The sequence below is a fragment of the Lepidochelys olivacea genome, assembly GCF_965140295.1.
Source record: "Lepidochelys olivacea isolate rLepOli2 genome assembly, chromosome: 3".
NCBI lineage: Eukaryota > Metazoa > Chordata > Testudines > Cheloniidae > Lepidochelys > Lepidochelys olivacea.
Window position 1 is genome coordinate 66,541,707 of NC_140413.1, and position 72,089 is coordinate 66,613,795.

General features: G+C 42.5%; 1 long non-coding RNA gene across 3 annotated transcripts; it reads right to left on the reverse strand.

Annotated features, from left to right (window-relative positions):
• Positions 1 to 7,371: 7,371 nt before the first annotated feature.
• LOC311518682 lies at positions 7,372 to 50,101 on the reverse strand. Of its 3 annotated transcripts, XR_014711071.1 has the most exons (6): positions 49,920 to 50,101; positions 48,407 to 48,596; positions 19,032 to 19,159; positions 13,682 to 13,749; positions 13,019 to 13,246; positions 7,372 to 7,517 (listed from the first exon to the last, which is right to left on the reverse strand). It is a non-coding gene; the product is annotated as an uncharacterized lncRNA (long non-coding RNA). The 3 variants fall into 3 exon arrangements; XR_014711072.1 differs by lacking the exon at positions 13,019 to 13,246 and having other exon boundaries at positions 13,678 to 13,749; XR_014711073.1 differs by lacking the exon at positions 13,019 to 13,246 and having other exon boundaries at positions 49,920 to 50,100.
• Between the last annotated feature and the right edge of the window lie 21,988 nt (positions 50,102 to 72,089).

The window sequence follows — 72,089 nt, forward strand, 5'->3', positions numbered from 1 at the left end:
CACTGCTGCTATTCCCTGGGTCTTTTCCCACATAGGCCCCACAGGAGTTCTCAACTCCTCCTTCTCCCAGGTCCAGTAAATGCAGCCTGTCACACTCCTTTGGACAGAGCATCCCTCCTTGCCCCTCTAGTCCCAGCCAGAAACTGACCTGCTCAGGCCCTGCAGCTCCTTTTATCTGCACCTGCTGGACTCTGATTGGCTGCCTATGACACCTCTTTCGGCAGGCCCAGAGGACCCACCTTCGATGCTCCCTTCCTGGGACAGGGTGTGGCAGGGCAGTGGGGCCTAAAGGAGGAGGCCACAAAGGCCTGGTACACCCCATCACTGCTACCTATTGAAAATTATTATATTTGGTGCAAGCTTTGATATACAAGTTATATCAACATATTTGAATAGACCATTTTCTATTATCTGAACAGAAAATAACAATTTTATACAAAAAGGAAAATGAAAGACAATACATATTACTAGCATACTTTAACAATATTTCTTTCAACCCTGGCTATTCTACCCTTTAGGCATCCCATTCTTTAAATGCATTTCTTCACATTAAATATTTAGACTCACTCACCTCCACTTTGCTGTGAAGACCAGTTGTGGAATATTTGATAAGATGCATACATACTGCTCCAGACCACAGCCCATATGTTAAAACCCTCAGTACAATTCAAGTATTATCTCACCAGCTTGATGAGTTCATTCACAACTACGCTACAGGTGATAGGGTTACACAGCTGGAATTCACTTCAGTTTTCTTGAGTCATTCAGCTGATGTCATTTTCACAGGGAATAATAGGATATTCATTTCTGTAGAATGACATGTTAATTACAGAGAACGTGTATAGATATGAATATTAAATGCAGCATGGGTGTGCCGAAGGAGAAAGTATACTGAAGTCCACTATATATGAAAATTAATAGCTTTCCTGATCCGAAAGCATGTTTCTCATGCTCTTTGGATTACAGTAGGGTTATCCTTCTGGTGTTTGCACCCCAGGGATTAACATCTGTGTAAATGTGGTAATATTAAAAGGCCTTAGTGATGAATTCATGAATTGTTCTCTTTGACATTAGTTGATACTTTTCCTTGGACAAGTCTCTTTTGCAGGTGCACTGACCACACACTAATTGAAAGGATTATTTTCATAACATTCTGTGTAGTCTGCTAGGCTCTCTGTGAAAAGCATAATTGTTTCAACCAGCTGCTAGGAGTTGTTTTTATTAATTTCTTAATTCCAACAATGCTGGGTGGACATGTTTGTGACTCCCCACCCCCGTAAAACAATATATGAACATAAATAAAATTAGAAAATGTGGTTCTTATGTAGGGAAAGAGCTTTGCTGGGAGTATGAAATTTCAGTGAACAGGGGGGAGCGGGGGTGGGAAATCTGCTTTTAAAATGTACTTTTTCTCCTAGCCTCTTTCTCCCAGCCTCTTGCTATTTTTATCCTCATCCCCACAACAAATCTTTAATGGGCAGTATGTCTGTGTGACACCTGTTGGGATTAGCTGAGCCCACAGCAGACACACTACGACTCCAATGGCACTGCCCGAGATAGCTAATACTAAACGTACACTGTACGCTCCCTTCAACTGTAGAAGATTCCTCACATTCCATTGTTTCCTTTCCTTGGGTGAGCGCCAGGCCTGTCACTATGGGATTGGCCTTAATATCTGAAAAGTCTCCTGCTGGAATCAAGTCCCTCGTTTATAAGGCAAGCCAGTGTTAATGAAAGCAGTGTGTAAATCACGCTGGGTAGTCACAGAGTCTTGTAACAGCGTGGCGGGATTCTTTTGAGCCCTCCATGTTATTTGGGGAACTGTTTACATGTGGAAATTGCATTTGTGCAACCCAAATTAAATTAAAAACATGTTTAAAGTCTATAGGGTGTATCAGGTCTACTTACCAGGTCCTTCACCACTACCTTAGTTTCCACTCACCTCAGCCAGTCAGTTACTGAGCGAGTTGGTGATTTGGTGTTTTTGGCACTCTGGCCAAAACCAAAAATCCTCCCCTTTTAATAAAACAAGTCCTTTTGCTCCCACAACCTCTTTGACTACAAGAGTCACACCACCCCTTTGCTCTCCCTAGACTTCAGGCAATTGCACCGTCAGACTCCAAGCAACCAAGCTGAGGGGTAGGAAATTCTGGGGAACTACAGACTAGTCAGCCTCACCTCAGTCCCTGGAAAAAAATCATGGAGCAGGTCCTCAAGGAATCCATTTTGAAGCACTTGGGGGAGTGGAAGGTGATCAGGAACAGTAAACATGGATTTACCAATGGCAAGTCATGCCTGACCAACCTGATTACCTTCTATGATGAGATAACTGGCCCTGTTGATATGGGGAAAGCGGTGGATGTGATATATCTTGACTTTAGCAAAGCTTTTGATACGGTCTCCCACAGTATTCTTGCCAGCAAGTTAAAAAAGTATGGATTGGATGTATGGACTATAAGGTGGATAGAAAGCTGGCTAGATTGTCAGGCTCAATGGGTAGTGATCAACGGCTCGATGTCTATTTGGCAGCCAGTATCAAACAGACTGCCCCAGGGGTCAGTCCTGGGGCTGGTTTTGTTCAACATCTTCATTAATGATCTGGATGATGGGATGAATTGCACCTTCAGCAAATTTGCAGATGACACTAATCTGGGGGAAGTGGTAGATATGCTGGAGGGTAGGGATAGGATCCAAAATGACCTAGACAAATTGGAAGATTGGGCCAAAAGAAATCTGATGAGGTTCAACAAGGACAAGTGCAGAGTCCTGCATTTAGGATGGAAGAATCCCATGCACTGCTACAGGCTGGGGACCAACTGGCTAAGCAGCAGTTCTGCAGAAAAGGACCTGGGGATTACAGTGGACAAGAAGCTGGATATGAGTCAATGGTGTGCCCTTGTTGCCAAGAAGACCAATGGCATATTGGGCTGCATTAGTAGGAGCATTGCCAGCAGATTGAGGGAAGTGATTATTCCCCTCTGTTCGGCAGTAGTGAGGCCACACCTGGAGTATTGTGTCCAGTTTCGGGGGCCCCACTACAGAAAGGATGTAGACAAATTGGAGAGAGTCCAGCGGAGGGCAATGAAAATGATTAGGAGGCTGGGCACATGACTTACGAGGAGAGGCTGAGGGTACTGGGCTTGTTTAGTCTGCAGAAAAGAGTGAAGAGGGATTTGATAGCAGCCTTCAACTACCTGAAGGGGGGCTCCACAGAGAATGGAGTTTGGCTGTTCTCAGCAGTGGCAGATGACAGAACAAGGAGCAATGGCCTCAAGTTGCAGTGCGGGAGGTCTAGGTTGGATATTAGGAAAAACTATTTCACGAGGAGGGTGGTGAAGCACTGGAATGGGTTAGCTAGGGAAGTGGTGGAATCTGCATCCTTAGAGGTTTTTAAGGCCTAGCTTGACAAAGCCCTGGCTGGGATGATTTAGCTGGGATTGGTCCTGCTTTGAGCAGGGAGCTGGACTAGATGATCCCCGAGGTCTCTTCCAACCCTAATCTTCTATGATTCTATGATAGTGCATTCTTTCCTTCTGTCCCAGGCCCTATGCAGAGAAACAGCAATCTGCTGCAGCCTTAGTAACCCAATGCCTACCCTGTCTGCTTTCCTAGCCCTTTCCACTAGTTCCTTTCTTAGCCACCTTTCAGCTGGGAACCCCCATCCAAGTCCTACCTATATCATACAAATCTTCCTTCTGGAGCACTCCACCAGCAGACAGTTGCTCCCTTCAGTTCTCTCTCTACCTTAAGAAAGTGACTTGGCTTTTATTCCTGCCTGCTCTCCCAGCCACCCTTGTGGCAGTCCCATAATCAGAGAGAAAGCACAGGTCACAGATGGGCATAGATCATAGGAGGGGCTTGAACCCCTCTGAAAGGCTCAGTTCACCCTGTGAGACGGGGAGCAAAACGCTTTTGACAGCTTGGACTAGAAGCAGCACTTTCCTTTACTCTGTATCTTGGTGCCAGTAGCAGAGGCTCAAATCTGTCTGGCTGTCTCCATCTTTAATAAAACTCCTATAACATAGAGCTAGGGTATATTCCAGAAGGCAGCTGTCTAGTATTCTTTTGAAAAGAACACAAAGATGATGGGCTTTAAACAGAATTACCAGTATCAAAACCAGGAGCTGAGCAAGAACAGTTTTGGGGGGCTAAATACAATCCAAAAAAGCCAGACAAGATAGCACCAAAGAATCCAGGACAAAACTAATATAAAATATTTAAATAAAACAGGGCCTGATCTTACTCCAGAGAATCCATGTGTAGAGCTCCCCTGCCTGCATGGAAGATGGCAGTGTCCAGCTTCTTCCATGGTAGCATTCCCTAACTTTCCTCAGACCCCATAGGTCTGGAGGCCTGTGAATGGGATGGAGACAATAATGCAATCTCAAAAATCATGAATCATGACCCACCAAATCATGAGACAGTCTTAAAAATAATGAAATAAGGTGTGTGAGCTAATGTCTTTTATTGCACCAACTTCTGTTGGTGAGAGAGACAAGCTTTTGAGCTTACACAGAACTCTTAGCTTGTCTCTCCCACCAACAGAAGCTGGTCCAATAGAAGGATTTTTCCTCACCCACCTTGTCTCTCTAATATCCTGTGACCAACATGGCTATAACAACACTGCATGTATTACAAATAATGAGTTATTTAAAATACACTTGGGGTTCTTTTGATTTGCCTGCTGGGTTGGGTCATATTTTTAAGCTCATCCCTGCACCCATGATGCCTAGAAACTTTGATTTTTAAAGAAAAGGAAGCTGACATTCTCATGACTCCAGGAACTGGAGCTTTAAGAAATACAAGAAATATCACAAGACTTATGAGAAAATAGCAAGAGTTGGCAACAGAGCTGTGTGGTGGGGCTCCCTCACCCTTGAAGCTCCCCCTTACATCTGCGTAGGATGTTGCTGCTACATTCATATTCAGTGCCTTCTTCTGGCTGCCTGCCTCTGACTCCAGATCTTCAGCCCTTTGGCCAAGCCACCACGTTCAAACTCCTTCCAGGGTATCACAAACAAGTCCAAATGAATCTGGATACTTTGCTTGCCCCCTTGGGCTACAGAAGTCCTCTTCTTGTATGTACACCAATCCTATCTTGAAGTTTCCCTTGCAGGAGTCTACACTGCCCCTGTAGCATGCTGCCCCTGTTAGCTCTGTCTGCTACCCTAACCCTAGGCTTCAAACAGCCAGAGACACCTACCACTGCTACAGTCTCTCCCTCAGCTGAACTCTGTCAGTCTACTTATTATGGCTTAGATCCACCCCCTTTGGCCAGGAACCAATTAGACCCTCGCCTCCCCAGGTGCAAAGCATGACTAATTGAGTGCATTCGCTAGCCATGGAGGTGATGGGGGTCAAGCCCTTGACAAGCTGCTTGAAAAATGGAATTTCCATTCCATGGGAAATGCCAACATTTCAAAATCTGTTTTTGTTCCAAACTGAAACAAAAAGTCAACATTTCCAGCAGACCAAAGATTCCAAAGAATTTCAATTTGGGACATTCAAACAGTTTTGATAATGTCTAAATGTCTCCTTTTGACAATGTCAAAACCTTTTATTTTGATAATGTCAACTATCCTATTAAATATAATATGTAAAAATAATGTTATAAAATATATAATATTCAAGTCACAATGAATCAAACTAATACAATCTAAATGAAATGATTCAACAGTATTAGAAAAAACAAGAAAGCTGAAATGATTCATTTTTGCATGACACTTTCTATGGAAGAATGTCATCCAAATCGATACGTTCCTGTGAAATTTTCTGGTTTTGATAAAATCACATATTCCAGTAGAAAACTTTCTGTCAAGTCCTTTTTGATCAACACTAGTTGGCAGCATTGCAGAGTGGCCAGGCCAGAAGTGAGTGCTGGCAGTGGGGCCTGGAATAGATGCTCGTCATCCCCCATTAGCCCTGAGGAGATTCTCTGGAAAGGAAGCCCTGGTAAGAAAGAACAGTTGCAGCCACATTGCCAGGGAACAGGGCTGTACTGAAGATCCTGAGCTGGAGCAGAACCACAGGCCTTCCATGCTGATTGCAGATGTCCCTGGCCTTTCACTGACTCCTAGGACCTGCAAGGTTTGAGGGCAAGTTCCTCTCCCCAGCCTGTTCCACAGACAGGAGAGGGGCAAGATCTTCCCATGCTGGAACAACTGGGAAAGAAACTCTGCCAGGAACATCTGCCCCTGTGGCTCCTCTGATGGAAAAAGATGATCAGGCCCTCAGAGTGGAGGCCATTTTATGTGCAACATATCTGCACATCGGGGCCAAATTCTGATCAGTTAAACATTTGCAACCCCATGAGACTGCAGCGCAGTGTCATTGGACCAACGTTGCTCTGGCGCTCGGTGCAGGTGAAGATACCTTTCTCTGCCTGCACAGGTTTTTAACACAGCATAGCTTCTTCCTTGGCATTGCATGCAGGAGAGACAAAACTTGGTCCTAGAAGTCTGCCTTATTGCTCTTAGTAATAGGAGCGGGCAGCAAAAGAGCCACAGCGTAACTCCTGCCCCCGCACCATTTCTTGCTACAACACAACAGTGACAGAAGAGAAGAAGCAGTGACATTTCCAGTATTTGTTATTATGGTAATAAAGCCATCACCTATGGATAGCAAACTTTAAAGGGGACCCCCTACTCAAGAGTTGAGTGCATTGGGCAGCTGCCCTGTTACAAACAAAACCTCTGTGTGTATGTCTCTGCTTTCGCACATATACGCTCTCTCCTTGATGTTAATGTCATGTTTGCTCAGCTTACTGGAAAAAATATTCTTTTCCAGTCACATTTACTCACTGTGAGCAGAGTTGGAGAAGGTCAGGATGTATTTCCTCTGCTTTCGATGCTACCATCGAGGCAGAGATGGGGCTATCACAGTAGATCATAAACTAACCAGACATCCCAATTCGTCTGGGACTCTGCTGGTTTCATTCCTTTTGTTCTGGTGTCCAACTGACATTTGTCTGAATATTCATTTATTTGGGCCACAAACAGCAAAGTTTAATTAGAATTGTTTGCTTCCTTCCCAACTTCTGCTGCTCATTTCAAGAACATTAGCAGCGAATTATTCTCTGAGGAACCCAGGTTGTAGGTTGTTCCAGCACAGCCAAAGATTTTGTTTGGCATGAAACTGAAAAGATTGCAGTGTGGGGCCCAGCTACAGCTCGATATGGCCAAGAATTGTATTGTTCTTCAGTGCAGCTGAAGATTGCCTTCTGTGTCTGAACAGGTTTATAAATCAAATACTTTTTTATTCGTGTTTACTCTCACTGTAGCTTACTCAGTATTGAAAATCCTATTCTGCTCAAAAACCACAGAACTAAAAAAACCCCGCTGTGTGCTGTAATTTAAGAAGCAATGTTTATTAATGTTTATCTTTCCAATGAATTATTTTAAGAAAAAGCAGATTGAGTTCTATTTCCCGTAGACTCCTGCACCCACATGGACTCGCAGTGAAGTCACAATGGCTCTGCCTGAATCCAGGAGCATCCATCCAAGCTGTTCTCTCTGATCCTGCAAACACACCCAGGACCGCCAACATGTAAGATTAGTCAGATGAGTGAGCACGAGCAGAATGGGGCAGCCTTACTCCAGCATGATTATTATATCTGGTGTAGTGACGTTGTAAATGGTTTTAGGGTAGCACTAAAAATAGATGGTTTAAAACAGTGGTTCTTAACCTTTACTGCAGCCTGCACCCCTTTGGTACTCAAAATATGTTCTCGCACCTCTTATCAAAAATCAAAATATGGTCTCGCACCCCTTATCAAAAATCATTGAAGTAGGTCAGTTCTTTAAACCTGGATATATTTTTTGTTTGTATATTACAGTAGTCATTAAAAATGTCTAATGTTAATAAATACACAGGTTTGATGAAACAAAGTAGTTGTACGTAAGTGCCTGTGCTTAATTTGTGTTTTCGATGAGGTACCTTCGAAAAACATCTGGCATGTCTCGCACCCCCAGAAAGGGCATCTCGCACCCCTGGTTAAGAAACCCAGGTGAACCCCAGGTTAAGAACCACTGGTTTAAAACGTATTATTGTAAAATAGAGAACATTGGACTTTTCCCATGAAAAAGAACTTAATTAAACATGGTCCATTAAAAGATATTATCTCACCCATCTTGTCTCTTTAATTAAAATATTGATATTCCATTACATTCTTCTTTTTTACTAAATTATGGTTTTGCCCTTTTTGCCATGACCAACCATACCAATAAATAAGAGTCATTAACATGTGTCATGGTGACAGGAGACAGCCTTGTTAAAGGCTCACTAAATGGCTCTCAGTCCTGAATTACAGCTGGGTCTGTCCACTAAAAGCTGCCACAGCAAAGGGCTTGTGTGTTCCTTTTCATCTATGGGCCTTATCTCGCAGTCCTTAGTGAGACAAAACTCACACTGTACTTAGTGGAAGTTTCACCCACATAAGAACTGAGGACTGGTTTGGCCTTATGTTTGTTTGAGGTTTAGCTCAGTAGGTGCCATTTATTCGAGGCTGAAAGGTGGCAGGTGGTTTCAGCCCAGAAGCACATTTTTGCAAGAATTCCAATTAAGTGTTTATAAAGTGGAGTTACATAAAAACAATGAAGTGGGCTAGTTTTCTGTGTTTCTTTCTGTGCCGACAACGCAGCCTGGATTTTAATTGTTGCTTTAAAACATAAAAATAGATGTAAGTCATACAATGAAATTGGGGAAAAAATCTCTTGTGCATGTATGTACAATAATTTAATAAAATTGGTTATGTTATTAAGATTGCAGAACTCATTTATACTCTTTTATAGAAGTTGGGAGAGGATGACAGGGGATGGATCACTTGATGATTGACTGTTCTGTTCATTCCCGCTGAAGCAACTGGCACTGGCCACTGTCAGAAGACAAAAAGAAAAGGAGGACTTGTGGCACCTTAGAGACTAACAAATTTATTTGAGCATAAGCTTTCCTGAGCTACAGCTCACTTCATCGGATGCATTCAGTGGAAAATACAGTGGGGAGATTTATAGATGTAAGCAGAGTCAGGATGAACTCCACCCTGACACCTGGTGGTGAGGTGTGGCAAGTTGTGGAAAAGAACTTCAGGGGCCGATCTCATTTGCATAGGCACACCCACCCTGCTTAGAATGAGGCCATAGCTGCCCAAATGGTCACTTTGGCTGCTGTGGGATCCCCCGTGTCTCTGTTATTGGGGCAGGAAGAATAAATTGTTATTACCCTGATTATGGGAACTGTGCTTGGAACTGTACTTGGCCGTTTGTTATGATGGAGGGACTCACCATCAACTAAGTAGCACTTGCTAGGCAAGGGTCATGGGTTCCAAAACTCTGTGAATTGAGAGAAACTGGGGATAAGTATTAACATTTGGTGGTATGGGCCCCTTGGTGAGGGCCTTACAGGCTAATTGTACTTCCTCCTCTCTCCACTGTGGAACATCAGAGCTAATTTTGATTCCATTAGGAGTCTAGTTACAGGCAGCTGAGCTCACTTTGGGCTAATAATGCACTAACACTGAGGCTCCCCTACTACAAGCTGAATTCACCAAAGAGCTGAACTGACTAAGAGCTGAAATCACTGAGTGTTGTGTTAAGTAGTGGGGGAGCCTGAAGATACATTGTGGAGCAGTTCGTGGGATGGCGGGAGCTGCTTGTGGGATGCAGAGCAGTGCGTGGACCGGCTGGTGGAGCTGTTCATGGGACGCGGAGTGGAGCAGTGCGTGGACCGGCTTGTGGAGCCGTTCATGGGGCGGCGGGAGCTGCTTGTGGGATGCGGAGCTGGTGGAGCAGAGCGGAGCCCTATGGAGCTGCGGGGCAGTCAGCTTCAGATCATGTAAGGTGCCCCTTACCTCTCTTCCTTCCGCCCCCCCGATCTCCACCCAGGTTGGGAGGTAAAGCTCTGCAGATAAACTTTCGAACTCTGGGGCTACCCTGACCAGGGACAGAGACTTTTGGGTCATTGGACTTTTGGGACTTTGGGTGATTTCAGGTTGCTGGACTCAAGAACCAAAGGGAAAGGACACGACCCAATTTGCTTGGGGTGGGTTTTTGCTCATGGGTTGTGTTGTGAATCCTGTTGGTGGTGTTTCCCCAACATAATGCCACATTGTTTCTCTCTGTAATTAAAAGGCTTTTTGCCACACTCAGACTCTGTGCTTGCAAGGGGGGAAGAAATTGCCTCCTTGAGGCGCCCAGCGGGGGTGGTATATATTTGTCCCAGGTCACTGGGTGGGGGCTTGAGCCAGTTTTGCATTGTGTTATTGGAATGGATCCCCTAGATATTGAACCCGGCCCTTGTTGCTGCCAACTCTGATGGGCAGAAGGGTTACATATACATAGAGAACATGAAACAATGGGTGTTACCATACACACTGTAACAAGGAGTGATCAGGTAAGGTGAGCTATTACCAGCAGGAGAGTGGGGCGGGGGGAGACCTTTTGTAGTGATAATCAAGGTGGGCCATTTCCAGCAGTTGACAAGAACATCTGAGGAACAGCGGGGGGGGGGGGGGAAGAGGAGGGAATAAATATGGGGAAATAGTTTTACTTTGTGTAATGACCCATCCACTCCCAGTCTTTATTCAAGCCTAAGTATGAAAGCTTATGCTCAAATAAATTTGTTAGTCTCTAAGGTGCCACAAGTCCTCCTTTTCTTTTTGCGGATACAGACTAACATGGCTGCTATTCTGAAACCTGTCAGAAGACAGATTACTGGGCTAGCTGGACCATTGGTCTGACCCAGTATGGCCATTTTTGTGTTCTTATGGAATGACACATGCTGCATCACCGAGGTACAGTGTTAGAGAGCCATTTAAAAGGATATTGTCAGATCAGCTGAGGCCCTAAATTCAGTTTTTCAAAAACAATGTCCCACAGAACTTAACCAATGGAAAGGTTTCTGTGATTTTTAAAGAATTCCCAATTAAAAATGCTTTGGTTTGGATTTAAACATTCTCCTGCAGAATTTACAACTGCCCTGTACTAGTGTATGAAAACGAGACTCCTCTATATGGGTGCTCAGCTAAGTCCCATTTTCAAAAGTGACTTAGGCCCAGCTCCTCAAAGGTATTTAGGCATCTAATTCCCATGGAGAGTTAGCCATCTAAGTCACTTAGACCTTGTAACATTGAGCAGAACAACACCTAAATACCTTTAAAAATCTGGGCCTGAGAGATTTCCTGCATTGCACATTAAGCGACCTGACTAACATCAGTTTCTAAGGCCATGTCTACAAAAGGGAAAAAGATATATTCTTAACATGTTCACAAATGCATGTTAACTAGCATGTGTGAAAAATCCTAGTGTGAATGAGGCAAGTTGTAGGTTAAACACATGTGAGCAGATGGAGAGGAGCCACAGACTCTCCCCTAGAGATCACTTCAACCTGCTAATGTGCCAATGGAAGCTTTACTATTGACTAAAGTGGGGAAAGGGTTAGGCCCTATGGACCTAATTCTGATACCACCTGCACTAGCTTTATATCACAGTAATTTAACTCCATTAGCTTGATTATCAGTTGCCCTGCACTTGCCGTAGATATGTACACCAGTGCAACGGGCGTGCAAAGTAAAATGCTGCCATGATGATTTGATGCACACAAGTGTAAGTGACAACACAAGATGTGGGAACTGGGCCCATTGACTTCAGTTACACTGACAAAAGTGACATCAGAATCATGTCGAGTGATCATGATTTAAACCACAGAGACCCAGAACCCCATGGGTGTAGAACAGATGGCCTCTTAAAGTCAATGGAGCTCCACCAATCTACACCAGCTGAGAATCTGGCCGAGAGAGGTTTCAACTTTTGTGCTGTGATAAAGCCAAGTGCCTTTTATTTTGTTTATTTGTTTGAAACAGAGTTTTATGTGCTACATGTAAAGGAGTTTTTTTCCAGGATAAACTATGATATCCATTTCCTTTTTCAAATTTTTCTCTGTGTTCTTTTACCAAGGAACGGCGCCATACAGCCTGCATGAGGAGATTTGGCCTGCATGCCAAAACTGCAGTTACAGCTAAATGAAAAAAAAATAAGAAAGAAATATACTTTATTCATTTCAGCTGTTATGTCTTAATGCAAAGAAATCACTTTGCACAGATCTGTAACTGACACCAATTTCTAATCTCCTACACTATTAACTTTTAAATTTCTATTATGGAGCATATTGGCAGCACACCAGAATCTAACATTGTTTCATTGACTTAACCTGGGTTTGTGCTTTATTTTTCTTTTCTGAAATACTAAAAATTTATAGTTAAACTACTTTGGTAATTGCTGATAACATTTCTGTTAGCTGGCCTTTCTTTTTCAGATACAATAGGCACATTCCTGAAACATGACATATTTTTGCCTTTGGGACAAAAAAAGTAAGAACTTTTTTTCAAATGACACAATGTATTGTTACAGAATTACAGACAGGATTGCTACAGGATTATTCTGTATCAGTAACCTGATTTGAGAGCCCTAGGAACTGAAATTAAATACTAGATGACTGCAGGGAATGGCATCGGTAAGAGTAATACTTATGTGAAAACTTCATAATTTTCTCTCATTTGGATCTCAACAGAGTTTTTGATAACTCAAAGAACCACCGACACATAGTAGAGAACTTTTTAAAACTACGTTTGTCCCCAGCCCATTCTACCCCCATGGCATCTTTTTAAAATAAAACCAGAGATCCAGCTACCCAGAGATAAATATGAGTGAAACAACATTGATAGAAACACTTTTTTAAATTGCTGACAGGTTTTGATGGATGTTCTTGTATTCATTTAAGGAGATCTGTATAGATCTTATAGCATAGCCTCCTCCTGCTTGACTTATTTAGTGATGACATAAACCACTGTTTATGACAATTTACCATCACCATGGCATGCTTTGTTGATCAGGCAGAATAGAAGAAATTACTCATCACATCTATTATCATGGCATCACGGAATGCCTCTGGCAGGCAGAGGAAGCCAATTAAAATATCTACATAAAGACATTGGCAGTAATGCAAGGAACAAAAATACAATGCTTACCACAGTGTCATGAGATTTGGATGTTTTGTCCTATTGTAGTTTTTAGTTTGAGTGCAGCAGTTGTTTACATTTAAGTTTTTCTAATTCAATTTTTCACACGATGCAACATTTTCAGATCATCTCGGTTAAAGATATTTTTAAATACCCAAAAACCTGTTGGCCCACAGAGTATGAGGTGAAGAATGAATACCAAGAGGGTATTGTTTTCTCTCACTACAGTATATGAACCTATGGGAATAAGAGTCTTTTGTAATTAAAAAAAGAGATGTATAAAATTGACTCCTTCCATATGTAAACCAATAGCTAACTTCTATATTTTTTAAATATGTCAGCATGCATTTAGTGCTTATGAAAGGTGCTATCCTGACAGACGTAGGCCCAGATTTTTAAAGGTGTTCAGGTATTGCAACGCATACCTGGCTTAGGAGCCTAAGTCTCATTTACTCTCATTGAGCCTATGGGCTTGACTATATGGTGGGGCAAAGCATGCCAAATGGTGCCATTTTTAAAGCGCTCTAATGTGCTCCTCTCTAACTGCCCCATGTAGACCCTGCTAGCGTGCTGGAAAGGTACCTAGTTCACATTAACATAGTCCAAATTACTAAGCACCAGCAAACAGACAGCACCATGCATTAAGTACTGAACAAAAACCTACTCACTAACATTCAACTGCAGCAGGGTTTGTAGCAAAGATTTAGGGCTGGTTTATGGCTCGTCCCACGTTTCTATACCTGTGAATACAAAGACATATGGTATATTCTCTTTTTATGTCATACTCCTGCTAATGCGAATGCAAATTCATGGCACACATACAGAATGAAATTCAACCTTGTGCAGAAGATCAGCCCAAGGCAGGTGAATCACATATGTACCACATAAGCCCTCAAAACAGGATTTAAGTGGCGTGCCAAAGAACAGTAGCCAATGAAGTCAGTTGACACTGAACAGTGTCATATGAAAGGAATATGGGGCTGAGTCCCCCTAATCATATGCCTGGGAGTAGGAAATAAAGTTTTATTTTCTTGCCAGCACTCCTGTGTATCAGACCCTTCAAAGACAAGTACACTCAAAGTGGCTTTGCAAGTGTATAAAAGCCTTTGCATTCTCTTTTATGGACTACAGCATGGAACGTTTTACACAGTCAGGGCCAAATCCTTGCACATGCAGCAAATCCTGGGACGAATTTTTGCACCAAGGGTGTTGGTGTCACAGCCACTGTTAAAAGAAGCCGCGGAAAGGCCTGCCATCCCATGCAATGCAGGGTTTTGGCCATGTGGGCGTGTAGTTTGCACAGACTCGCTGGCCACACTCCTAGACCCCACACAGTCGCTTCCTCTGTAATGAGCCAAGGATCGCAGCCATGGAGTCCCCCTATGCAGGCTTCTCATATCACTCTGCCATAGAATTGTGGCATTTCTTCTGAATTTTGGCTCTTGCAGGCCTGTGTGAGGCCTCCAGGATTTTGCACTGTTATGTTGTGTATTTCTGTGTCTTCTCTGAGTTAGGATATTTATTACAGCTAAATGATACAAGTCCAAACTCTGGGCCTGACCCTGCTCTGCTTCCTCAGAGAGTGAATGGGACTTCTGCTTGAAAAATGAGTGAGACCTCTTTCTTTGTCTTTGGTATCTGTGATTCTGATAGTGGCAATCCCCAGGAAGAACACAGACGTGCAAAACTTAACAAACAAAAAGTGTTTGGGGCAGTTCACATACTGGGGTGAGGATCAGGCCAATTCTTATTTTTATCCAGCTCAGTTCATCCAGCCCTAATATTTAAAAGAATACATACATACACAAGCTGCCATCACAAGAAATGCAGGATACATGCTGCATGTCTAAAAATCACAATGTGCCTAGAGTTTGTGTGGCACAGACCTACATCAGTTCTTCAATAAGTAATTTTTCCCTTTAATGGCATCAGGAGTACTCTATAGTCTGGAAGCTTTCATAAAGAATGAGCTCTTAGTAAATGAGAGGTCTTATTCATTGTGAATCAATACCCTGGCTTGCCATGTGTTGTTGTAATAGTCATAATGCCTCCCATGCTCTGTTTTGGTTTTGGACTATATAGAGTACAGTAAGTCCTCATTATTGGTCACAACGGTAAAGCAGGCTGTATAATGTGCTTTTATTGCTTCAGGGCGTATCTGAGATATTTACATCGAATACATGACAAATCAGATTAATGTTCTGTTCCTTATTTGCAAGGATTTTTATTAGAAAGAAGTTTTATCTGACGTTAATAAATAAAATAATATTGCTTATATCCAGATAGCAGTTCTGTCTTGATTATTTTAATAGACAAGTATCCCACCTCAAATGTGGAAACACAGTGGGTAATATTTATATGAAATCTCCAAGAACCATGGTATTTTGTTCATGTGGAATATCATGGCATTTTGCCTGGATCAAGTAACCAGCAGATTAGCACATTAACACTTTTAAGAAATGTGCATGTAATCCACTCTGAATGTGGTCTTTGACTCCTGGTAGGAATACCTAATGATTTTCAAATTGACACACTACTTTATAAAGTAATTCAAATAGGCAGTTGCTAAGAAGTTTCAGTATGCATGGAACGAGTGTAGATATTTTGTTATCGATACAAGAGATATAAGGCTTTTTTTAAGCTATGTAAGGACTTTCAGGAGCTATAAATGTAAAGGAGAAACTTGGCTTCCATTCTTTTGAAAAGTTTCTAGCTTTATTCTTGTAAACTAATTTAATGTAAGCTGATTACTCTGACTGAAAGCTGGTCTCTTGCTAAAGACCAAAGGTTATTAACAGTCCCTCTAAAGTAACTGAGAGCTGGCCAATGAAGTCTGCGCAAACCATCATCTTCACTTTTTGGACGGTCCCATTTCAATTCGCAGCTTTGGGGTAATCCAGCTCAGGCAGCAGCCAAGAGCGCTAGGGCTGCTGCAAGCTTCTTCTTAAGCAAACACCTACAGCTAAGATGTCAGAAGAGGCAGTTTGGATCTCAGCCCTGGGTCACTAGACCAGAGACTCCTGCATTCCAATCCCAACTCTGACACAGACTCTGTTTGTGGCCTTGGTCAAGTCACTAGGGTATGTCTACACAACTTGTGGGAGTGAGCAACAAACTGGGGCTAGCAGAGTTCATCCTAGCACTCTAAAAATAGATGTAGAGACAGCGCTTTGAAGTTGCGGTGTGGACTAGAGCTCAGGCTTTGGAGCCCAGAGCCCAAGATCCAGCCCTAGTCATAACATCACAGTGCTGTCTACACAGCTATGTTTAGACAGCAAACACTAGTGCAAGTCCTACTAACCCAAGTCTATCATCCCAGCTGGGAGGCTCACTCCTGCAGGCTGTACAGACATACCCTTACCTTTCTTCCTTTGCACCCCCATTTTACAGACCGGTAAACCAATACTTCCTTCCCTCCTGGGTGCTGGTCCTGGTAGCAGCCATGTGTTTGTGATGAGAAATCATGTTTGTAACGCACTATGTGTGCTGAATGGTACCAGAATGTACACACAAAACCGCCTATGGCGCTGGGCCCAGGAGATCTCCAATTTACTCAGACCGTTGTTCATGGGGGGGGGGGGAATGTTGCTACTGTGCCTAGATCACAACACAGACAACTAAGCTGAACTTTTGCAGCAGGAAACTGAGGGGGACCCTTATAATTCCCCCAGAATGCTCTGTCAAAAATAAATCAACAGAGACGGGGCTGTAGGCCAAAGAATCCTATCACAAGCACTCCAAAAAATCATCAAGGCTACTCCATACATAGTGGTGTGATCACGGGCAACAGGAGTGTGTTATGTTTGGGAAGAAGACAATGACAAGTTGTCTTGCTGGCTTACCAAAATACTAGAACTGGTGCCACTTTCTGTTTAATCAGTTCATCACACTTATCCTCTCTTTCCTGTAAGAGTTCTTTTATTAACCTAATACACTTAATAAGTCTTTCTATTTTTCTTAAGGCCAGACTCAGATGCCCTTACGTTTGCTGACTAACACCTTACTCTAGGATTACTGCCACTGAAATCAATGTGATTGTGTTCATAGATTAAGTCAGGATATTAGAATCCAGCCTTTAATTCTTATGGGCTTGATTCTCCTCTCATTTACATCAGTGCAAATTGGAAATAAGTTTGAAGTTTCTACCTTTTGCCATTTGTAAGTTATGTGAACGCAAAATGACATCACAATAGGAGGGGAAATATGCCTGCCCTTTGAAGTTTAAAATAATAATAACCACCACCCCCTCCCTTGGACTGAGAAAGACCAAACAAAGACATTTTCAGCCCCCAAAGAATTAAAAAATGATTCTGAGCAACTGAAAGAGCTGAGGAAAGGAGGGGGGATCTTGAAGGCTTTGAATAAAACTGTATCTAAAATCTAGGCCAAAAAAATATCTCCTTCCTTTTCCCCTCACTTGCCAGTTTGGACTCAAATGCTTTTTTCTGAGGATTGGGGATGTATATGCAAAATCTGGATTAATATGGAAACCTCATTAAAACCTTAACCAGTGAGAACCTACTTTGAGTGCTATAATTAATCTATTCATGTACAAAGCTACTCAGATGTCAAATGAAAATCAACTGTTATGAACAAAGCCCATACCATGCACATTGTGTTAACACAGAATTGAAACACTTGTGAATAGAATACCCACATGCTACAGACAGCCTGGAATAAAACCAGGAAGCAGGAAATGGGTAAGACTGGGAAGACTATAAAGAAAAATATCCAACTACAGAGCATCCTACAAACCCACACAAAAGCCCGGATTTGGGGAACCTCATTTGGGTGCACAGCTGTTGTAGGTGCACATGCAAATGACCACTTAGCCACGCAACTGGCCATTTTGAAATGTGCTTACTGCATTGTGGCAATTACTTCGCCTGTAAGTGCTTTAGGCCAAGGACCAGCTTTTGGGCCTGTGTTTGTACAGCATCTAGCACACTGGAATCCTGATCCATAACAATAATGCAAATAATATCTTATGTGTACCTTGTTCTAGACGTTTGAACCCAAGAACCTAGGATCAGATCAGGACTTGTCTACACATAATTTTTATACCAATATGGTAAACTTGGGTGCAGCCTCTAATGTAGATGCAGTTATATCAATATAAAGGTGTTTCTATCAGTATAGTTTGCTTAGGTAAATTTACTGAAGTATTTATGCTGATATAATCATATTTTGATAAGTATAACTGCATCCACACTCGCAATTTTTCTATCAATTTAGCTAAAAATTGGTGCAAAAACCAAGTGCAGGCCAACCCCCAGAAAAAGGTGACAATGGACATGGAGATCAGGGACACTTTTTTCATTGCAGGAAAGAGTTCACAGACTTTAAAGCCAAAAAGGACAGCTATGATCACCTAGTTTGATCTCCCAATAATTCCTGCAGCCATAAACATTTTTAGAGCAAAGTAGATGGAGATGGGTAGACAGGAGGAGAAGAACTAGAAAGAATAACTTTCAAATAAGGGTCTCTTTCATCACTATAGTATCTGAGTGCCTTAAAATCATGAATGGATTAAGTAAGTACTATCTCCGTTTCATCAATGGGGAACAGAGACACAGTGCAGATTAAGTGACTTGCCCAAGGTCAAACAGGAAGTCTGTGGTTGAGCCAGGAATTGAACTCAGGTCTGCTGTGTTCCACTCAGTTGCCATATCAAATAGATCAACCTTCCTACCACTAGTTCTCTTATCATTGAGCAGCTGACTTTAGTGGCAGTCTAGAGGGAGAAGGTCTGGGCCAGGTAAACACCTAAGAAGGGCCTATATGAGGTAGAAATGGGGAGTGATGCAAGAAGGAATTTATTTATTTGAACTTTGGAATGCTTAACCTCATTAAATTTCTGGACAGTCTGTAGTTTGCTCATCACTTTAAAGTACAGTTTCACTCTGAAACATGACTGAAAACAAGGCACCTTCTCCCTGTATGAAGCCTGAGCCTGGAAAAGACTAGCTCCTTCTCCCTTGGGGTCGCTTGCATACATAGGACTGAAGGTTACTCAACCTACCTGTATGTCCAAGAAGTGGCTGATTAAAGCTGTTCCTCAGATCTTGTATGATGTACAGTCTATTTGTACAACATGTGTAGACTATCTCAAGGAATAGGAAGAGCCAGAATTTCCCTGGACTTCGGGTACTGTAACAAAGAAAGGCAGCATGAAAACACTTACCTCTTCCAGACACATCCCTATCCGCCCTTGTGCACTCCCCCATCCAGGGGCCATTTGACTCCCAGACTCATCCCTATTGTAAATTGGAGCAGCTTTAGAGGTTTCTCTGATGCCATGGGCTGCTCTGGCTGTTCTGGTAGTCAGGGATCGCTGGGCCATAAATACCTCCAAGCTACACCCTCTTTTCTCTGACCAGTGGCTGGGAGGGTTTGAAACAAGCAGCCACTATGGTGGTTCTATGCTACTCAGAAATTTTTCTTTACTGGGGAATCCTCAAGTGCCTGGCTAAACTAGCATTAGGACTGCTTTGCATAGCTGGTGTGGCACACAGCAGAGTTAATGGACCTGAGGATCTTGCCCAAATCAATAGACTCATTATCACTTCAGCAGAATATATTGTTGTGTTTTTAAATGGCAGAAACCTTATAAAAAATAGCCAGGGTGTATGCCCTTTCCCTACCTTTCATATTAAAATAACAAGGCTTTTTATATTTTTTTCAATAGCAGAGAAAAGCACAAAGTAATTTATGTAGGCACAGTATTAATTAAAATAAACAGTTACTTTTTCAATGAAAATGTTTTTTAAAAGGGTAAAAAAGAGATTGCATCAAAAAGTCTTTTTTTGGTTAGTCTACTAGGCTGTCTTATTTAAATCACTTTGATGGAAGAAATTGGTCTGACAACCTGTACAGTCAAATGGATAGATGCAGATTAAAACCCTGATGCAGCAAAGCATTTACGCATGTGTTTAACTTCATACACATAAGTTATCCCATTGAATTCAAGGCCTTAAATGGTGGGTTATACAGCAAATGTTTGCAAAATTGTCTGTATTTATAATGGAAATGGAAAATTGGTCCTTTGTTAACTATAGCCTTGAAACTGTGGCATTATAAAAGTGCCTGTACCAATGCAGGCTGTTCTGAGATGTAATCAATAAGCATGTGCGCAAAATTCTGAAATTCTAGCTTTCACAACATGGTAAATGCATGAAACAATGGGAAATCTGCTTTCAAATCAAGCCTGAGTTAGACTGTGTTTACAGCTGTTACTGTAAACAAGGAAATCTAACTACAGCATGCACAGCATGACTGCAACATCATGTTTTTGTTACACTGCTAAACTATGCATAATAATCAGCAGATAATTTGGTATTCAAATACAAGCTGGATTCAGTTATAGATCTCTGAAGATGTATATTGCATTAGGTTTTCTTAACTCTATCATATAGCTAATATTTAACTAGGTATGGCAAATTTTATTATGGTTATTACTATTAACAAACCTCTGACTTAGATGGCTGCAATTAAGCAGTTAGGTACTGTGATCAGGAGTCAAACTGGAAAGATATCTCAGCTCAATGAGTGAACTAAGTTTGGATGGCAGAAAGCTAGCTAGGGAAGTATGGGGTTATAAATGTGCATAAGTAATCAAAACCTAGTTTGCTTGATGTGTGCCACACAATGTCTAATCGTTTCCACAATTTAAAATAAGAGGGGGGGAAACACCCACCCATGGCCGCACTACTAGGACAAGAGGGATTTGCTTGAAATAGTTCAAGTTGTGTTTAGATAGTGAAAGAACCTTTAGGCTTCCAGAATATCTAATTTCTCCAAAGATTCTATGCAAGTATTGTAAGAAAAAATCTTACAAAACAGCAAAACAAAACAGCAAATCAAAACAACCCATAAAATGAGATGGGAAAAACAGGAAGATGGTGGGGATCTTTTAGAAATAATTTCTCTTACTCGCATGACCCAGTTTTGAGCTGATGCCATTTAAGAGCCTTTGTTTGAATGTAATAGTTTGGCAGGAGGATGAAGCCATGGAATAGTGTTGAAATAATGCAAAAGAGCTGGATGAAGTACCTCCAAAGACCCCAGAAAAACACATCCTATGCAGTAATGTAATCTTGTTTTATGCATTCCTATCTTTTTGTTTTGTTTTGTTTGATTCTTTTTTATTTCTGGTCGAGGTAGAGGTTATGAAGTACATTTTCAAATGACTGTCTACAGATCCTATAAGCACTTCTGCTTAGTGCCTCAGGCCCCAATCCTGCAAAGTCATATGCGCATGCACAACTTTACCTGTGTGAGACATCCCTGGAACTGCAGCAGATCAAACATGTACGTGTCTTTGCAAGATAGAGGCCCTATTGCGTCTCCATGATTTCCAAGACAATTTTTCACAAAATGTATAATAAAAAAAATTTTTTCTGTCAACTCATAAGATCGCAAAGGCAAGCTGGGTTCATTCTGGTTCTGCTGTACAAACTGCACTCTGGGTTAAGGAAAGAAGTGGTGACTGGTCTGGCCTACAGATGGATCTGCCCCCACAACACCAGCCAGGAATGTCAAGGCTGGAAGGAGGGACTTCCAGATGAAAAGAATGATCAGGAGGGGAACAGGGAGAAAGCTGACTTCAGAGATCTGCCTACCCTAGGAGAGGGAGGATCTGCCTGTAGTAACCCTGGAAGGAATTGGCTCTAGACCTACAGCCTTCCTGGAGGAAAGAGAAGGGGCAATTGAGGAGATGGGAAGCAGACAGTTCATCCATGGGTATGTGGGAAGATTGGGTCAGGTTCTTCTGAAGTTAGTGAATGTCTGGAAGCCGACTGAATGTTGGTTTTTCCTTTCTCTGACTGGAGTTTACAAACTGATTGCAAGTGAACAGGGAGACAGGAGACTCGCAGAATGAAAGAGGAGACCTGGCAGTAGGCAAATGGAGATATGGGGTTGTTGGTCCCTCTACAGATGATGCCTTCATATGGCAAGATTTTGAGGTCTTAGCCTTTTGTAGGCTGCTCAGAGTTGTATCTGCTTGCTTTAGTGACACTTTTCCTGCTGCTTATGCCTCTATGTTGCCACCTAGTACAGTTTGAAACCTCTTTTCTTCTATCCCCATTTCAAAGAATGAAGACTGATCCAGTTCAAACCATATGCAGTGTTGTTGTCCCAGGATATTACAGAGGTAAGGAGGATGAGATAATATCCTTTATGGGACCAACTTCTGTTGGTGAGAGAGACAAGCTTTCAAGCAACACAGAGCTTGGGGAAACTCACTCAGTGTGCAAAAATGAACACTCTCTTCCTTGCACACAGTTTAACAGTGCTGAGTCCCATGAATGAATGGTTAAAAGGTAACCTGGTTGACAAGGGATTCACAAAGAGCTTACCATCATCTTGTGAAAACTATTTGTGCATGTCTTAGCTCTAGATCCATTTGCTTCAATTTTCAGAGCACAATTAAAAACAACGTATAACAGATGGCGACACTAAGACGAGGTCGGGTAAATGACTTGCCTGGGGGCCACTGGAGTCTAGTGGAATGGGAGACAGGAGTCCTGGGTATTAATTAGTTAATATTTGTACAGTGCTAGAAAAATATATAGCAGTACATGAGTATTATTATAACATGCTCCCTGCAGTTTGAAGAAGCAGAGGGCAACAGTGCACAGGGGAGAACAAACATCCCACCCTGAATCTTAGAACTGCTGCCTTCCACAGAGTCCAGAGAGTGGTAGAAGATTCTCAGGGAATATACGTTGAGAAGAAGGGGAAAGATTGCAGTATGGGGTCAGATCAGAAGGACAGCTGTTTATACCCACAGTAAGGGAGAATCAGGCCTATGGTCCTCCTAGAGCCACACATTCAAATATAGATAGGCAGGGTTGTCTCAGCCCTTCACCTAAAAAATAGATAGATTGCATTCCATAGACTTTGCCATGTTATTGGTTGTTTACAGACAAAACGTTAACACTGCAGCTGAGATTTTCAAGGGAGACTAAGGGAGTTAGACAGCCAACTCACACTGAAATTCAGTAGGATTTGGGCACCTGGCTCCTTTAGACTTCATTGAAGATCCCAGACTGAAGTTCTATCTGATCTGTATGAAAGTTAGTCCGTGAACCACCTATCTTTCCTCACACGCCTTCTCCATTACCTCATTCTCTATCACTCTTGACACCACCATCTTCTGTGTTAAACAGACCCACAACCTGGTGACCATCTTTGAATGCTCCCTCTCCTTTGTTTGGAATATTCAGGTTGTGTCTAAAAATTGGGATATACAGGTTGTGTCTAAAATTTTATCCTTTTTCTTCTATAACATTTCTAAAGCCGAGTCTTTCATTTCTGTCCACCAAAACGCTCAGCAACAAAACTCTCCTACACTTGCATTATTGTAACCTCCCAGACACCCAAACTGGCCCCCTCTAGAACAGCTTAAAGCTGAGCAAAAGTTGCAATTTCTCATGGGAAATTCTGATATTTCAGCATTTGGTTTTGTCTCAAAACAGCACAAGAAGTTGAAATTTCAAAAATGTTCACAGAACCAAAATTCAGAAAAAAATATCCATTCCTGATATGTCAGAATGGAAAGTTTCAACATTTTCAATCAAAATGAAACATTTTAACATTCCTGAAATCAAACTGTTTTGTTTCAGTTTGTTGAATTGATCTGAATGCTTCATTTTGAGTCAGATCAACACTGAATTGCATTTCTCTTGCCTTATGGCACTTGTAGTTCAATCTTTCCCTTAGTTCAATGCAGACTCAGTTGCTCAAGCTGCCTAGTGCATTAGAGCAGTCACTCTGGCAGGATTACACCTCCCATGATGCACCCAGAGCCATGTGACTCCTCAGTGCCCCACAAATCTGAGTCAGCTAGGTCTGGATTACACAATAGCAGATTTAGTCATCAAGGGAGCCCAGCCCATAGGAGACAATGGGGGACCCCACTACAACTTCCATAAAACAATGAACCTAGAGAAATGCAGTTAAAGGAATTTTTAATAAAATGAAATATTCTGATTTGGGTTTAACCAGTCCAAAATAAAATATTTAGGTTCAATTTTTCCAAAGGAAAATTGAAAATTTTCAGCAAAATTAAAATTTTTCCACAGAAAAGTTCAGTTTTGCAGAAACTGAATGTTCAGTCAGAAAATCATTCCACTGGAAAATTCCCAGCAAGCTCCAGTTCAGCTCTGAAGATGATCTTCTTTGCCTATTGCTCTGACTGGTTCACCCCTATTATTCCTCCTGTGGCACCCTGTTTTCCACTTCATCAAGTTCAAGCTTCTTTTTTTACCATTAGGGCCTCTGTTCCTCCCTATATATCCACTCTTGTCTTCTATCATGTTACCCCCTACCTACTCTCTGGTCTGTGAATGATGCCAGCCCAGAGTATCTATTTACCTATCCAAAAAACATCTTCACAGTTTCTACCCATGATGCCTTCTATCCCTTAGATAGGACTCTCCTCCCAAAACAATCCGCAGGCCACTTTTTCCTCTAGAGCTGGTCAAAAACACAATGAAGAAATTTTTTTAATTTAAATTTCATCATTTGTTGATTAAAAAAAATTGGACCACACTCTGAACGGACTGAAAAACCCCAATTATTTTGTTGAAATTTTTTTTGTTCTTTGAAAATTTTCTGAGTTGCCCCTGCCTCAAAAATCAAATTTTCAATGAAAAATATAATTGAAATTTCAAAAGTGGGAAATTTTTAACCAGCTCTGCTCTTCTGCTTCAAATCACATCTCAAGACCCACCTCTGCTGTGATGCCTACAAGAAATCAGCAAATTATCAGAGGTCCCATCAGAGGAAAATAGGAAATCAATATTTTAAATGATCCAAAAACATCAGACCATACAAATAGCTAGCCCACATGTAACCACATAAACATACTATAGATACCTTCTACCTCCCTCCCCCATCCCTTCCCTCTTACTGTTTATCACAGTCACTTGTTGCATTTTGTCTCAAATGAAATTGTAAATTCTTTGATGCAAGGATGGTGGCTTCCTATGTTTGCCAGCACAGAGGGCTCTAATCCTGATTGGGGTCTTTGGGAGCTACTGCAATGTAAATAAGTAACAAAAAGAATTAGCACCAAAAGCATAAGCCACAGAGTTGTAGCACTTAAAAGTTTGCAGAGTGATTGGTTAAAATACTCACTAATCATTGACAGGCCCCTGTGAAGGAGGATGCTCACCCCAGCAGCACCTTGTGGTCAGGTGGAGGTGGGGAAGTAGAGTGGCAGGGTTCCTGGCCATCCCGATTTCTTACTGCCTATCTGGCCTGGGGTTCTGTCCTTCCAGTAGCTCTGTCCTCTGGCCAGGTCACATATTCAAATCTGTCCCTTTCAGGGTATGTATAAGGAGTCCATCAACGGGTGAGCTTCCAGGATTAAGCAGGGGCCTCAGGGTTCCCCCTTGGGTGAAGTTCTCATTGCCCAGACCCTTTTATCTCCAGGGTCTTCTCCCCCCAGTTAGGTTCCCCATTCAGGGATAGCCCTCTGCCATTGATCCTCTTTAAGGGTTAGTAGTGGGAAACCCAGGCCCACCCTCTCCACCAGGCTCCAATCCAGGGCCCAGTGATAGGCAGCTAAATCCTGCACCCAGTATGCTATGCAGTTTCCTCCCCGGATCACTTCCTACCAGTCACCTCTCCCCACAGAGTAAAGAAAAGTACTAAACACAGAGATAAAGTCTCTGCCCTTCAGAGTCTCACAAGTCCCTTCTCTGTAGGCTCAGTCAACTCACCGTGGACAGGCCTCAGGCAGCAAAGACTCCTGTGGTGCTCCTTCTCAGGAGTTCAGAGTGCAGATCAGCTCATCTCCACTGTCCGCCTCCCACTGCACTACTCTCTTCCCATTTTTGAGCTCCTCCTCCATTCATGTAAAGGTGTGGTGCAGGTTACTTCCCCATAGAGCCAAAGAGAACCATGGACTAATTGGGGGGTCACACATTTTGGCTTGTTCCTGATTGAGGCAATGCAACTATATGCTACTCCTTACTTCGGGCTTCTGGCCACACCTTGATGTATAATCCTTACATGAGGTGTTAAATTAACTGGCTGAAATTAGTACAATATGAAGGTCAGAATGTGGACTGGTCACCTTTTCCTTATTTTTAGTACTGAAGAAATATAAATATTTTGGCAAAGCAGCTGCTGTTCATTCTTGTTTTTCCCCTCTTCCCTATATTTCACAAACATTTTTAGCATGCAGGTTCTGTGCATATGTGCAGCTGCTTCACTGACAACATAGCTCCTAAAGGCATTGTTTGTTTTGATCACAAGCTGGCTAGATTGTCGGGCTCAACGGGTAGTGATCAATGGCTCCATGTCTAGTTGGCAGCCGGTGTCAAGTGGAGTGCCCCAGGGGTCGGTCCTGGGGCTGGTTTTGTTCAATATCTTCATAAATGATCTGGAGGATGGTGTAGAATCATAGAATCATAGAATATCAGGGTTGGAAGGGACCCCAGAAGGTCATCTAGTCCAACCCCCTGCTCGAAGCAGGACCAATTCCCAGTTAAATCATCCCAGCCAGGGCTTTGTCAAGCCTGACCTTAAAAACCTCTAAGGAAAGAGATTCTACCACCTCCCTAGGTAACGCATTCCAGTGTTTCACCACCCTCTTAGTGAAAAAGTTTTTCCTAATATCCAATCTAAACCTCCCCCACTGCAACTTGAGACCATTACTCCTCGTTCTGTCATCTGCTACCATTGAGAACAGTCTAGAGCCATCCTCTTTGGAACCCCCTTTCAGGTAGTTGAAAGCAGCTATCAAATCCCCCCTCATTCTTCTCTTCTGCAGGCTAAACAATCCCAGCTCCCTCAGCCTCTCCTCATAACTCATGTGTTCCAGTCCCCTAATCATTTTTGTTGCCCTTTGCTGGACTCTCTCCAATTTATCCACATCCTTCTTGAAGTGTGGGGCCCAAAACTGGACACAGTACTCCAGATGAGGCCTCACCAATGTCGAATAGAGGGGAACGATCACGTCCCTCGATCTGCTCGCTATGCCCCTACTTATACAGATTACAGTGTAGATACAGTGTAGATTGCACTTTCAGCAAATTTGCGGATGATACTAAACTGGGAGGAGTGGTAGATACGCTGGAGGGGAGGGATAGGATACAGAAGGACCTAGACAAATTGGAGGATTGGGCCAAAAGAAATCTGATGAGGTTCAATAAGGATAAGTGAAGGGTCCTGCACTTAGGACAGAAGAATCCAATGCACCGCTACAGACTAGGGGCCGAATGGCTAGGCAGCAGTTCTGCGGAAAAGGACCTAGGGGTGACAGTGGATGAGAAGCTGGATATGAGTCAGCAGTGTGCCCTTGTTGCCAAGAAGGCCAATGGCATTTTGGGATGTATAAGTAGGGGCATAGCGAGCAGATCGAGGGTCGTGATCATCCCCCTCTATTCGACATTGGTGAGGCCTCATCTGGAGTACTGTGTCCAGTTTTGGGCCCCACACTACAAGAAGGATATGGATAAATTGGAGAGAGTCCAGCGAAGGGCAACAAAAATGATTAGGGGTCTAGAACACATGAGTTATGAGGAGAGGCTGAGGGAGCTGGGATTGTTTAGTCTGCAGAAGAGAAGAATGAGGGGGGATTTGATAGCTGCTTTCAACTACCTGAAAGGGGGTTCCAAAGAGGATGGCTCTAGACTGTTCTCAATGGTAGCAGATGACAGAACGAGGAGTAATGGTCTCAAGTTGCAGTGGGGGAGGTTTAGATTGGATATTAGGAAAAACTTTTTCACTGTGAGGGTGGTGAAACACTGGAATGCGTTACCTAGGGAGGTGGTAGAATCTCCTTCCTTAGAGGTTTTTAAGGTCAGGCTTGACAAAGCCCTGGCTGGGATGATTTAACTGGGAATTGGTCCTGCTTCAAGCAAGGGGTTGGACTAGATGACCTTCTGGGGTCCCTTCCAACCCTGATATTCTATGATTCTATGATTCTATGTGCCCGTCCTTTGCTTTAGCCTCATGTAGAAATTTTGCTGAATTACAGCAACAGTTCAGACGGAAGTCCACAAAAATAACAAACTCTGTTAATTACCATGGAATCCCAAACAAAAAATTTTCTACCACCCCGTGGAGGCACAGTGCATGACAGCTAAAGTAGGGGCTTACACAAGAGATGTATTCTCTACTGTATTTGCAGAAAACAAGGAGAAAGTATGCTCCATCCTATATAGAGAGAGACATATTCAAAAGTGGTGGCCCATGGATTTACTCCCGGCAAAGGCTAAAGCCCACCTCACAATTACTCTGAAGAATGACCTCTCATGGCCACTTCAAGAACAACATCAACAAGCTCTGGAGGGAATCAGATCTGGCCCTGCTCCCTGGTCAGATAGACAGTTCTCACCAGTGCCAGGGGGAGTCAGAGCAATAATGAGAAGGTTCTGAGAGGAGCTTTGGCTAGGTCAGAGGAGAATCAGGTCTTATATATTTTTGGGTGCATGACTCATATCATCCCCAACAAGGTGAGCTGAGGGTGGAGTGCTAGCCATTCCTGTGCTTTGATACCTCTAGGTTAGTATCCTAGTTTTGCTTAAAGGCATCCAAAGCCACAGGGAACATTTAAACATTTCTGGGACTTTGTTACTTTGTTGTACCTGCCCTTTACCAAATTTAAACATTATAAGAGAGCTCGCTGTGTGATTTAACAGTTAAAGATTCTCTGACTAATTTGCTAAGCCCTAATGTTGTTGCCAAACACCATACTCCAAAACCAATTTTATCTCGGCCATGAAGCTTTACTAAAATTGTCCCTCTAAGTAAGACATAATAAGAGGTGCTGTAAATGCATTCACTATGCTGCCATCCAGTGGAAAAAATAGTAATACATATTAAAGAAATTGCTAGCAAAGGAAAACAATGCTCAGCAGTTGAAACTAGAATTGGAAATTTCAGTCCATCCCTTTATGGACCTCCGCCACAGCTAGTCTCCAGGCAGCTGTGGACACATTCTTTGCTAGTCCACTATTTGGTTCTGGAAAGCCAAGAATATCCCACATGCTGAACAGTGCAGAAACATACGGCCATAGAAAATCTGCAGGTGTATTCCTGACCTCACCATTCCATCCCCTTTACTGAGGCCATAATCCTGGCAGCAGAACTTTTTCTCCAGTGAATCTGAGATTCATTACGTAGTGACAACAGAGGCCTAACTAGTCAGTGCAAATACAGTGCTTGATGGTGAAGTGATTAAAAAATCACGATAGGAAAAAAACATAACGCTTTCCAGATCAGGGCACATCACCACTTGTAAACAGATGATTCAGTGTTTAATAAAGTGACTCACCTCGCTAGTCCGATGGATTCATCATTGCAGAATGTACCATCTTTCTCCCAGCTGTCACAGTGATCACTCAGTGGCCAAGATTTTAAAAAGTTGTTATGTTGTTTACATTTTTGGATGCCCAGCCTGAGACACCTTAAAGGGGCTTGGTTTTCAGAGGGAGGCTGCTTTTTGAAGATCAGACCCCTTTAATACACCCTATATTGGGCACCCCAAATCGCTAGACAGTTGGAAAATCTTGGGCACATTAATAACACAGAAGGAAATCCAGGCCCTCTGACCTTTCACTTGCAGAATCTGAGCACTAGTCAGTACCTTTGATGCCTGCAAAAATACAGATGTAGCCCAGCTGTCTGTCAGTGTGATTAATGTGTTTGTCTTTTAAAGTGTCATTTTCCCTTTGGACTTTCATTGCACTGTTGCCAGGATGTTGCTATCCTAAGTAAAACCTGTTTGATTTATTCCATTTCTCTTACCCACAACAGCAATTGATCCAGTTGATCCACTATTTAAAGTCAATAGACCTTCAACAGGAATGTGTAAATGCTAGCAATCTTCAAGACCAGAGGCTACCGCAATGCACAGCTTGATTTCTGTTCAACAGGAAGGAGATCATTTTACAGCAGAACTTACCTCCACTATCTGCTTACACCATATTTCAACACATAATTATAAGTGATCTCCATATTCCTCACCCCGCGGGGGACAAATTCAGACACATTATCATACATAAGTAGGGCTCCATCATTTGACATGGTTGTTTGTTGGGGCTGTTTCATGTCTGCCATTCTGCTTGGCCTCATGGGAATGACAAAATGATGTCAAGAGTGATGAAACTGATAACTTTATTGAAATCAATAACTCGGGATTTGAATCTGTGGAAAGAGTTAGTAGCCATTGTGGAAAGACTTAGTTCATCATTCATTGCATTGGTGAGGGCAATAGGTGCCTTTGAACTTGTTCGAGCTTTGATACAGGACACTTGAAGTCTTTGAGTTTCAGAGAGTTGGTTATTGAAACAGGCCTCCATTTATGTTTCTGGACAGCCATAGCATGGTGATGGAGAACAGTGGCTTCAGGACTGGGAGCTTTCACACCTAGAGAACAACTGGAACAGTGTTTGAGAAAAGCACATAGACACAGGGCATGTCTACACTATAGCTGCTACAACGGAACAGCTGCAGTGCTGTAGCACCATAATGTAGACACTTCCTACATTGACAGACGAGGTTTTCCATCCATGTAGTTAATCCATCTCCAAGAGGCGAAACGTAGGTTGACAGAAGGATTCTTCTATCAACTTAGCTACATCTACACTGTGGGGTTAGTTTAATCTTCCTGCAGCACTCAGGCTGTGAAATTGTTCACAGCTCTGAGGAATGTAGCTAGGTCAATCTAATTTTCAAGTGTAGACCAGCTCACAGTCTAGCAGCCTGGAGCTAAGATGTTATCTGGAGACCTGTGAATTCTAAGACACACTTTGCTTTTGCTGTCTAATATCCTTATTCAAGAGTGTATATTCCTAAACACACATTAGACCAGGATACAAACCTTGTGTCTTTTTCAACTCTTTTCTCTTCCAACACGGAAATAAGTCACCCATGAAGTCCACATTGAGAATCCATGAGAGCACATTTGGAATATGTTGTGTTACTTATCGAGTTATGATGCCCCACTAGCGCAGATATGTTATTGGTGTGTCTATAAAAGTTGCCGTGTATGGGAAGTGACAGAGATATATTTTCAAAAAGAAAAGGACTTGTGGCACCTTACAGACTAACAAATTTATTTGAGCATAAGCTTTCATGAGCTACAGAGATATATTTTGTGTAATATAGGTTCTTGCTATCTTCCATCAATCTCCTTTCCATCTTACACTTATATAGCATTGGTGGGGGTTGAAGTTTCCCTCAGTTGTTGCCTGAGAGTTGCAGTAAATTCCTCTCTGGAGAGCACTGGACAGAAAGAATGCTATGAAATGGAAGTAAACTCAGGGTATGAATTTCAAGGGGGTTATTGGTTTATAAGGAAGGTACTGCCAGAATATTTAGAGATTTCAGGGAGTGGTGAGGCTTCCAAGTCCTTAGGATGTAAGGGAGGCTGAGTTCTTCCAGGAGATGGAGGTACACATTTTCTGTTGGTATGAAAGGACCTACCAATGAAAAATTACTTAGGATAAGTAGTTCACAATCACCCTCATATTTTCAGTCAGGTATCCATCCATTTCCATGTCATTGTTTGGTTTGTTTGTTTACTATTATTGTGTGTTCACAGACACAAAGAATCAAAATTAGTCAGCTCCTAGTAACTTCGATGCACAGGCAAGTGTTCCATATGAAGAGGAAAAGTAGAGAGGCCCAGAACTTCAGCATTCAGAAGAAAGGACTTTACAAAGCTACAAACATTGCCACGATCTTACAAATGCTTCTTGTAATCAATAGTTCTGTAGAAGTCAGTAAGATGACTGGAGTCAGTACAATTATTCTTGTGTTAAAATGTTTGCAGGATTATTATTTGTTAAGTGTATTATAGTAGCTCCGAACCAAGAGCAGGGTCCCATTGTGCTAGGCACTCTACACACACATCATTAGAGACAGTCCCTTCCCAGAACAGATGACAGCCTAAATAGACAAGACAGACAAAGGCCTGGAAGGATTATCCTAGGGTGACCAGATGTCCCGATTTTATGGGGACAGTCCCGATTTTTGGGTCTTTTTCTTATATAGGCTCCTATTGCCCCCCCACCCCTTGTCCCAATTTTTCACATTTGCTGTCTGGTCACCCTAGATTACCCCCTTCTCACAAGTGGACAACTGAGGCCTGAGGTCTACTGAGGTCTACACTACAGAGGTAGGTCAACGTAACGCAGTTTACATCAGCCTAATTCTGTAATGTAGCTTCCACTGATGTAATCTGCCCGTGACACCGTACCGTTTAAGTCAACGTAGTTAAGTCAACACAGTGTCAGTGCCGACACTGAGTTGCTTACATAAGCAAAGAAAAAAGTTATTTCTGCTAAGCCTATAGAAACTTTTTGATTTGAAGAATAACTGAAATGTACTAACATCAAGAAATTGAACTGTGCACCACCATTCAGTGGATCAGTATTAAATAGTGTTACAGTCGCTGACAGTCTCAGAATGTTAACCCTAGTCCTTTAGTTCAAAAGATCGCTTTTCTCACTTTTGCCCTCGTGAACCAAAGCACAGCATCAGACAGATCCAAAGACTTGCCAATGGCATTTTTGAGCGATAAAATAGCAAGTGACATAGAATCATAGAATATCAGGGTTAGAAGGGACCCCAGAAGGTCATCCAGTCCAACCCCCTGCTCGAAGCAGGACCAATTCCCAGTTAAATTATCCCAGCCAAGGCTTTGTCAAGCCTGACCTTAAAAACCTCTAAGGAAGGAGATTCTACCACCTCCCTAGGTAACGCATTCCAGTGTTTCACCACCCTCACAGTGAAAAAGTTTTTCCTAATATCCAATCTAAACCTCCCCCACTGCAACTTGAGACCATTACTCCTCGTTCTGTCATCTGCTACCATTGAGAACAGTCTAGAGCCATCCTCTTTGGAACCCCCTTTCAGGTAGTTGAAAGCAGCTATCAAATCCCCCCTCATTCTTCTCTTCTGCAGGCTAAACAATCCCAGCTCCCTCAGCCTCTCCTCATAACTCATGTGTTCCAGTCCCCTAATCATTTTTGTTGCCCTCCACTGGACTCTTTCCAATTTTTCCATGTCCTTCTTGTAGTGTGGGGCTCAAAACTGGACACAGTACTCCAGATGAGGCCTCACCAATGTCGAATAGAGGGGAACGATCACATCCCTCGATCTGCTCGCTATGCCCCTACTTATACATCCCAAAATGCCATTGGCCTTTTTGGCAACAAGGGCACACTGCTGACTCATATCCAGCTTCTCGTCCACTGTCACCCCTAGGTCCTTTTCCGCAGTACTGCTGCCTAGCCATTCGGCCCCTAGTCTGTAGCTGTGCATTGGGTTCTTCCGTCCTAAGTGCAGGACCCTGCACTTATCCTTATTGAACCTCATCAGATTTCTTTTGGCCCAATCCTCCAATTTGTCTAGGTCCTTCTGTATCCCATCCCTCCCCTCCAGCGTATCTACCACTCCTCCCACTTTAGTATCATCCGCAAATTTGCTGAGAGTGCAATCCACACCATCCTCCAGATCATTTATGAAGATATTGAACAAAACCGGCCCCAGGACCGACCCTTGGGGCACTCCACTTGATACCGGCTGCCAACTAGACATGGAGCCATTGATCACTACCCATTGAGCCCGACAATCTAGCCAGCTTTCTACCCACCTTATAGTGCATTCATCCAGCCCATACTTCCTTAACTTGCTGACAAGAATACTGTGGGAGACCGTGTCAAAAGCTTTGCTAAAGTCAAGAAACAATACATCCACTGCTTTCCCTTCATCCACAGAACCAGTAATCTCATCATAAAAGGCGATTAGATTAGTCAGGCATGACCTACCCTTGGTGAATCCATGCTGGCTGTTCCTGATCACTTTCCTCTCATGCAAGTGCTTCAGGATTGATTCTTTGAGGACCTGCTCCATGATTTTTCCAGGGACTGAGGTGAGGCTGACTGGCCTGTAGTTCCCAGGATCCTCCTTCTTCCCTTTTTTAAAGATTGGCACTACATTAGCCTTTTTCCAGTCATCCGGGACTTCCCCGGTTCGCCACGAGTTTTCAAAGATAATGGCCAATGGCTCTGCAATCACAGCCGCCAATTCCTTCAGCACTCTCGGATGCAACTCGTCCGGCCCCATGGACTTGTGCACGTCCAGCTTTTCTAAATAGTCCCTAACCACCTCTATCTCCACAGAGGGCTGGCCATCTCTTCCCCATTTTGTGATGCCCAGCGCAGCAGTCTGGGAGCTGACCTTGTTAGTGAAAACAGAGGCAAAAAAAGCATTGAGTACATTAGCTTTTTCCACATCCTCTGTCACTAGGTTGCCTCCCTCATTCAGTAAGGGGCCCACACATTCCTTGGCTTTCTTCTTGTTGCCAACATACCTGAAGAAACCCTTCTTGTTACTCTTGACATCTCTGGCATCATCAGTCTCTCATCAGCCATTGTCAATCAAAGATATATTTTAATGAGCCTGAGCTTCAAAAATCTGTGCTCACCATTCACGACTGTGATCAGCAGCCTGAACAGAATCCTCAAAGCTATTCACACATTAGGAAAAGTGTCCTTCAGCTCTGCATCATGAATGAATTGGAGAACTTAGAGTGAAGAATGCTTCCTGTGTGACAAAATGTGATGGATGTTGTCCAGTTCAACAAGCAGAGGTCTTTATCATTGACATCTGAACATTTCCCATGTGTCAGCATCTGGTGAGGTCCATACAATTGTTCAAGAGTATTTTTCTGTCCACAGGCAGCTTACTAAGATCATACAACCCCCCCCCAGATCTTTTCATGGTGCCTCATTTGTCCAAATCTTTCTTCAGTGGACACTGGAGCAGTGTCAACGAGCAAGGAAAAAGCTCCCTCTTGAATTTTTCTTCCAAGCTTCGCACCACCTCATCTCTGTCCTCGTACCCAAACTGTCTCTTCTTCTGATGAATACGAGTTTCCTTGAAGACAGGCTCAACTCCTAAGTTTTCTGCCATTTCTTTGGCAGCAGTGATGGCATCTTCAACTCCATTGTCTCTGTAGGCCACAACGAAATCAAGGCGGCTTCTTAAAGTATTAGTGGTCGTGATGTCCATCGACTGAGTCTGTAATACCTTGCTTACAACGTTTACTTGTAATGGGATATTGTGCCAAACCACAGTTGAGACCAGAAATTTCAAGCCAGTGATCTGGTTTGCCAGGCTTTGAGCCTTGTGTCAGATTCCGGCCTAGGCTTTACTTGACTGAGACAGTTCCATCAGATCATCGTAAACCTCAGTCACTTGTTATCTCACTGGCCTTACACTGTCAATGCAGCTCTCCTAGCAAGTGTCTCTTAGCGGCATCATGGTCGGATTTGTAATGTTCTCCATGAGGATCTTCCACCTGATAGCCGATGCTGAAAACGAGACGTATATCCTTTGCAGTACTCCGAAGAGAGATACTGAATCTAAAGATGATGCTGCATCTGACACAACCAGGTTAAGGTAATGGCAGCCACAAGACATGAAGAAAGCTCTTGGATTCAGCACAAGGATACTTGCCTGGATGCCACTGTTTCTTCCCTCATGTTCACACCATAGTCGTAGCCTTGGCAACAACAGTCCTGAAGCTTTATTTAATTCTCATTCAAAACATTCATAAACAGTTTTGAGCCTTTTCCAGTAGAGTCATCCACAGACTGGAAACTTATAAAGTGTTCCTTTACTTGGATACAGTCATCCTCATCATCAACAAACCTTACTGTAAATGATATCTTTTCACTGTGACAAATGTCGGGAGTGCAGTCCATTATTATGGCATAGTACTTTGCTTAGCTACATAATATGTTATCAAGCACCTTCCTTGCCATAAGGTCAATCCATTCGTTTTGAATTGTTTTGCTGCAGTAATGGTCCATAGCTTCTTTACAAACTACTCAGCGTGGTTGCTCATGCAATATGACATTGTCGTATTTCCCAAGGAGCTCTACCAAACCGAGGAAATTACCATTATGTTCAGTGAACAACTTATCCAATGAGCCCCAGAAAGCCAAATTGTTCTTTGCAAAGAAGAGGGTGATTGAGATCAGATGCTCGAGCACATTCCGCCAATGCTGGGTTTTTACATTAAAAATGAGCTGGTTTTCTGCATCTATGCATTTATTCAGCTTGAGCCTGGACTCGATCTCCAGGCTATTTTACGGCCTGGTGACTTTTCATGTTACTTCAGAGCATCAGCTAAGTTATGCCAGTAATTGTACCCAGAAAGCACAAGTAACAATTTGGCATTCTTGTTAAACATTTTTCGCAACAAAAACAGAAGACTTTGTCAGTTGATTTCGAATAAACTAGCCAATGCCAATTCAATTTCTCACCATTCTCAACCACTCTTTCACTGCATGACTTTGAGAAGTGTTGCTTCTTTGCATTTACTGGAAGGGTCGTATCCTCAATTTTGCCCAGCCAGTTCAAAATTGTACAATCAATATTAGCAGAGTTTAGGATTGCTGCCCATGAAGCAGGATCTGATGTATTGATTTGTGGTGTGCAATTTTTCTCACTGCTGTTTCTGTCACCATGCAAGGCTGATTCTTCTTTATCATTTCTCTCCTTTTCAGTAAACCAGATTTTCCTTTGTCATTACTCTCCTTTTCATGTGAGCCACATTCTTCTTTATCATCATTCTCCTTTGTTCCTTCAGGAAAACTGGATGACTCTCCATCACTTTTCTCATATTTCCATTCCTTATCTTCAAGTAAATCTGCTAATTCCTTAGTAACAGGACTTCCATCATTTACGCTTCACTCCTCAATTTCTTATGCACTGGGACAATCGCTGCCTAAAGTGCAGTCTATGTTGTTCTGTTTCAGACATTTTCCCATCAAATTTGCCCCTTGTTGCAAACTAGATTGTAGTTGAGCTTTTCACTTCCTATACTGAGCTCCTGAAGGCTTTTTCAGTGGGATCTTTTATTTTCTACAGGGGAAAACACAGTATTGGGGAGGGCAAAAGTCTATGTTCCGCCGTCTTAGAAAGTAATCAAACATTACACGTTAAGCATGGCATAAGAAGTAATAGTATTTCTTTGATATTGCTGCATAGATAGGGTTCAATAGATATCTTTGGTGTCTCATTAAATATGTTCTTTATTAGTCACTACTTACACTCTTCAAGTCTTAAAACAAAAGTACACTTTCACAAGTACACAATAAAACAAGGTTCACAATATCGCAGCATGGCTCTCACTTCACTTCACTTTTTTCGTATATTTCACTGACTGACTGGGAGCGCCCCGTCTCCTATATACCTGCGAGGACATGGTGGACAACATTCTAGAAGCTTCAAGGAAATGTAGTTTTCAGTAAGTCTGGAAGGTTCTAAGAGAACCTGGAAAAAAGGCTAATGTAGTGCCCATCTTTAAAAAAAGGAAGAAGGAGGATCCTGGGAACTACAGGCCAGTCAGCCTCACCTCAGTCCCTGGGAAAATCATGGAGCAGGTCCTCAAGGAATCCATTCTGAAGCACTTAGAGGAGAGGAAAGTGATCCAGGAACAGTCAGCATGGATTCACCAAGGGCAAGTCATGCCTGACTAATCTAATTGCCTTCTATGACGACATAACTGGTTCTATGGATGAAGGGAAAGAAGTGGACGTGTTGTTCCTTGACTTTAGCAAAGCTTTTGACACAGTCTCCCACAGTATTCTTGCCAGCAAGTTAAAGAAGTATGGGCTGGATGAATGGACTATAAGGTGGATAGAAAGCTGGCTAGATCGTTGGGCTCAACAGGTAGTGATCAATGGCTCCATGTCTAGTTGGCAGCCGGTATCAAGTGGAGTGCCCCAAGCGTCGGTCCTGGGGCCGGTTTTGTTCAGTATCTTCATAAATGATCTGGAGGATGGTGTGGATTGCACTCTCAGCAAATTTGCGGATGATACTAAACTGGGAGGAGTGGTAGATACGCTGGAGGGGAGGGATAGGATACAGAGGGACCTAGACAAATTGGAGGATTGGGCCAAAAGAAATCTGATGAGGTTCAACAAGGACAAGTGCAGAGTCCTGCACTTAGGACAGAAGAATCCAATGCACCGCTACAGATTAGGGACCGAATGGCTCGGCAGCAGTTCTGCAGAAAAGGACCTAGGGGTTACAGTGGATGAGAAGCTGGATATGAGTCAACAGTGTGCCCTTGTTGCCAAGAAGGCTAACGGTATTTTGGGCTGTATAAGTAGGGGCATTGCCAGCAGATCGAGGGACGTGATCATTCCCCTCTATTCGACACTGGTGAGGCCTCTTCTGGAGTACTGTGTCCAGTTTTGAGCCCCACACTACAAGAAGGACATGGAAAAATTGGAAAGAGTCCAGTGGAGGGCAACAAAAATGATTAGGGGACTGGTACACATGGCATATGAGGAGAGGCTGAGAGAATTGGGGATGTTTAGTCTACGGAAGAGAAGAATGAGGAGGGATTTGATAGCTGCTTTCAACTACCTGAAAGGGGGTTCCAAAGAGGATGGCTCTAGACTGTTCTCAGTGGTAGCAGATGACAGAACGAGGAGTAATGGTCTCAGGTTGCAGTGTGGGAGATTTAGGTTGGATATTAGGAAAAACTTTTTCACTGTGAGGGTGGTGAAACACTGGATTGCATTACCTAGGGAGGTGGTGGAATCTCCTTCCTTAGAAGTTTTTAAGGTCAGGCTTGACAAAGCCCTGGCTGGGATGATTTAATTGGGGATTGGTCCTGCTTTGAGCAGGGGGTTGGACTAGATGACCTCCTGAGGTCCTTCCAACCCTGATATTCTATGATTCTATGAGATTCTACAAAGGTCCAGAACGTTCTAGGTGGTTAGTGAAAAATGAATCTACATATGGAATACCTGAAACATTTTATTTCAAACATTCTATTTTCCCTTTTGTTGCTAATTACAAAAACAGCCCCCCAAGCCCAGCACTCCATGTGGTCACCTGGGTTGCCTGTCCCTCAATCCAGCCCTGTCACCAATACAAGGAAGTGAAGTGTGAATGTCTAAAACCAACTAAATTATTGTGATGGCTGTACATCAGAGTAACTTAGGTTGAATTAATTTTGTAGCGTAGACTTGCCTGAGACTCAGAGTATGTCTACATTACAATAAAACACTTGCAGGGCCCAGGCCAGCTGACTGAGGCTCATGGGGCTCAGACTGTGGGGCTATAAAGCTGCAGTGTAGATGTTCAGGCTCTGGCTTGAGCCCAGGCTCTGAGAGGGGAGAAGGTCCCCCAAACATCTACACTGGAATTTTATAGCCCTGCAGTGCAAGATGCTGATCTGGGCCAGCCATGGATGTTTTATTGCAGTGAAGACATACCCACTGAGAGATGGAGGGGTCCATTTTCAAAGGTTCAGATGGTACTCATATGCCTAACTCTTATTTGGTTTTCAGTAGGAATTAGGAACATACACATCATTTGTGCCTTTGAAATTCTTCCATGAGTGACTTGCCCACGAGTCACACACGAAATCTGTGGCAAACCCAGGAACTGAACCCTTGAAACAAAGTAGAAACAGAAGGATATTGTCTGGAAATAAAATGCCTGAAAATTCCTTCCTATCAGACAAAATATCTCCTGCCAAGTATCGTGTGAATCAAGTGGAAATGACCCACATATTTTATTAATCAAAACTTAGGAAAGCCTGTTTACATAACTTCTATTGTACTATAGGCAAATGCATGATAGAATGATATACATGCACCTCCCCTGCCCCCCTCCAAAAAAAAGTTAATGTTGCTTAGTTAAGGATATGGTGACATTCAACTGAACTCTTCCATAAAAGTATCATAGATAAAATTACACACAGAAATCGTCAAACAGGATCCTTCCATGATACTTTATTTACAAGGTCTGTGGCTTCCCCTGTGTTTATATACAGCCTAGCATATTTTGGGTGCTACCGCTATATACATTCTAAGTAATGATGTTGGCTTTTCTTATTTCTTTCCCTTACTACATGTGTCTTTCTTTTTTTAGCATCAGTCAAACATCAGGCTACAAACAATGGCATTTCAGTCATGTACTGTATTACTGACAGTTACCTTTCTGTAATATACACAGGTAAGATGTATTCTGATATTATACTCATTTTGTGATTTTATTTTCCAGCTGGACTCTGTACACAATGTGGAAAATTCACCCAGACGCTTGTCTCCAATCATGACTTTCTAACACAGGGCTTGTTCCAAATATAAATAGGCCCATACTGGGGTCCTCCAGAATTTCATTATAGAAATATCAGATTCAGGGTGTAGCTGGTTCCCAATAAATCGTTTATCTCAAGCACTAATACATACTGGGAGGTTAGTGTCCAATGGAGAAATACCTACACATTTGGGGCCTTACCTTGTAGCAGTCTTCCCCTTCGCCCCCTCCCAGCACACAAGCCAGCACAATTGTATTTCTTATGCTCTACCCCCAGCACAGGGGCTCAAATTGTCCCTTTTGCGATTAAAGGGATATTACATAGATTGAAAATTACTAGATCACGATATCTTCTTTAATTAAAACTTCATTAGATTTAAAATAATCAGCACAAACCACCTATTAATAAACAGAAATAATGAGGCATGCTATTCTGTCCCCTAACAATGTAATGTAGTCCTTGTAAGAATGCTGATAGATTACAAAATGTATTTTAAGTGTGACTGCTGTTGTGTTGTATTAAAAACTCATTACACAGTTATTTGAATCTATAATTCTGTTAGAATAAATATTTGTTACGCATGATGGCCACTTAGAATACAGACAGACAGCAGAGTTAGAGCTCAGATGCTCTTGTTCCAAAAGCATAGGCCACTTCCATTTGACCTAAAGTAGAACGTTTATATGCGGTTAATAGTTTTGTGGTATGGGGCTCTTTAGAAAGCCAATAGATAACTATTTTAGGGTCTGAATCAAAACCTACTGAAGTTAATGCTATTGATTTCAATGGGCTTTGGATCAGGCTCTTAGTCCCTCATCTTCAAATCTATGTGCCCAAAGTTAGGTTCCCAAAATCCATAGTTAGGCATCTAAATATGTGATCTTTCAGAAATACTGAGCACCCCCAAATTCCACAGAAGATAATAGGAAGGGGTGTGCATTCAGAAATCAGTCTCAGAACCAGGCTGCTTTTATTTAAGTACCTAAATAGGGGGTTAGGTGTGAAGATGTAGACCTCCCCATGTGAACAGTCTGGCCTTTGTTATGATAAAAGACAACCACCAGAGGCTTTGCATCGTAGAACAGGGAAGTGGTAGTCCGTCTATATATAACTTGGATCAGATTGCTCAGGATAATGGCTTGGCACTCAATACAGCAAGATATATAACAAGTGTCAAGGGATTTGGAGAACAAGAACAACAAAAAAGTCAAGGAGATTGACTTATGAGGAGTTATTAAAGGAAGAAAATATGCACAATGATGAATAAAGGCCAGATTCTAATCTGTTACACCAATGTCAATTTGGGATAACTGTACTGAAAGCAATGGAGTTATTCCCAGTTTACATGGATGTAATGGAGATCAGGATCTGGTATTCAGTGGGTCTTAGTAATGGTCTACCACTGTGAAGGGAGTAAATACCAAGAAGAAAAGGGGGCTGTTGAGGGCATAACAGAAGGAGATGCAAATAAGGGAAAGGGGATAAAATTAAAAAAAAGGAAAATCTAGGTTGAAAATAGGGGAGAAATTTTCCCAGCAGTGAACTATATTAAATTGTGAAGAGAAGGCTGGCCAAAACGTTACCAAATGTACATTAGGGAACAATCCTGCACTAGCAGGGAGATAGACTAGATGACCTAATAGAACTTTCTTTGACTCTGTAATCAGAAGTTTGGATCCATATAATCCCCTAACATTGAGATGTTTATCCAGAGCTTATCAAAATGTATCCCAGACTGTACAGTCTGGAGATCAGCCTGGAAATCTCACAGAATTAGTGTTTCCAGTGCTTCCTAGTATCAGGCAGCTTGAAATACTGCAGGAACAGCCTCTCCGTGGTATTTCAGTACTTACCCTTCCAGTCCCACTGAAAGGAAGAAGTGCAGAGGTGAGTGAAATTGTAAAACAAAATCCAGCTAAACTAATTCTCCCCTGTGCTGCTAGCAATAAGCCGACAGGTATGCTGTTAACCGATTTCCTACTCACATAGCAGGAGCTCTGAGTAAGCAAAGAATATGACAGGTCAACACACAAAGCAAATGCCTCCTGCTGGCCACAGACTGAAAAGTTCTCTTTAGCTGTAATTCAGAAGGCAGCTTCTGAAAGGTGAATAACTGAACACAGACACATCTGAACATCAAAAAGCCTTTGTTAGAGGATACTTCCAAAGAGGAAAGATGGTCCTGTAGTTAAGCCATTGGACGGAGCTCCAGATTCCATTACCAGCTCTTCCTCACAGACTTCCTGTCTGACCCTAATCAAGTCACTTAAGGCTTGATTTTCTAGAAGTGCTAAACACCTCACAAATCCTGCTGAGGTCAATCAAAACTGCAGACATACAGCACAGCTGAAACTCCAACTGCTTCAGTTCCTCATGTCTGTAAAATGGGGATATTAGTATCCTTGGATGTTAGGATGAATTAATGTTTGTAAGGAGATGAGGGGGGCATGTCAACACCAACAGAGCTCTAGTTGTCTTTTTGTGTGTTAATAAAGTGCTGTGTATACCCATGGTGCTACAAATTGATAACAGGTAAACATCTGGCTCCATACTTAGTTTAACAAATCTGCTTCAAACAGCTGCAGTAAAAGTTGAATCTTCCTCAAACCAAGTTGTCCAAACAGAGATTCCCTAATTAATAGCAAGAGGAAGTGATTCAGGGGAAGAGCTCGCTTGCAAACAGAGAAGGAAAGTCCATTTCACTAGAGTTCCAGAGCTGACAGCATTGTTTGCTGCTAGCTGTCCAAGGGAATCTGGACTACTGCATTGGGATGAGCCTGATAAGATGCATGGACCTGAGAATAGTGTTTAAAATGCCTTTTCCCTCTTCTGCTTACACTACATGCTTCTGGAATGCAACCCACACAGTAGTTGCTATTTCCCCAGCCAGGATTGTTGAGCCCTCCATTCAGCTCCCTAAGCATGATAATATGATAAAAGAGTGTGTACAGCACTCACCAAAACCCTGCTAGATTACAGTCACTGGTGGCTTTCCAGGACACTAAAGAGGAAGAAGTAGTGACATGACTCAGTAACACCAAGAGCCACATTGTGAGAGTTGAAAACTGCCTGGGGCACGCAATGAAAGCAGTGAAGCAGGAGGATATCTATGGACAAGGACAGTTAGATTACAGACTTAACACACATACAAAATTACGCAGCAACAGTGAGATGGCTGGAAACCTTGGAAAGCCACCAGCTGAACAGACTGTCAGTGTTTGGAGAGTCCTGTTCGGGAGCTGGTCACAGATAGCGTGCAGTAAACTGTTGCCAGACATGTTAGTTATTGATTATTTCTGAAGAGCCCATTTGAACTGAATGTGCATTCTGAATCCCCAATGAGAGTCCCAGCTGGAGGAGGCAATTCTGGAGGCACTATATGTATTACACTTTAGGAGTCCAGGGACCGGGATAGGTTTTTACAAGCAGCTAAAACAAAGAAAGCGATCATATGGGAAGGTGCTAGGCTCCTATCGTTTCTGGACATAAGTCCTATAACCCAGGGCAAAAAGGAAGAATTAACTGTGGTTTTAAAAAAAAACGTTGTGATATAAAATGGGTCAGCATCAGTCTCTCTAGCCCGCCAAACGGCCCAACATGCACAGTGTGACCACGGACATCTTTCAGAAAGTAGAAGCAGCTTACAGCAAGTCACTGTCGAAAGCAAAGAAGACAAGAGAGAAACTGTAAGAAGTTAGTCAGAGACTAATGCTTGGGCTTTACACCCCACCCCAGGGTTTGGAGAGCTGGAACTGTCCCTAAAAATTAATCAAAACGAACACAGTCACCACTTCTGGGGACCAACGTAGAGTTACGTGGTTTGTAAGCATTCTTTTTCTTTCCCTTCATCTTGTATGATACAGTCTATAAATCCTGCACAATACGTTGGGAAGAATTTGAAGTCAATGCCAGAAGTTTGAGGGTTAACACAGTCCCTTCTCCACCCCATTGCAAAAGTGCTGACTAAGGGTATGTCTACACTGCAATTAGACACCTGCGGCTGACGTGTGCCAGCTGACTTAGGCACACCGGGCTCTTTAATTGCAGTGTAGACGTTCGGGCTCAGGCTACTGCCAAAGCTCTGGGACCCTCCCATCTCACAGGATCCTAAACCCCAGGTTCTAGCCCGAGCCTGAAAGTCTACACTGCAATGAAACACCCCACTTAGAGTGAGACTCACAAGCTTGAATCAGCTGGCACAAGCCAGCCGCAGGGTTTTAACTGCAGTATAGACATACCCAAAAGACAGGTGCATTGTTGCACTGCAATTGTGGTACATATAGAGATACATTTTGCTACATCCATCTATCTGAATAATAAGTTCAGTGCATAATAAAACAACGGAAGTACCGGCTGAGGGTCAGATTCTGCCCAGGCTTTATGCAAGTGCATAGCTGGAGGGAGGGTTCAAGAAGTTGCTGCTTTACACAGCTGACGTTCTGGGCAGGCACAATTTCAGTCCCTATGCTCAGAAAAGTGTGAGGTCTTCTTCCGCTTTTCTCCCCTGGGGGCACCCAGGCTCAGATTCTCAAAGGTAGGTAAGCAACTAACTCCCATTGAAATCAATGGGAGTTAGATACTTCAAAGATATTTAAGATCGTGACCATCATTCCCTAAATGGGACAGAGGCCCATTGCTTCACCCCTCTCATACAACTACTGTACACTCTGGACAGGGCCATCCCTATGGGGGTGCAGGGCCCAGGACAAATCAGCCTCCACCAGTTTGGGGGCCCCACCCTGCATCAGTGGCTGGGCAGAGCCCCTGGCATGCGGGGTGGCAGCCAGGACTTTGGGTATGGGGCAGCAGCAGAGCCCTGGGTGAGGGGCCAGCAGTCAGGAGCCTGGGGGTGCTGCAGCACCCCCTGCACTGCTAGTTTCCATGCCTATGTCTTCTGGGACTGACCGCATTGGCCAATTGCACAGGCCCTCGGGGGCCCCTGAAGCGCAGGGCCTGGAGCGGTCACCCCAATTTGCCCTACCCAAGGGACAGCTCTGACGCTGGATGTAACTAGTCACTTAGGAACAGAGAACCCCAAACTCTGAGGGGAGGTGGGTCAAAGAGTGGGAATCCTAAGTGCTATCTTCAGAGAAAGAAGCAGAATTCAAGGTAGATAAATTTCCCCTGCTTTACAGCTAGCAGGCCACATGAGAAGGGGTGGGGGCTGTACCTCTGCACAGGCAGGAGTCCTGGAAGGTTCCCAGTGCCCCTGTGGGGCAGTGCAGCTCCATGCTACCCTTCACTACGGACTGTGCCTCACTGCACGGGCCAGCCATAGTGTTTTTTCAAGCATTCATAACAAGCAGGGAATTCACGTATGGCAGGTGCTTCAGCCGTCACCCTGTGGCTCTTAGTTATACCTTGTTAAAGGAGAAATCTAAGAGAAGTAAACCAAAAAACTAAAAAGTGGGGGAAAACATGCAATTTGACAAAACAAGTACCCGCTCGTACACTCTGTCATCAGTGTGGGAGGCATTCGGACACTTGGTAGTTCCGGGCTGCTGAAACATTCACTCCAATTTCAAATCATGTCATTGTAAAAAACAAAAAATAAGTGTCTGAGGAAGCTGTTTCTCGTTTTGGGGTGTCCACCGTGTCAGACAACACCAGGCGAAGGAGGATAGTGCAAAAGCCGCTGAGTTCAGTTCACGCTGTTTCAGTGAACTAGAAACAGCTGCTTTTATTTTATCCAGGTTCAGTTCCCCCACCCCGACCCCTCCTGCTCTTGATGGTTATGGGGAGTTTTGCCACCTCCAACAGCCCCTCTCTCTAAAAAGACCCTGGGAACCTCCCTCTCCTTTTCCTCATCCCTGGAATCTGCCTCTCCTAGCAGACAGCCCTGTTAAAGGAGTTATAGCTTTACACTTTGATATTAATAGTTTTTCATAATGTGATACACCAGTGTCTCCTAGTCATATTATGAAGGGCCAGCCTTGCATCCTTAATTTACAGCCATACTAGGAGGAAAACAACATCCAATAGCCACATGCCTATATTTTCTGTATTAAATAACCAAGAGAGCCACTTGTTAACGTCTGGTGAAATACGCTCATATTAGACTGCACTGAGCTTAATCGCCTACATTTCTGTGGCAAATAGGATGTGCTATTCACTAGATTACAGTGCATTAATGAGTGACTGTGGAGACTCCCCACCATGAACGGATGCTTGCTTAAAAAATAAACAAACAAATAAATAAATAAACCACTGTGTTAAATAAAGTTGTACTGCCACCTTAGGTTACCATCTGTTTTTACTTTTACTCAACTGTTTCCTTCAGACCATGTTGTCAAGTACATACAAGTCCAGCTGGCAGCTCTTAAAGCCAAACATGGTGGGGCCCCCATATGAGTTCTGGTGCCCCTTTCCCATGATCCCAGACACTTGGATGATATTTAAGGGGGGGGGAAAGACAGATCATTCCTACTATCCTGCAATGTTTTAATCTTTCTCATTCTTTCTAGTCAGTTTGGGGGGATATTAAAAATAGAAGAGGGTTAGATTTGGCAATAAATTAATGTCCAGATGAAGGGAAAACAATTACAAATTGGAAACAGATTTATTCACACTCTGTGCATTAATGAAAACTTTTAAAAAACTAAACTGGGTGTACTGTGTGGAAAAAATAATGGCCCAGCAGGTCTACTTTTTATTAACAACTCATCAGTAAGCAGGTTGTAATTCATAACAAAGAATTTACCCTAAGGAACACCATGGGACTGTGAGCTTTTTAGTTTCCTAAGAAAATACATATGTTGTTCCACTTGGTTTCCTTTCAATAAAACCCACCAGTTAGCACTTCATTTTCAAGCTGTTCTGACAAATCAGGTGAGTTAGCTTTGTAGAAAACACAGAAGCCAACTTTTCAGCTGAGAATTTTAGGGAATTTTTTTTAATAACTTAAATAAATTTCCCACCTGGCAAGGAAGTCGTGATAAAAGGCTGTGAAAGGAGTTTGTTTGGAATGGCTTGAAAGAATTTTTCTTTTAATTCACTTCATTAATTTTTCCTAAGGAAATATTTAAGGATACATCTCTTACTGTTAAGGTATGTGGTTGAGACAAAAGGAATTTTTATATGTTTTATAATGTCTTGAAACGTGATTAAAGATACAGGGGGAAACCTGCCCAGTAGTTCACTGCAAAGAGAAAGGCCTCAAGGAGGAGACTTTCAGAACTCAGCTCTCCTAAGGCCAGTGTGAGATGCTAGATCTCCTGCAAAATCAAATACCCACCTGGTGACCTAGTTTCAGAAGAGCAATTCTGAAGGAAAATAATCAGGGAGAGGATAGAAAAATAGAGCAAAAAGATGTGGCAATTCAAAGAAAGGATGTGGAATTGAGGGAGAAAAAGTGAGAGTGATTTCAATAAATCACTCCAAGATGAAGTACAAGTAATTTACTGTATCATAGTGCAACCCACTGTTCACTGTGTGTTATGCATCCCTGCTTCTGTCTTCAAGTCACAAAGGCTATGAATCTATTCCAGCTGCTCGCTACGGGACTTGAACCTTTAGTTCATGTTGGAGCGGTCCCTGGCTTTAGCTCTGTAGGGCCCTCAGGTCAACCTTCAGTCAGGAGCAAGACAGTGATCAGCACAGTCCTTGAGTACCACACCCAGGCTCTCCCGGAAGCATTCCAAACTGTTCTATCGCTGATTAAAGCTTTTATTATGGAACAAGAAAACAGATGTACAACAAGGGCTTGATCCACTGCCTACTGAAGTCAATGGGAATCTTTCCATTGACTCCAAGTGTGCTTTGGATCAGTCCTTAATACAGGTTATGAACAAACAATGAACAAAAACAAAAAATCAAACAACGTCTAATTGCACTAATATTTCCAGATGTGAGATCTGAGGACAGGGCATTATGTGGAGGAGATTGCTTTCTTTGATATCCAAGTATTAACACTAGGGTAATTATTTATCTACCCCTGCTTAATTATGGCAATTATCACTGCAAAAGTAAAGAATGCAAAGGAAAGTCTGATAAGTACAGATTGCATTATAATATAGTTAAATATTCAAATAGGTTTTAGATACAGGTGTTCACTAAAAACTAATCCTCAGAACAGAAGGAAAAATAGAGTGTGTCCAAGACCAGCAAGCAAGCCTCAAACCTTGAAACAGACTGAGGAATTAGCTACTTCAAAATGGCGTGTGGTTTTGGCCCTGCCCTCATCACACAGTAAATCCTGATAAAGAGAGCATGAAAGGAGGATAGTTCTTGGGCAGGAGAACCACACACAGACTCTGAAGAACCTTATAATACCAAAAAGCAAAACAAACACCACCCACTTCTGGAAAAATTTTGCTGTTCGTAAGACAGATGATTGTATCGAGCATACGTGTGGAAGTAGTAGGTGGAGTTGTGGGTCCCCAGTCACATTGCCATCTTTGCTTTCTTTCCGAGCAGCAGGAATCATTCCCAGAGGCATGAGACATGGAGGATTTCAGCTCCTGCTTGAAGAAAAGACCCCACTGGTATCTGTAAAAGACATAAAAGTAGAGGCAGCAAGTCATGAACTGTTAAAGTTACTGCTATAGCCTGACATCCCGCCCAGGCTCGAATCAAAGGGGCCAGGACCAGCTGAATTAAGCAGTAAAAGTCTCTGAGGCACATGTAGGGGCTGACATTAACATGAATAAATCTGCCTGCCCTCATTAACAGGATTCCAGGCTCTTTTGGGGAGTGATCTGAGGAGCCAAGATAATATTGCAGCATGTAAAAGGCATCAGGCGGCACCTCTGACTGCAGGCCCACTTTACAAGACCAAAAGGAAGAAGTCTAGCTCTGGCCCTGGGAGTAGCTGAACACTTGGAGGGTGGGGAACATATGGAAATGAACTTCTTATTTTGTGTGCAAACGGCAGTTGCCACCTCTTACATGTGAAGGAGTAGGGCAATGTGGAGTAGTGTTGGGGTGGGAGGAACAGGTCTATAGTGGAAGTGCAAAGGCTTACAGGTGTTATCCCTTGCTACAAACAACCATGGAGGAATGTGGAGCTGCCCCATTCCCCCTACAGGTTGTAGGGTGTATTATATCTCTCAGCAAATCCCTTCAGAGTTCCCCATTCAAAGCCCTTAGGCTTTATGATAGGTTTGTGTGTGAATTTCATCCAACATGCCCCGTTGTCCCTTATCAAAAACAACCAAGTGCAGCAGTTGCTGGGCTTGAATATGTCCTGTACATTGAGATCTCCAAAGCTTTCCAGCTGAAAAACACCGTTAAGACAACTATCTAGTGCTCAGGAATTTCTATAGTGACACTGAAATGGAACCACTACAGCCCACTCCCTCTCCCATTATAGTAGGACTGGGCCACACAGTATATGCTGCAATTGGAGATAATTTAAGAACTTAAGGATGTAGCTCATAGCTTGGAAAGCATGCCCAGCTGTAGTATATAAGTACATGAAATCATTGCAAGATTAAAATACTTACTGTGTTCATTCACTTTTAGCCAATATCCAATCTGTAATCTATCCAGGAGGAAAGAAAATATATATATATATCTCTGCTACTCTAATTATTTTGCTATCTGCCAAAGAATGCCTCTGGGAAGGGTTAGCCTCCCCAGCAGAAATGTAGAAAACTACACTGGAAAACATTAATTCATATTAGTAAAAGAAAGACCTGTGAAGACAACAGCTGTTTGATCCTTAGATAAACTGTGGACAGTTTTCACTATTAAGTCTTTATGAGTGATGTACTGTAGATTTAGGAAACATAGAATATGGCCAAGAGAGAAGAGCAGGATAGGGAAAAAAGTCTGTGGAATTGACTGAAAAATATTTATTCACGTACTTACCTTTTCATAGAAAAACATAAATGCGGCCCATAAGGACTTGTTTATATATTCTGTATGTGTTCCTGTAGGGCTAGGAGACATTTTCTCACCAGTTTTAAAAGCATTTCATCTTGATATAGTCTTGAAACGAGTAAAAATGGGTCAGCCTGCCTTAAATTGGGTCTCCACTATGGCTCCACCCAGTTTTGGGGCTGGTTTAGCTGAACTGGTTCTAGAAAATTTCTCATACATAGACAGGCCCTCTGAGTTCTTGCGTACAGTCAACTGTTCAAATACATTTCATTGTGCTATTGTTCTTTACCTCCTCTGAGCCCTTTGCAGTTATATAGGAAATGATTAACTAGGCAGCAAGCATTTCTTTTTGCTTGATTGGAATGTTTCACTCTGGGTAATATTTTGACAGTGTCCTAGTCACTTCCAATATTAAATAAAGCATACCCTGTATGTTACATTCCATCAAGCTAGAGCTGGACATTTGGGCAAGTGGGCTGAACGTGAGGATAAGTTATTTATCTAATAGCTAATCTCATTAATTAATTAACCAAGCAAAAGAAATAAGGGTTTATACTTTAGTGCATAAGGTCAAATGCAAGAGGACATCTACTGTTTCATCCAGTAATGCCAAATGGTTTTGTACTGAAACGTGCCCTAGCAGAATAATGGGCAATTTAGGCTTGAATAACAAACATTCCAACTTCTGTTTCTGAAGCATTTACACTTGTTGATTTTTCACTTCTTAGATCGTGAGGAATCCTCATGTTAGCAATCCTGGACCACCAGGGGATAGGAAAGTTAAATGATTTGCTCAAGATCACAAGTCAGATTGACAAATACCCCAGTCCCTTGCATTGATGAAGTCACTCTTCTTCCTTCCAGTATAGCAGCATGCTGTTAGTGACACAAACTCAAGTGATAAGCACCAAATTGCAAGGGCATATCAGAGCAGAATCCAAGAATCTGACTGGGAGAGGGTTCCAAGGACCACAAAGTTTGGATCTGTGGGCAAGGCCACCACCAGAGAATGCTGGGGTCTGCCATGGGGATAGTACTGGCAAGTCAGGAAACCAGGAGTGCCACAAACAAGCTTTCAAAGGGTGTGTGTGAGATGGGATTTACAGACCCCTCCTTAAGATTAAGGGAGTGATGGAGCAATACTGGGCCAAGAAGACCCCCTCTCCACAGCAGCTGCAGAGCATGCTCCAAATGGAGGACCTGTTTAGAAGGGGACTCTGGCAGTGGGAGAGTGAAAGAGAAGCTGTCTGCAGGAAGGAAGCCAATTAATAGCTTCTGGAACAGAGGAATCGACAGGGGAAGGACCTGGACTGTGGGGAAGGTCCAACTAGACAGCCAGGGGCCTGACCCAGCCCCTCTTTCTCCCCCATTCTCCCTGACAAGGTGGAATCAATGGACACTGAGAAGGGAGCTGGGAAGTCCCTACTGACTGTGTGCATGACTGAGCCTGTCTGAGCAGCTCTCTGCTGGAACAGAGCAGGGTGCCCTGGCCATGCCCCAAACTGAGGAGAACAAAGGGAAGATAGGAAGTGACCCAGGAGAGGTTGGTGTGGTGTATCAGCTAGAGGGGACTGGGACACGCCTCACCCCTTCCCCCTGGGCTGTGAATGGTGGAAAGGGAGGGTCCAGGTTCCCCTACCCTACCCTCCGCCTTTTGTCCGAAAGGAGGAACCTGGGAAGAGCCAGACAGACTGCTGGGATATGAAATGGTATTCACAATGAGGGCTTGATCTCACACTCTAACTGGGCCTTGTACCTTTCAGGATGGCCTGTTCTCTCCAGGTGCACACTGGCTCTCACCAGCCACCATAACCATTGACCTTGTACTTGGGCTCCCTTCTGTGTTTATTTTCCCTGAGGAAAGCACTGTTTCCTACCAGTAATTGTCCCCAGCTAAAAGTATTCAGTTCCAGTTGTTTTTTAAAAAATATCAGATTTTTACTGGAAAAAATAGGAAGAGGAAAGAAACCATGAAATCAAAGGTTAAAAATGCCCTGTGCACTTGTTTAAGTGAACATTTAAAAAAAAAAACAAAAAAACCTTGCCTCAGCAACCCACCTGACCGAAAGGGGACATCATCTCCTCAGATCCTCTTCAGATGCCACCTCCTGTCCACAATCTGTCTGAGTGTTGGACTTCTCAGGCATTGGTCTCTTACCATTATCTGGGGATTGTTTCTACAGCCAACAGGGTCTCTTTATCAGAAGAGTTGTTGCACTCCTAATTTTGGCCGACTTCTATGGCTGCTGCTGTTATCCCATGATACTGATCAAAGTAATATCTCTTTTTTCCACTTCATCAGCTCAGCTGGATTCCTATGTTCAGCCCCCTGGATATCACAGTAATTGGATGCCATATAAATATTTAGATCAGATCAAAATTAAAGTTTATGCCTGCCTTAAATCTCTTCTCTTCAGGGCAAATATTCCAAAAATAGTCCAGCTAATATTTATCCCCTAATGTTTTCTTTAGAATCACCCTTCCTGGAGAGTCCAGCAGGAGCTCAGTTGCATCATGACGGTCAAGTCTCAGGTGAGTTTCAGAAAGCCTTTGGGAGGCCTGTTGATAGGAGTTTGTCAGTGCTAGACAGCTCACTGCAGCTCTCATTTACAAGCTTCTTAAACTAGCTTCTAAACTACCTTTTAACAAAGAAAATGTGTTAAAGTACCAATAAAATACTCTAATAAGCCCTCCATAGCAAAATCCTAATTGAAGCTCATAAAGAGAGCTCTAAACGGTATTTAAAGTGAAAAAAAACATTGGTTCTCCATGCAAACAAGTAGATGAGGTGCTGATACTTTTTATTTGACCAACATGAAAGCTTCAGAACATAAGAATTTAGGTGAGGGAAGAGAGATGTGTGTGGTTAGAAAACTGGTTATTGGACTAAGATGCAGGTTGAAGAAAAACTTGACGTATTCACAACCAGCCCTAATAGAGAGAACATAACAGATATTTACACACAACACATTTCTTTCTCTATTTAAACGCACACACATATACATGTGGCTAAACCCACAAATGTATGAATGATAGAGCATGTTTACATTTTCATTTACTGTTGCCCTTTCATCCACAGCAAGCCACCATTTTCCTGTTCTGGATTCCCAGGCCAGGCACCCCATCTCTAGCTCTGGTACCATCTAAAGATGAGTAAGCCCATTCATCCAAAACTTGAACCAATCTTGAGTCACTTTAAGGGTGAAGGAGTTTGAGTAACTTTCTCTGATTCCCAACTGATATTTGTGGAAGTCTATTTTGGAGACTCCATAGGCCCTTGCTTTCCCAAGGGCCTGAGGGAGGGGAGGATTGTATTTGTGGCTGGTGGGAAAATTATATTCTAGGGTGCTGTATCCTGGGAAAGTGTTAGTGTAACAGGGCCAACCGCCTCCTGAGCACCCCTTTCATAGCCGGGGTGGTGCTGTGTCACCCTCTCTCAGTTTCCCCTCACAGGTAATCCAATAACTTCATAAAATCATAGAATTGTAGTTCTGGAAGGGACCTTGAGAGGTCATCTAGTCCCGTTCCCTGCACTCATGGCAGTCTGCAGCCTCTCTGGCCCTTAGCTCTAGCTCTCCAGCTTAGAGCTAGCAGGAAACTCCCTCTGCTGCTCCCTGGAGTAGCCTCCATCTCTGGCTTGAGGACAGCAGCCTGCAAACCCTATTTACTACTCTCCAGCCTTTAGCCTTCTCCCAGAACCCAAGCACAGTCTCTGCCAGCTCTCATCACTTACACAATCGCCTTCTCCCAGGCAGTCCCGACTCATTGGAACTCCTCTCCATGAGACCCAGGTTTTCTCTTTTAAGCCCGATTAATTGGCCAAATTGGAGTGTGCTGCTAAGGCACAGGTGCCCTGGCCCTACTTCCTCTTTAAGTGCCAGTGTCGACCTGTGACAGATATCGTACACAAGCTTTGGCTCAGGGCAGCTAGCCAGAAGATGAGACTGGCCTGAAACAAACCCTCTCTCTCCATTGTGGTTTCTATCCACTCCAAAAATGAGCACAAAATCAGAGTAAAATGTATCTTCCTTCCAATTCTATGCAAGTCAGAACTATTAACTTTACAGAATAGTTCTCCCACATGAAAGATGTTGGGTAGTTGCTTCGGTACCCTGCACAGCATGGTGCACGTTCCAGCAGGGGGCTAGAAAACAACAGCAGCAGCACTGATCATCCTGTTCACCGAAACACAGCATCGAGGGGCAGCTTTGAAAGGCCCTTACATAATGAACACATGTAAAACTAAAGCAAGTGAGAACACTCTACCTACATTTATACCTAGAGCCACAGCATTCCTTCCAGTGAACTATCACCATACAAAGGCAACTGGAAGGTCAGTTAGGGACAGAGGGAGGGAGATGGTGGGCTGGGGGTGCTGTAAGGAGTTAAGAGAAGATGCTGGGAGTTGAAGAGCCTGGGATGAAAGTTTGCTATCAAGGAAAGTAGAAGGCTCTGGCTTGGCTGAGAAGAAAGATGCAATTTGGAAAAGAGGGAGGAGGGAAAAGAGGCTAACGCTAAGAAATCCAGAAACACTTTAGAAAGGCACCCAAAACCTTGTGGGGATTATCTGAACTCTGAGGCTCATCCACCCAATAGTGTCATCCCTCCAATTTCCATTCTGCTCCATCCCCCCGTCTGGCTGTGCTACATTAAAAACAATTGTGCTGCTGACACAATTTGTGCTACTGACATGGTTTGCCTTGAGTAATTCACTGGTTTCCACACAAATGAAAGGCAACTTTTATAGGGGAAAAGCTGTCATTTCACTGTGCTAAGCTGATTTTGCTGTAAAAAGATGATTTCACCTCCTGCACTTGTGTGACAATTTCGGATATGTTCCACTATAGAATAACTTGGTGCCACATGAAAAGCAATGTCTTCAACAGCATTTGCAAAATCTCACCCTGAGTCAAATTTGTCGTTTCTCATAAAATCGTAAAGACCAGACCTTTGTGTGAGTGCATGGAATCATTTAAATAGTATGATGATGGGCACCAAGAAAAGAGAGTGCGGGGGGGTGGGGAGGGGAGAGAAATGGATGCAAGCAGGCTTTCCCCCCTGTGCATCTCATCCATGCAGGGGCTGTCACCATTATGGTTCCTGTGTTCATGTGAGTACATTGACTCCCAATAGTATACATCACCCCAAGGGCTGTGGCACGGTGAGGAGGTGGAACCAATCCCCATTCCCCGATTCCCCCAAACTCCACATCAGTGGGGCTAGCCAGCAGACCATGAAGGCTGGTGTAGGCCATTGTGCTGATTGGGACGCTTGAAGAAAGGTGCTGAAGCATTAGTCACTAGAGTTAAATAGATGTTAACAAGACAAACAAAAGCCAAAGGAACAGTCTTACTAAACTTTCCTTCCTCTGTCAGTCACTTAATATTCTGTCTCTTGTGACTGTTAGATTCTCATAGCTCTCCAGTCACCACAAAGTCTTCCAGGCTAGACAAGACTTGAATATCTGATGTAAAAACAAGCTAATAGAAAACATTTTTGGACAAAAACTTTTCAGGCCTTCTGTATATACTATATAAAAATAGGCACAAAACCAGTTTCCTTTTTCCAGTTCTGAAAGTTAGAAGACTGAAAAGATTAATACAAATAAGGACAATCAGGAAAACGTTCAGTGTCCCTGACAAACCAGCTGTCAGTGAAGATGCTAACTCAGAGAGTGTATCAAGTAATAGCATTTGGTTACACTCGTCAATTCATGAATCACAGTTTGTCTGCTGTGAAATGCAAACACTGGGTATTTATTACACAAATAACAAAACCCAATGTACAGCTTGTCCTCAAAGAACCACAAAATCAAAATAAATTCAACTGTTAAAATGAGAATTCTAGCCTTTAGGCTCTATGTTTATTCAAATATAATTTGATGTATATTTTCTGACTCCCATATTCTTTACCTGGTCTCAGTCTATTTTTAGCCAGCTGCATCCCATTAGCATGCAATAATAATCGGCCCAACATTCTACTATTAGCAAGAAAATAATAAGATAGTGATATGTATAAATAACTCACACATCCTCCAAAATGGTTTAGGTGCTTTGCAAAAATAAAATACAATTAAAAATAAAATATCCAAAAGGTGGAACGTTTGAAAATCCGAACAACAAAGACTATAGACAATTCTAAGCGATAAGACTATAAAATACAGGAGAGTTTCACAGGTCAAAATGTCTGTGTTCACCAAGTAATGTCTGCAATGACTCCTCTACATGTTTAGTACAATGTCAAAGGGCCAAGGACCTGATCTAATGTCCAATGACATCAGTAAGTGTTTCAGTTTCATTTGACATTGGGGCCTGGTGCAAAGCCCAGTGAAGTCAGTAAAAAGCTTTGGATCAGGCCCAACATCAGGTTCCAAGAACAGAGCTTATCTGAGCAAGTTCAACACCATGTCTAACCGTTGTACTGCAACCATTTCAACCAACCCTAAATTAGGCCACATTTACGACTCTTCTGAACTCTGATACTAACAGAAATGTCAAAGGCAAACAATATCCTTATTTAGGTTAGTTTTTAACTTAAGTGAAATTTCTGTCTGAAGGTAAAGTAAATTTACTGATTTTTTTGTCTTCTCTGTATTGTACAAAAATATTTTGCCTGAAAGACATCAGTGCCTTTGTTAAAACAGAAATATTCAGATAGGTACTCAGGTACTAACATGATGGGCACAGTATAAGGGCTTGTCTACATAGGGAAATTGATGATCAAACTACTCCAAAATGGCTATTCCACTATATCTAATCTGGAATAACTCCCCATGTGGACACTATTCCAAAATAAAAGTGACTTTATTCCTTCTGGAACAGCTAAATTATTCCAGAATAACTATAACAGAATATGCTGGACTAGCTATGCTAGTCAATTTCCCTCATGTGGCACCTAGACAGATAAAATCAACATGAAATACACCTCCTGTTTTTTCAAAGGGTAGCTAAAGCAGATTCAAGAGGTGTTTTCAATAATGAGTGCATGATTTTTCACTCACACACAGTACAATCTGCCTCATAACACTGGGGTTTTTTTTGGTAGAACTATGGATTAATTTCCTGTACCTCCGCACAATCGCATGTACTCAAAAGACATTTTAACTTGTAATCTTAAACCATAGCTGTCCCCATGAAACCAAATCAATGTACTTCTAGAGGATGGCATCAATACAATATTGAAGGCTCAAGCTGCTGGACACAAGTCAAGGAACATAAATTAAGAAACATTTTACAATCCAAGCATGCTGGAAACTGTATGAGGATCTATCCCTTTTAGGGTGATCTGAAAAGCACATGGTTTTAGATTATTTATTGGATTAAGTATTTTGCCTGAATAGCTACTTTAGAAGATTGAAATTTGATTATAAAGAATAAAATTCTAGATTTTTTTAAAATGTTCTAATATTCAAGGATAAATCAAATTGTCCATGGGGTGAAAGCCTTGCCCTATTAATGTCAAATGGGAGTTTTCCCTTGACTTCAATAGGGTCAGGATTTCACCAACTGCCTTGAGAAAAATACTCAAATTGAACCAACACAGTCAGCAGTTCAAGATCTAGATTTGGAAGGAGAAATCTGAGTAACGTCTTATCAAGCAGAAATATTTCACATGCACTGGTTTGGAGCAGAGGAGGTACAGAACTATGTAGATTATTTCACTGGCATTTATGTCTCAGTCCCAGCTCTGTAGTAAATTTTTTTTCATTAAATTAGTTGTAGCAAAAATGTCTCCTGTTCAACTTGACAGGGCTGGGAAATTTTTTTTTCTGTACATATGTATCTCTTCATTCAGTTCTCTCCCTCTTTTACTCATTCACTTTTGGCAGTTCAGTAAGTCCCCATTATACAATAATCTGCAATATAATATACCTTGGACTAAACCTCACGACAGACCTGAAACACCAAAAAACCCGTCACATTAGAAAAAATATATTTGGATAATTTTACTTTAAATCACAATGCAGTATTTTAATGACTAATATCAAATGTTATAATTCTGATGTATAGTTTGCAATATATATGATGTATAAGTTGTCAAAGTATCATGTGTGATATACATTTCCATGTTTTTCTCAGGGAAAGTCTCTGACAAATTCCACTTTACCATTACATTAGCAAGAGAAGACAGGCTGAAACTAAAAAAGAGATTGTGGGGGGGAGGAAATTGAAGAGGTGCAGGGAGAGAGATTAATTTAACTGCCAATTCAGCAATGTAGTTAAGCACATGCTAAACTTTAAGTCCATGCTTAAGTTCCATGGCGCCAGTTAAGCAGGTGGTGAAGTGGTTTTGCTGAATAGGAGCCTTAAAGTCTTGTTAGCCCTTTCTTAGACAGTCTGAGAGCTGAACAGTGCTTTGCACATATTTGATATGGTATTGGCATGTTTGCCATCCTCACATTTACCTGTAAATTATATTTAGGTGCTCGTATAAAATAAAAGCACATTTTATATCAGAATCTATAGAAGTGTCTGGTATTTATTTCAAGGCAATTCATAGTCATATACACCTATGGTTTTATGTGTATTTATGGACCATTCAGTACAGCAAAGAGTGAGCAAAGAGACGGAGCTTGGGGAGCAGAAGCTCTGTATTTCCATTTATTTTTTTTTTTTACTTTTATTTTCAAAACTATTCAAAAGCAAAGAATGAAATAAGGGGAACACAAAGGAATTGTATCAGTTTAACAAACAAGGCTTCTACTTCTTTTAATTAAGCAAATATACTGAAAGACTTTAGTGCATATCTTTCTGTGCAAAAACTGAACTAACCATGCATAATAAGAAACTTTCTTGAATATAATGAGCTGTACTAGAAGTCCTGGCTCAGACTGGTTAAGGCCCGTTAGTTAATTGAGCATTGTAATCAGAACATCCTATATGCTCTGATGACTTATGGTAGACTAGATCCATTTTTCTACTGGATTCTTTTTATTCTTCCTTTCCTGTCAGGTGAGTGGCCACTAGAAATGTCTTGTGGGACACAACACAACCCCACCCCCACAAGGATTATAGAAATGTCATAAAAATCACACCCCTAACTAACCTAGCTGACATTACTATACCAGCACAAGCTCCTAGTAGGGCTAGCCTACACAGCAGCATTACTGGGAACCTGATTTTGCCAACCCCATGGGAGGTAACCATTCCATGAATTCTGTATGTGGAGAAGTTGTTGATAAGCCTTCTTGCAACATCAATGCCTTTCCCAAAGGCATTGGAGTAACCACTTCCTTTTTTCTAGTTTGCAGCTGCCTGTTTAGCTCAGAATAGAGAGTAGCGATTAAGAACAGTTTAGTAGGAGAAAGCACCTGGAGAAAAGTCTGCTAGCTGCTGCTGCATTCCCAGAAACAACTTCACTAAGTGAAAGAGACACAGCAAAGACTGTTCCTTTGACAAGGAAAAAAGGCAAAATTCCAGTTAGAATGAGGCCTGCCAGGAAGCCTCTCGCAGCCTTCCATGAGAGCTCAGACTAGGAGGGTGTCTGTGCCTGGAACGTTTTTTATTTGTTGACGTTGTGTCAATTCATTAATTGGGGAATGACAATACTTTGGATGAAATCCTGGCCTTAATTGAAGGCAATAGGAGTTTTGCCATTGATTTCTATGGGCAAAGATTTCTTGCTTTATGCTTGCATAGCAGTTTTTATGTACAGATCGCAAAGCACTTTGCAAAGGTGTGTAAGTATGGTAATTGCCATTATATATTTGTGGAGTCTTATACATGTACTTCAGTAATAGGCATGTGTTCAGAAATTGGAAAAACATAACACAAACCCTAAAGTGAGTAACCTAGGGTAGGTCTACGCTGCAATAAACGGGGAGTGTCCCAGCGCTTGGGCTCCAGCGTGAGCCCGAATGTCTACACTGCAGTTGTATAGACCCACAGCCTGAGTCAGCTGACATGGGCCAATTGCATGTATTTGATTGCAGTGTAGACATACCCCTAGTGGTTACAGATGGCATTATCTATATCAGTGATTCTCAAAGCTGGTCCGCCACTTGTTCAGAAAAAGCCCCTGGCACGCCGGACCGGTTTGTTTACCTGCCACGTCCACAGGTTCGGCCAATCGCGGCTCCCACTGGCTGCGGTTAGCCGCTCCAGGCCAATGGGGACTGCGGGAAGCAGCGCGGGCCAAGGGACGTGCTGGCCGCCCTTCCCACAGCGCCCATTGGCCTGAAGCGGCGAACCGTGGCCAGTGGGAGCCGAGATTGGCCAAACCTGCAGACGTGGCAGGTAAACAAACCGGTCCGGCCCACCAGGGGCTTTCCCTGAACAAGCGGCAGACCAGCTTTGAGAACCACTGATCTATATCACCAACAGAAAACTGCAGCACAGTTCAGTACAGCATCTCATAGGCAAGGGCGTGAAAGCACTCACCCAGACATTGATTTTTCTTCTTGTCAGCTTCATTCTGCAAAACTAGGCTCTGCAGGAAGTACTGCCCAGCAGGGCTTAAGTGGTGGCCTCTTACAGTCCACTGAGTGGCCGATGCTGATGTAAGCAGAGTCCTAATGAGCTCTCCCCTGACATCTAGGCAGTCTTTTTCACTGCAACACTGTCCCACACCAGGTCCAGGGCTCAGCACCTGGTTATTTCACTTTAACAATCACCGAACAAAACAAAGCAAATATGGTGTGCTCCTGAAATCTTTTCCCTCCAGCTCATCACTAGATGTCTGGGGAGATCTCTGGCAGCTGCTGGATTGTCAAGTGGCATCAGTTTTGGTCACTTGCTTCTTGCATTTGAGCCTGACAAGGTGATTGGATCCACTTCTCTCCAATGTTGCTCTTGCTACAATTATCCATTCCTTTGCAACCTCCAGATTGTATTCCTGCAATGCACACATAGAGCTGGCTTTGAAGACCACTCAGAAGCTGCAGAGAGTGCAGAATTTGGGGCGGGGTGGGGGGCGAATGCAAATTATACCAATTCTTTAATATCTCCTAGGCTTACCATTTGCTTTGGGAGTAATTCAAAGGGTTCATTGTGATGTATAAAACCCTGAACGGTTTTGGTGCTGGCTATCTCAGAGACTGATTCTATCTGCATATACTAGCATGGCAGCTTACTCAGGTAGGGAACTCAAACTACAGTAATAGGTCTTAGATTTAAATGTTTGGTAACTAGGGTAGTACGCGGGAAGATCCTTTGGACTGATCTTTCCATCATCCATCAGAGCTCACCTTTGGCTTTCAACGCACGGAGTAAGTCCTTCTCAGGCTTACTCCTCAGGGTGTGATTATGAGGATGGCGTAGCGTTTAAAGGAGGATGAGAGTCTTTTACTATTAACACTGGGGTTTTTTTTCATTCAACAAGTTCTGTAAGTTTCGTTTAAACATTTGTCAGTGCTCAGAGGCTACAGCGATGATAATCATCTATAATAAAGAAAAATATGAAATAACTGTAAGCGCAGAGAAGAGTGGAGGTTTTAGAGTCTACGGCCTGTGCCATAAAGCCGAATTATTACTACCTAAAAGTAGTAAAAATAAAAAAAAAACAGCAATCTAGACCTAGTTCCAAACTTCCATGATTCACAGGAACATTGGCCTCAGTGGATATTTCAGCTTCACCAGCCAGAGTAATAAAAATACCACATGCTGATAACATTTCTACAGCTCTTTGTGAGAGAAATGTTTCCATTCAAAAAGATACATTTCCCCAGGTCACCTAGAGTGTATATAGTGACATACAGTACAGTACTTACTATATGTAGCACAATAAACAGAGCAAACATGGAAGAGACTGGCTACCCTTAGTAACCAAATTTTGTCAATCTGGTAATGCTGTCAATCAATCTGAGTGCAGAACTAGGTCACATGCTGTTTCGGTTTGCTGGCTTTCAGCATGCATGCTGGGACCATGTGTGCAGGGCTTATTGCCTTGAATTTGTCAGTAGCCACATCAACACATTTGCTTGCATAATTAAACTATGGAATCTCAGAAATCTAATAGGATGCTACTGCAAGATTTGTTGAGCTTTCTCAGGGCCCAATACAGGGAGGTCTGACCTAGTGGTCAGAGCCATGGGGCAGTTGGGGTCACAGTCAGAAGCCACACTAAAGGTCAAAGACGAAGTTGGACACCATGCCAAGGGTCAATACCTGGGTCACAGTCAGTAGCCATGCCAAGGATTGAGCCATAACTGGAGTTAGAAGTGATGCCAACGGTCAAGCTAGAGTTAGTTACTGGAATTAGGGAGAGGAAGCAGTAGTCAGGAACAAGGAGCAGAAACCAGGCAAGGAGGCAGGAACTTGGTTTCAGGGGCTCTGGTCAGCAGCAGGTCTAGCAACTAATTGAACAGACAAGGGGTGGGACAAGAACAGGAAGCTTTATTTGGTAGTGTCCAATCAGCAGTCTGCTGCTAGTCACCTGATCCAGGTGAGTCAGTGGGTATAGTCTCTAGCACTGGGATGTTAGCTACAATACCTTCATCCATTCTTGTGTTTTGGTGGCACAGAGGGTAATACTCTTGCTCAGCCACCTCATGGATCTGGCATTGAGACCCTTAGTACTTGCCACCACAGTCCATCCCAGTGCGATGCCACAGGGCCAGGCTTCTTGGAAAGCTTCCTGGGGAAGGCTGTACTCTTTCAGTGGCATGCACATGTTGAGCTGGCTCCCAAGAGTGTTTCTTGCACCCATAACCCTCCTGATTGATCAGATAATACAGAGTACCGCTACGTATTTGGGAGTCCAGAATGTCATGGACAACATACTCTTCATGGCCTTTACTTGAACTGGGGGTGGTGTAGTGAACATCAGCCAAGAAACAGATTATCAAGGATAGGTTTCAGGAAGAAGATATGGAATACTGGATGGACCTTTCAGGATTGAGGGAGCTGTAACTGAAACATCACTGGATTGATGTGACAATGAAAGGGCCTGAATACTGATGATCTAATTTGTGTGCAGGTTGGCCAATCTGTTGGTGTTTTGAGGACAGCCATATCTTTTGGCCTACTTTTAGAGGCGGGGCTTCTTGGCAGTGTTTGTCAGCATGGTGTTCGTAGGCCATCTTGGCCACTTCCAAGTGCTCCTTTACGTTGGCTTAAATATCATGAATGATCTGTAGCAGATAAGAGGCAGCAGGAACCATTGTTTATGAGGGAACAGAGAGGTAGAAACGTGGATGAAAACCATAGCTGAAGTAGAAGGCGCTGGACCAGGTCAAGGTGTGCTCTGTGTTGTTATAAGCAAATTCGGCTAAAGGGAGTAACACAAACCCAGTTGTCTTGAAAATGGTTCAGGAGGCAGGGCAGGTATTGTTCAAGTACTTGGATGACTGATTCTGAGAGGCCATCTGTCTTAGGGTGATGTGCAGTGGATACATGGTGCTGAACATTCAGGAGGTGAAACCCCTTCTTCCAGAACCTGGATATAAACTGGGAGCCACAGTCCAGGTTGATCAGGAGGCCATGGAGGTGGAAGACATATATAATTAGAAGGTCTGTGGTAGTTTCTGCATGTGGGAGATGTGTGCATGGTACAAAATGGGCCATTTTGGTAAGCTGGTCCACAAGAGTCAATATGGTGTTGTGGCCTTCTAATTTGGGTAATTCCATGAAACCAGTCAAGTATTATATGAGACCTGGAATGGGAAGGGGTGTTGGATGCATTAGGAGGCTGAATGGCCTGCTCCATGGGGTCTTGGTTCGAGGACACATGTCGCAGGACCTAATGTAGGACTGGACATCATCCTACATTTGTGGGCACCAAAATAAGAGGGATACAGTGCATGAAGTTTTGGATTGTCCAAAGTGACCTACCCAGGCCATGTCATGGTGTATGCGCAGCACCTCCAGTGCGGGAACATATACGGGGACATTGACATGGAGGGGGTCATTGACCCAGGAATAGTAAGATACAGTGGTACTGGAGAGACCCTCCTTAGATGATGTTACAAGTTTAAAGAAAAGGTCATTAGAGAGGGCTGCTTGAAGTATGGTGAGAAAATCCAAGGATACAGACCCACAAGTGAAATGACATGATTTGAATATGCCAAGTGGTGAGTCTTTAAGCCTATCAGGTTCTGTATAGTATTCCTCTTTTTGTGAAAGGACCTTGCCATTCTTGTTGCCTGGATGGTGTGTGATTGTGAAATTGAATCTCGAGACTAACAGGGCCCAATGTAACTGCCACTGATTCAGTGCCTTGGCAGATTGTAGATATTCTAGATTTTTATGGTCTGTTAAAACTAAGATTGGGTGTTTGGCCCCCCTCAAGGTACTTTTGCCACGTCTCAAATCCAGTCTTGACGGGGAGTAACTCTCAGACATCATCTAACTGTGCCACCACAAACTAATCTAATCTATCTCAAAGTATGTCATTGACCAGGTACTGGAAAGTGGTGGGTGCATTTTTGAGTCCAAATGACATTACCAAATATTTAAAGTGTCCATACCCAGTTCTAAAGGCTGTCTTCCACTTGTGCCCCATGCTGATTTGAACTCAATTATAGGCTTCTCTAAAGTCCAGCTTGGTGAACAGCCAAGCCAACCATATTCGATCTAAAAACTCCAAGACTAGCTGTAAGGGGTACTAGTTGCATATGGCTATGTGATTGCATGCCCTGCAGTCCACGTACAGTCTCATAGAGCCATCCTTCTTTTTTACAGAGTATTGGGGCACCCGCAGAGGAGGTAGAGCAGAGGATTAAGCCTTTATCTAGGTTTTCCTGTGGGTATTCTGCTAGCTCAGGTTTAGACATAGGATATATACACCAGAATGGAACTGTTACTCTGAGCTGTAGGTCAATGGGAAAAACATACACACAATATAGAGATAATGAGTATTTCACATGCCATTTGGGGGAATATCTGGATTCTCATAGTGGGTTTGGTTTCCAGGGGTCCAAGTTCTTCCTATAGAAGCTCGACGGGAAGGAAATGGCAAGTTGGGATCATAGAATCTGGGTGTCATGATGGAGTATCCAGGGTGCTCCTAAAATCAGGGTGAAACGTGGGGAGGGAATAAAGTTAAACAGTGGGACTTCCCAGCGTTCCTCAATCACTACTTCCATCAGTGTGGTCTTCTGTGTAACTGGATCAGAAGCCAGTGGAGACCTGTCTATTGTTTCTACGAGATCTGGGGTAATCTTGGGTCATACTGGAAGACAAGTACCCAGTCCACAGAAATAGCCATAAAATTGTCCCCCGTTCCGAAATCAATCAAGATCCATTGTCTAGGAAAGGCCTGCTTTACCTGTGGGGTCTACAGTTGCAGGTGAGTCTGTAGAAGGGAAAATGGATGAGGAACTCCTGGTTTAACGTAATCTTGGGGTTTCTCCCTGGTAGTACCCAAGCTCAGGACCCCAACTGAGTGTGGGGGTAGAATTTTCCCAGTCATCAGGTTATAGATTCATAGATTCATAGATATTTAGGTCAGAAGGGACCATTATGATCATCTAGTCTGACCTCCTGCACAACGCAGGCCACAGAATTTCACCCACCACTCCTGCAAAAAACTTCACACCTATATCTGTGCTATTGAAGTCCTCAAATTGTAGTTTAAAGACTTCAAGGAGCAGAGAATCCTCCAGCAAGTGACCCATGCCCCATGCTACAGAGGAAGGTGAAAAACCTCCAGGGCCTCTTCCAATCTGCCCTGGAGGAAAATTCCTTCCTGACCCTAAATATGGCCATCAGCTAAACCCTGAGCATATGGGCAAGATTCATCAGCCAGATACTACAGAAAATTCTTTCCTGGGTAACTCGGATCCCGCCCCATCTAATATCCCATCACAGGCCATTGGGCCTATTGACCATGAATGTTTAGTTACCAAAACCATGTTATCCTATCATACCATCTCCTCCATAAACTTATCGAGTTTAATCCTAAAGCCAGATAGATCTTTTGCCCCCACTGCTTCCCTTGGAAGGCTATTCCAAAACTTCACTTCTCTGATGGTTAGAAACCTTCGTCTAATTTCTAGTCTAAATTTCCTGGTGGCCAGTTTATATCCATTTGTTCTTGTGTCCACATTGGTACTGAGCTTAAATAATTCCTCTCCCTCTCCAGTATTTTTCCGTCTGATATATTTATAGAGAGCAATCATATCTCCCCTCAACTTTCTTTTAGTTAGGCTAAACAAGCCAAGCTCCTTGAGTCTCCTTTCATAAGATAAGTTTTCCATTCCTCGGATCATCCTAGTAGCCCTTCTCTGTACCTGTTCCAGTTTGAATACATCCTTCTTAAACATGGGAGACCAGAACTGCACCAGTATTCCAGGTGAGGTCTCACCAGTGCCTTGTATAATGGTACTAAAACCTCCTTATCCCTACTGGAAATACCTCTCCTGCTGCATCCCAAGGTTAGAAGGGGTTTTCACAGGGCATGTGGATACTGCACGCCCTGCTCCTCCACAATAGAAGCAGAGGCTCTCCCATCTTCTGCACACTTGCTTACCCAGGAATAGTTGGGGCCATACTGTGTCAGTCTGCACAGGCTTGACTGACGCTGAGTTCACCTGGGCCTGAGAGCTAAGTCTTGGGCAAGTGCAGGAAGCGGGCAGGGGCCCAATTACATTCCAGATGCTGTTCGTGCAGTCTGATGTCTATCTGATACACACCATCCACTCTTCTCGTGTCTATATTGAGCACTGTAAACAGGAAATGGTGCTATGACCCCTTTTTTGCCAGTCACCTGCAATAAGGAATATGAGATTGATAATGTACCTTCCTGTAAATGAAAGAAGGACAGATTTGATAATAATCCCATTTTGCCATAGATAAGCTATATGGTTGCCATAGTTTTGCAAAGCAGAGTATGGAAAGAGTACAAGAAGGATATGTAGCAGGAAGCTCTTCGTTGTTTTTTAGCACCATGGCCTGGATTGAGGAAATGCAGTTAGGCACATACTTAACTTAAAAGTGCTTAAGTCCCATTGACTTAAAGTGAATAAGATGCTTAAAGAACCCTTTTTTGAATGAGGGCCTATAACTATATATATATATATATATATATATATATATAGACATAGAATGTGTATATGTATATACACATACAAATTTACACTCAAGAGGATCAACTTCTTATATAGTGGAGCCTGTATAATTATTTATCACTCTAAATTTAAACGCTAATGAACTAGGCCTCACAAATTTATGAGGTTTCTTCTGAATGTCTTGCTTCATTGTAAATGCTAGAAATAATTAAATCATCCTTTTCAATCAATGATCTTTGATTTTATTTTGACCAGGCTTTTTCTCTTTTAACTGACTTTTTTGTGTGTTCCAATAGAGCTTCCCTCAGGAGTCTGAAATTATGGGACTGTTATTCCAATTACTCTGTGAACTTAGGTTTCCAAAATTCAAAAAAGTTTGGACTCAGTGGGTTTGACAGGCGATCAAAGACTTGGGGGGAAAAGTGAAATAACAGCAAGACAAAAATTCCATAAATTTGGAAGGAGGCATTCTTGCTGGTTTGTTTTTATTAACTGCTATATCGGAAATGAGGTTCAAAGTATTGAAGAGATGGTGGGGGAGAAAGATCAGGTAAATGGATTCCAAAACCACCACAGACAAGTTTAAAACTGATATACTGAAGAACCATGCTTCACATGCCAAAGAACCAATCACTGGGAATCGTTACCTAAAAGAGTAACTAACCAATAATGACCATTTGCTTTTTCTAACCATAAAAATACTCCAAGTGAAACAAAGAGAAAGAAAATACATTTAGGCTCACATTCTCAAGTGTTCATAAGAATATCTTCATCCCAGAATAATTACTTGGTTTCCCCATAAGATATCTTAATGATTGGCAAAATCATATTTGGGAATATTCCTGAACCACCTACCAGAAAAGCTACCACCTGGTAGTGTCACTGGCAATTATCTAAATAACATTTAAATGAAAAGACATGGTACCAGAGCTTTTCAAAAGAGAGAAACTATGGATGAAGTCTGTCTTTCTCTTTGGGCTATGTTACCACGGCTTTAGGCCTAGTAATCGTAGTTGGTCATCTAATAACTTCTACAGAAAATGATTACTTTCCAGTGAAATACTCCATTTAATTTCCCCATAATCAATCCCCTTCCCTCCTCATCACACCTTCAATAACCCTACGTCATGTGCACATTAATCTTTCTCCTCCTACACCCTAGATTTTAACACTGGAAATAAGAAGTGGTTATTTTGTTACTCTGATTTATCGTTTTCATCTGAAAAAAGACCATATGATTTTTCTGTATAGTATAAATAACAAAACGTGTTTTCAGATTGAATAACAAAGTTATAATTCAATCGTGGCGCTTTCCTGCCATTAATAAACCCTCAAGCTGTACCCTTGTGGTTCATGATGTCAGTAGAATCCCTTGGTTGAATTATAACCATGCAGTCAATCAGGGACCACATATTATTCACTCAAGGTAGTTCTATAAATGACAAGTTACTAATGCCCTGAAATATAAGGCAATACTACAGTAGGTAGGATGCTAGTTATAATGAGGACAGTTATATATATATAATTTAATGAGACAGTGGCTTAAGTTTTTTATTATTTTATTTCTTGTGGAAATAAAGCATAAGTTGCACATGAAAAAAGCATATACCATAGGTAACCAGGGTATTATTTTTTTTTAATTTCAAGTGCATTTACAATTACTGTTTAGGAAAAATCCCTCTTGTTTGTGTGATTAGCAACTACTTGGTCAGGATTCTGTTAGGCACCAGGGTGTAGGTGGTGAGACCTAGTGGCGAGAACGGAGACAGACGACAGAACCAGAGTCATGGTCAGGAGACAAGCCAATGGTCAGAACCAGAAGTCAGGAGTCAGAACAGAATGTTGTGGTCAGGAGATAACCCAAAGGTCAGAGCTAGAAACCAGGAGTCAGAGCACAGTGGAGTCGTTGTGGTCAGGAGACAAACCAATGGTTAGAGTCAGAACTGAACCAGATTCCTGGTCAGGAGACAAGCCAGCGGTTGGAGCTGGGAGTGAGAGGGTTTGGAGGAAGGTAGAGACTAGGGCTGGAGCAGAAATAGGCGCAGGTTGGAGCAAGGACCGGTACAAGAAGCAGGTCTGGTGCAGCTTTGGGCATGGAATACACTGAGAAACTGCTGTTGCTACCAGGCTTCGGTGGTGATCTGCTGGCTCTTCTGTCCCATCAGGGAGCCCAGTCACTTAGTAAGAGCTTACTGGGCCATGCCAAGCTCATTGGGTTGCCAGGTGATCATATCCAGAGTCAGCTGAGTTCCTGACAGGTTCAAAATGGACTCAAATTAAGTTTAACTTAGATTTCCACACCCTGTTGGAGGATTGTGGGAATGAGCATCCTGTAAAAAAAAAATCAAATGAGCAAAATAGATAGGAGTGAAATGACCATCAGTAATTATGTCAGTTCATTAATTTACACTTTTCTGTTGCATGTGCTTCAAAAGCTCTCACTAGCTTTACATGCTGTGGGATTGTGAGTTGCCTACTCACCTTAAAGGGAATCTATTTGGAATGTCTTTCTGTAGCTTTCACCAGATACTGTGTGCCAAATGAAGTGCACAATATTCAGAAGGGGCAATGTCAGAATTCAGACAAGATATGGGGGTTGGTCAAACGGTACCATTAATTCATAACTGCTGAAACAATGAGCATGCTATATACAGTATAGTTTATTCTGACTTTGATATAACAACAAGTGGGTGAGATTTTGCTAAAGTACCTAAGTGATTTAGAAGCACAAGTCCCATTAACTTTCGATGGGACTTTTGCTCCTAAGTAACTCACGGTACATCTACACAGCAAAAAAAATATATACCCATAGCAGCGAGTCTCAGAACCAGCATCAACTGAGTCAGGCTTGCACTGCAGGGCTAAAAATTAGAGTGCAAAGTTCAGACTTGGGCTGGAGCCCAAGCTCTGAGACCCTCCGCCCTCATCAGGTTTCACAGCCCAGGCTCCTGCCCAAGTCCAAATATCTACACTGCTATTTTTAGCCCCACAGCCTCCACCCGTGAGCCCAACTCAGTTGATCCAGGTTCTGAGACTCCATTGCGGGGGTTTTTCTGTTTGGTTGGTTGGGGATTATTTTGCTGTGTAGATGTACTCTTAGGTGCTTTTGAAGATTCCACCCAGAATCCTCAACAGTGCATGAAAGTTATAGTAGTAACTTGGGAACTGCGTGTTTTTACAGCATCATAAAATGGAGGATTTTCTACACCACCACAGACCTCTTACTTTGAAATCAGATTCTAACCTATGAGTCTTCTGATGGAACCACTGAATTCCTAATTATTTAAATAAGTGAGTTATAAAAGTAGAACTGATTGTGTAGTATAAGGAAATATTCCAATTAATTTGCCCAGGAAAAAAGTCTTATTCTTTATGTGGACTTCAGAAATGAAGTCCTTTTCCAGGACAAAATAAAGGAAATAATTAAATTCCTGGGAAAGGTTTGCTGTGAAATCACTCGTTCTCTAGAGCCAGATCGAGTAATAAAGTTTTTCACTGGGATACAAAAGGCCCTAGTAATTTAACAGAGATGCAAACTTTTTTCCAGTATAGTTTCAGATTATATCATCCCTCAAGAATCCTCTGTAACTGATCTTCCATGTAAAGGGAAATAGCCCCAAACTAATAGGTTACTTGACGCCAACCCAATTATAAATTGTCATACTGTCATAGTGTGTGTCGTGGGGGCTATTGCTGCTCATGTTTTTTTTTTATTTCTCTTTCAAATAAATGCAGTCTTTCCGTCATTTTTACCAAACTTGGGCCAAAAGAATCAATTTTTGATTCCAGTCATGGATTCCAAATCCCAAAGACCTGATGTCTCAAGAACTTGTTCCACTACCTATTTCTTAACATTACTTTTCATCCAGTAATGAAGACCCATGGCTGCAGCCAAATCACCGTTCCTTGGGGCCAGTCTCTTCTCTCAGTAGCCCCCTAGCCCTCTCATGCATTCTTATGCACTTTTCTGCATGTGAGAAAATAGTCCCCCCAGATTTAGTTGTTTTGCTTTAGTCTGCTCCTGAGGCGCTGCATTTTTTAAGATAAAAGCTGAGGGATAATCCCACTCTCATATACACACACAGAAATAAAAATGTATGGCAAAAATTCAAGTTGCTGGAACCATCTAACAGGAAAAATTCCAGGACACTGGGGTGAAGCATTTTACTTGAGGTTAGCACCCTCCCAATCACACTTTCATTTTGATTGATGCACTTAGCTCACATTAACAGTGGTGGAAATAATGGGCCAGATCTCTAGCAGGCATAAACTGATGTAGCTCCACTGAAGTCACCAGAGCTATTTGCCCCAGCTGAAAATCTGACCTGAAGCACACATTTCCAGGTCTTTCAATGAGTCCACAAATATTCAGGGAGTTATTGTTTTATGGCTTATGAGTCCTTGTATAGGAGAATCATAGAAGAGTAGAACTGGAAGGCACCTCAAGAGTTAATTGCTTGCTGTTCAATACAATTAGAAACATGGTCCAGCCTGCTTACTAGAAGAGTCCTTTATGAATTACAATATAAAAGTTGCATCTATTATGTGAATTCAAGCACTCATGGATATCAGTGTGTATAATGTTAACTACAGCTGATTCAGGATTGGTATTAAAATTGATTGATTGTGACCAGCGTCAGTGTGTCATGTAGTTCTCTCATTTGAATGTTTAATTCTATATCCTGGCTTGTATACAAACAATTTTAAACTGGCTCTATTTGCTTCTGGTTGTGATTATAGTATGCTAAGCACTGTGTAAACATAAAAGAAGATGTGGTCTCTGCCCCAGTTTACAGTCTAAAATGGTCTAGTTTACAAAAAGTGACTTTTGTTTTATAGTCATTAGACTGAGGGAACTTGAGTTTTGATCACCTTTCTTCCTCAAAATCAATGATTAACTATTATAGTCATCATTTTTGCCACTGCCAGCTGTGGAAATCTGTCATCTTTCTCCAAGATTTACAGGGTGCTGGGAATTTCATGATCATCAGGAAAGGTACCAAGTATGTGAATTCCTACGACTGCAAAAATGTTAGTTTACAAATACCAACATTTGCAGACTGGTATATTACAGCAATAGGGACAAGGCTTTCCTGAAGTTCATAGAGTCCAAAGCCAGAAGGACCACTGTGATCTTCTAGTCTGATCTCCTGTATAGCACAGGCCATAGAACTTCCCCCCAAATAATGCGTAGAGCAGAGCTTTTAGTAGAT